General features: G+C 35.1%; 5 protein-coding genes across 7 annotated transcripts; 2 read left to right on the forward strand and 3 right to left on the reverse strand.

Annotated features, from left to right (window-relative positions):
• Window positions 1-11,991: 11,991 nt before the first annotated feature.
• LOC110801556 (uncharacterized) lies at window positions 11,992-24,665 on the forward strand. Of its 2 annotated transcripts, XM_022006912.2 has the most exons (14): window positions 11,992-12,373; window positions 14,010-14,171; window positions 14,927-14,992; window positions 15,180-15,323; window positions 15,400-15,513; window positions 16,758-16,859; window positions 16,942-17,127; window positions 18,406-18,495; window positions 18,571-18,705; window positions 20,131-20,253; window positions 20,824-20,909; window positions 20,985-21,597; window positions 21,787-21,864; window positions 23,274-24,665. In XM_022006912.2, the coding sequence occupies exons 1-14, from the start codon at window positions 12,119-12,121 to the stop codon at window positions 24,309-24,311; spliced, it is 3,192 nt and encodes a 1,063-aa protein (XP_021862604.1). In that variant the 5' UTR covers window positions 11,992-12,118; the 3' UTR covers window positions 24,312-24,665. The 2 variants fall into 2 exon arrangements, with proteins under 2 accessions (XP_021862604.1, XP_056686919.1); XM_056830941.1 differs by lacking the exon at window positions 11,992-12,373 and having other exon boundaries at window positions 14,045-14,171; window positions 14,913-14,992.
• Window positions 24,666-25,350: 685 nt separating this feature from the next.
• On the reverse strand, window positions 25,351-27,185 carry LOC110801592 (uncharacterized). Its single transcript, XM_022006948.2, has 2 exons — window positions 26,963-27,185; window positions 25,351-25,797 (listed from the first exon to the last, which is right to left on the reverse strand). Exons 1-2 carry the CDS (start codon window positions 27,120-27,122, stop codon window positions 25,529-25,531), a joined length of 429 nt encoding a protein of 142 aa, XP_021862640.1. The 5' UTR covers window positions 27,123-27,185; the 3' UTR covers window positions 25,351-25,528.
• An 8,122-nt stretch (window positions 27,186-35,307) lies between these two features.
• On the reverse strand, window positions 35,308-37,398 carry LOC110801563 (proline-rich protein 1). Its single transcript, XM_022006917.2, has 2 exons — window positions 37,134-37,398; window positions 35,308-35,855 (listed from the first exon to the last, which is right to left on the reverse strand). Exons 1-2 carry the CDS (start codon window positions 37,327-37,329, stop codon window positions 35,578-35,580), a joined length of 474 nt encoding a protein of 157 aa, XP_021862609.1. The 5' UTR covers window positions 37,330-37,398; the 3' UTR covers window positions 35,308-35,577.
• A 14,078-nt stretch (window positions 37,399-51,476) lies between these two features.
• LOC110801593 (protein SEED AND ROOT HAIR PROTECTIVE PROTEIN-like) lies at window positions 51,477-54,713 on the reverse strand. The gene is made up of 2 exons (XM_022006949.2): window positions 54,433-54,713; window positions 51,477-52,444 (listed from the first exon to the last, which is right to left on the reverse strand). The coding sequence occupies exons 1-2, from the start codon at window positions 54,692-54,694 to the stop codon at window positions 52,131-52,133; spliced, it is 576 nt and encodes a 191-aa protein (XP_021862641.1). The 5' UTR covers window positions 54,695-54,713; the 3' UTR covers window positions 51,477-52,130.
• Window positions 54,714-58,189: 3,476 nt separating this feature from the next.
• Window positions 58,190-59,577, forward strand: LOC110801571 (ethylene-responsive transcription factor ERF073). Of its 2 annotated transcripts, none has more exons than XM_022006928.2 (2): window positions 58,190-58,571; window positions 58,656-59,577. In XM_022006928.2, exons 1-2 carry the CDS (start codon window positions 58,412-58,414, stop codon window positions 59,414-59,416), a joined length of 921 nt encoding a protein of 306 aa, XP_021862620.1. In that variant the 5' UTR covers window positions 58,190-58,411; the 3' UTR covers window positions 59,417-59,577. The 2 variants fall into 2 exon arrangements, with proteins under 2 accessions (XP_021862620.1, XP_021862621.1); XM_022006929.2 differs by having other exon boundaries at window positions 58,218-58,571; window positions 58,667-59,577.
• The last annotated feature ends 6,063 nt before the right edge of the window (window positions 59,578-65,640 follow it).

The following is a 65,640-nucleotide window of genomic DNA, read 5'->3' on the forward strand; positions in this document are numbered from 1 at the left end:
AGCAACACTTGCATTCTCCACATACAACATTTCATATCTGTGTATACGTTTGTTGTGTTGATTGAAACCTTTCTTGATTGAAAATGCCTTCTCACAAGTATAACAATAATACAAAAACAAATTATACCCATAATGTTTGCCAAGTATGGAAAAACAATGAGTAAAAGACAATGTTATTAAAATCGCAATTTGAATCATAAAATCTAAACTATTTTAAGATTCAAATATAGGTAAAGAGTTAAATCGTAAGTAAAATCGAAATCCCATCAAATCACAAATAGAACCATACAATTTTACCGATTCTATAAAAATGTCTATCCAGACATTTTAGAAGATTCATAAGAACATGGCTAAGCCTATTAAATGTACTATCTTATTTCTTAAACCTTAATACACCAAAGAACCATGAAAATCCATTGGAAGAGCCTATGGATCCTTGATACTTTTGAAATTACATGTTCTCACTCACTCGGGCCTCGGCAATCAATTTCTTAACTACATCAATTATTGTCTTATAATATTTGATGTGCACAAAATTTTTATATTTTATTGTTTTTTAAGTATATTTTTCAATCATCAAAGATGTTTAAGTAAGAAAAAAAAATCAATTATAAAAGATGTTTAAATAAGAAGAAAATACAAACTTCATATAATAACTTGATTTATTATCTTGAAGATCAATGAAATTCATAGTTGTTTTTTATTTTTTTTATTCCAAAGGGAAAATTATAGTTTAATTAAGGGGAAAGAATGGTAAGGCAATTATATTCGATAGTTAAGGTGAATTATATAAGTTTATTAAACATACTGCATCTATATCTCTATCTATATCTCTATCTATTATACTATATACTAAAAGACACACCAAGAATGACACATGTCAAATCACGGTGAGTAGAGGTAAGAACAAGCGCCTGTAAATTTGCAATTTACATCGTAATGGAGTAAAGTTAGGGATACGCCCTTCGGACAATGCCGTCCTAGTCTAAGTATGGCCACACTCTCAAACCTAGCTCACAGGTCATGCCGCCCGTGAGTAAACCCTTTGGACCATGCCGTCCGGGGTAAATTCTAGAATTTGAACGACAACTCCGTATCATGCCATATGAGAGTTACCCATTGGACCATGCCATCCGGGCATGGCGTGCTCATCTCCGGGGACCATGCCGTCCCTAAGGATATCTTAGCCTCTAGAAAACAATTAAATCTATAAGTTCAAGCGATCATATATGAAATCCAACATTGGAAATTTGGAGTAACCGTAGTCTAAAACTAACGACTTAAACTTCGGGATTCCATTTCCCATATAAATGAATTCAAATAAGTGACTCGATGACTCATTAGAAAATCGGGACCATGCCGCCCCTAAAAATAGTTAAAGTTAATGTAATAATTAACAACAAGAATTTATGGTAAAGAGAAAAGTAGAAGAGACGTTACTTGAAGAAATATATATACTCATGCTTACAACACTAATTAACAAACAATCATCAAATTCTCGAATGGATTAATAAAGAAAAACAATTAGTTTCGAACTAGTCCACATGCACTTAATTTCGAAAGAACACCGCTAAACACTGAATGAAGGAAACTAGTACGGTAATTAGAACCTTGTGCATCATAAGAACAAAAAGAATTAAAAGAATAAACTATATACTTTACACCAATTCACATACTTAATACAACATCTTGAACACACACACTACACCCCACACATTGGTACCTTACCGGCAGGCTGCAACTAATCTTCCCGTCACAACAACGAGACCCCTTCCATACTCATAGTTTATGCAGACACCGATGTCGGCAAAATAACTATACTATATCACACCCTCAAGACTAAACACAACCATGATGAGAAAAAATTAACCATGAAAGTTATATAAATATGCACCAATAACCATCTTAAAGAACAATGCAAGTTACACAAGCCTAAACATGATACAAAAAAATCACCTATTTGCATAACACACAATTTATTCTAATCGTCCTATCAAAAATACTTATAAGATCAACCTAAAAACTAGGGGAAACCGCTAGTTACCTTGATCGTGTATGATAGTACTATAAAGATCGTATTATGCCTCACGGATGAATGCCGATAAGCCCCTTGATATGTTTCCGCCTCTTTGACCGTACTTGTGGCTAGGGCTTCCGCTGCTGCTGCCTTGTAATTGGCGCATCAACAAGAGCGAAACTATAATAGAATTAGGGAAAGGGAAATAATATACTCACTAGAATTAGGAACAAGGGAGAGGAACGATATTCGATCTCCGATTAGATGGATCAACGAGGTTGTATAAAAAGACATGAAAGGAGGGAGGGAGATATTAAACCAAAGTAAATAATAAACCCTAAGGTGTTTGCTTGGCTTTAAAATGAAACGGCCAATAGTGTATGAAAACCAAAGGAGGGGTTTCATTAATGAATTTGAATTTAACAAATAAAAAATAAATTAATGATGAATGGTTTGGCTATAAAACGCTTCGGTAACAAGTAACGTAATAGATGGGTCATATTTCATAAGAATGACCACTTAATTACAAATAAAGAGGTGAAATCATAACATTCAAGCACAAAGGTGGGAATTAAATACATATTATTCACACTTGGTCATGAAATATGAAAGGGAAAGACTAAATCACAACAAGCCTAAAATGAAAGTTTAGAATTGATATTTTTATTAAAAGTGTTTGAATTAAATAATATCATAATGTATAAATTTGTCCGTCCGAGAATACACAACTAATGAACGTAAAACAACAATAATAAAATTGGTTATAAAAAATTTGTTTTTATTAAGAGATACTTTTATTTATATTAAAATTATTTTTATAAAGGACCAAAAATATGGGGTGTTACTTGAAGTCTGCCTTGACCAAAGCTTAGGTGGCTCCCTTCTAGCCAAAGTCAGAGTAAGACTTTCCAACTTATACTCAAAGAAACCGACATGAAACAAGACGCATGCATATTTTAAAGTCAACAATGTCTTTTTTGCAGATTTAGCGGATTTAAGTTTGTAGAAATATATCAGTTAAAGATTGCAGATTTAGTTCCAAATTACTCGCAATGGAAAAGTCTTGTGTGTTCAGTCATTTGTTAAGAAGAAGAATGGGTGTGTTGGCTTTGGAATAATTTTGAGAAAGCTCAAAATTATTCCTCAGTATAAAGTTGAGCAAAGGTTTTGCCCCTTTTGAATTAGACATGAGAATGTGCATCCAAACTTGATTGTTTAACGAGGAAATTAATGAACTGACTAAGATAGGGGACATATCCAACTAGTTTTTGAAACTGAATATTATGAAAACAGAAAGAAGAAGTAGGGTCTTTATTTAAAAGCATATTCGAGAATGTTCAAGGAAGTCATTTGACAATGCGGTCACATGGTTCAGTATATCCCAAGATCAAACCGTCTCCCTTTTTTTATTGTGGGAGGTTCACTTGGGTTGTTGGTTGTAGTACTTGTAAGAACTATCGTTTGCTCGATTCGGGATGAAGTTTAGATGTTCAAAGTTCAAGAAGATGAAGGACATTCTTGCATGAAGAGATGTCAAGGGATGGTAAGGATAGTAAGTGCTACCCTTTTCTGCTCATAGAGAATAATTGATTGTCTTAATTCTCTTTTTTAGATATGCTTAAGAAGACGTTTCATTTTTCAATAGATGCGTCTTTTATTTAAGGAAATTATTTATGTATTCGAACGGCACGAAACAGTTTATTTAAGGAAGTTAATGCTTCCCTTTGGAAGTTATGCCTAAAGATGCAAGTTGCTTTTATTTTCTTGGCAGAGTAATTAGGTTGATAATATAACTGCATGCTTAATTGACAAAACTTTTATCACTTTTGCATTTAATGACTTAAGTTGAATGTAATGAATCCATGTTTTAGTCACTTTTAGCCGGAGTGGGCTGAGTTCGTTCAGCTTAGAATAAATGTCCAAAATGAATTTGGACTAAAGTAGTCGCACCTTTAGGGGTTGCATACGTATCCAAGTTGGAATCAGGCCTTACGCAGTTCTGGTTTTTTATTATGAATTATTCTTTTATTATAAATTCACCTTGCGCGAAATTGCATAAAAATAATCGGATTGTGCATGGATGTACCCCCCAAGTGTTCGATTTTTTTTGTAAAAGTGCAGGAAATATTTTGAACACTTAAGAACAAGTGTTGGAAAAATCCAGAGCACAACTTGCCTACGCTATAATTTTCTAACGCTCACATGGCAAGCGCCAGTAATTTCTAGCGCCAGGCGGTTGGTATGCGCAGTTTTCACATGATTCGATTTATTTTCACGTTTCGTTTTCTAGTTAATTTTGCAAAGCTGATTAACCTCTTACTGCCGAGTGATTGGTGCTCGGTTTTCAGGTGTTATCAAGTGGGGATTTCTTTTATTTTTTCATACGATTTAAGAAATATATATTTTTATTACTTCACCTCTACGAGGGAATTTCCGGGGTTGTAACGTGGTTAAGCTGAAGGTGGAAAAACGGATAAGGCTCAAAATTTCCCAGTATACCCTTAGTGGTTTGACAATTGGACTTGGTGTTTGATATTGTTTGGTCTTTGCAATACTTCATCGTTTTTCATTTTTCACATTTTAGTTTAAGGACTTTTGACTTGACTGGTTACTTCACAATATTTTTGGATTTTTTTGGGGGGGGGGGGGGGGAATGGTACTTGGTGTATAGTCTTTTTTACTTGATTAGTTCATTTTTCAGGTATGCATCTTCTGCTCCGTACTATTGTCATATTGCATTCCCATCCTCGGGTTTGAATTACTGCGGGTTGAATAAAAAGGCTCATTTAGACGAGGTTCAACATGGCTAACAATAAAGTGGATTGATTGTTTCATGGTCAGGGAAAATGATATTTTTAAAGGTTGAAAGTTTCCTCTTGTGTTGGTGGATTATATCTTTCAGAAATCGTTAAGGTGGGCCGAGTGAGCCCCCAAGTGTTGGTCCTATATGTGGATCTTTTCTTCGCAAAGTTAGTGGGCTATGTTAGGCCCAAGTGAGTGATTGATTGTGAACTCTTTTATGTAAAGTGCAGAATAAGTTTTGCCATTTGTTTCCTGTATTGAATAATTTTCCTTTTTGTTCGCTCATTGCTTTTAAAACTGTTATGGTAAGACAATCAAGGATGTAATTTAAAGATGAATTTTTATTGATCTTGGTTAAACATACATGATAAGAAGGATTGATAGCAATTTTAGCCTCTTATTCTATTTTAGGAACGAAATGGAAGGGAGAATGACATATAATTAGTTTGTAGTGCTAGATTCTAGGTTTGAGCTTCTTTAAACTTTGAGTTTGCATCTTCGAACTTTGGATAATCTTGAGTCTTAAGTGTCAGCCAACCTTCTAGTTTGTAGCTTTGCGTTTCCAGTCTGGGAGAGATTTGTTTATGAGTCTGTTATTCTGAACATCCTAGTAGTGGAATGTTTAATTACGAGTGGGGGTCGGGATGTTACCGATTTTGAATATTCTGGTGTGGAACGTTCAATCCGACAAAGGGTAGGTGTTCCATAGTTGTCCCAAATGTTTCTTTATACCAAAGGAATATTTTGAGAAGTCAATTAAGTTTTAAACACTACAAGTAGATGTTTAACCTTAATTGGAGTGCGGTGCTCTTAACTTCATATCTTACATGGGGAGGGTCAAGACCATGTCCTCAATTAGATCTTGTATTGTGTTCCTTAGGTTTCAACAATTTTCGGGTGGAATGACCTTTTTCCTATTTAGACTAGAAGTTGAAGAGAGTAGATTTGATAAAGACTTTTTGAATGATTAGATTTTATGTTGTCAAACGATAACTCTTTGAATTATTCTCGAATTAGTTAGGAACCTTAGAGAAAAATTAATTCGTTTAGAATACATTTGATTTACGAATTATTTTTGAAACTGGAAAGAAGAGAAATGATTTTTTTAAAAGGTTGGATACGATCACCTAGTATTTTATTTATTAAAGTTGACAGATTAAGAGATGTTAATGAGTCAAGACTGATGTATTAGTCAAATTGGGTGGCTAGACTTGATTAACACTACCAGAATGTTCAGATGATAAGGAATGCTTGATCAATCTGAGTGGAAAACTGAATACTTGGAAGTTTGGGTTGCCAGTTTAAAGGGTTTTTTTTTGTTCTTGACAAAGTATTAGACTCGGGAAATAGGTTGCTCTAAAATCTGGACAATAAGAAATTAGGTTATCATGATCGTCTCAAGATTCGATTAAATGTCAAATTTGCATTTTGGGAAATAATTATGTGTCTATTAGTCAAGGTAGAGTTATAGTGCTCTCATAGTCTAGTGTTGACTTTTGTATACTTTCAAGATCTAGGTGATGAAAACTGAATGTGATAATCGCTTATAAATTAAGAATGTTAATTTATTAATTTCGAGGTATGGACTGACTCAATAATCCTTTTAGATAGTGAATGTTATCAATAACAACGTACCAATTATGTCAGCACGCTATTTTGGACGACTCGGGCTCAAAGGTTGGACATGGGTTTGACTCATAACACAAAAATGGATTTTAATAAAACTTTTGGACTGTAACAGCTATAACTTTCAATCTGCTAACTGTTTTGGGCTGAAACTGACTCTGGATGATAGACTAAGGCTAGACCTACAGTTTGATAGGTTATAGGCCTCACAGTTCTTAGTAAAACTCCTTTTATGACCGTTTTAGTGTTTTTACTTTTTGGCTATACAGGTTGGACTTAAGTTACGGGATAAAGATGAAGGGAACTATCCTAGGTGTGGGTGAACTCTAGGAGAAAGACTCTAAGTAAGTGGAGACTCTCTAAGATATAATTCTAGGTGAATGATTACTTGATTGGTAGACTTTAACTTGGTTTAGATTCTTAGGAAACAACTCTGATTAAGACTCTAGGTGGACTTAGGCTAGGTGAACTTAGGCTTTAATTGACATGATGGACTTAAGGGATGACTCACATAAAGGGTGACATCCTCGACTAGGATTTTTGACTCAACTTGACTTGTCCTTTGCCTTGAATATTATTGTAAACACAAATTTCAGGTCTGCAAAATAACGAGAATCAAAACAATGTGAACAAAATATATTTCTATTGATTTTTGATGAATTTGGGTACAGTCTCTAATGTTTGCTCCTCTGATTCGATATCCACTTTGAATTTGACTTGGCTCACGGACTGATTTGATTTGTACTTGAATGAGGGCCTTCGGGCTTGATCTCGTTCAAGGATGTTGATGTAGAATAGAACGGCACGTCAGGTTTGTATGCTTGTTGTTCTTCTTCTACCGGGTTGATTTGATGTCGATTTGGTGTTGCTCACGAACGGGTTTTGATCTTCTTGAATAAGGGCCTTCGGGCTTGATCTCGTCCAAGGTTGATCTTCTAGAATGGAACTGCACGTTGATTTGGATGCTTGATGTTCTTCTTCTAGGGAGGGAGTCGTGACTTGACTGGCAGGAGAATATGTGAGAGATTTAGGTGTGCCGTCTGTTTTCCCCTCCCCCCACATGATGCAGGGAAACTCCTATTTATAGGAGTGAGTTGAACTTTTAGGGTTTTATGTGTTTTGGGCTTCTTGAATTGGAATTGATAGTCACGACTCATTTATAAACGTCTAACCTATTTTGTTAGGTTTAACAAAAAAAAAATTCGGGTTTGATTAAAATAACTAAAATGGGCCAAAATAATTTATGGACCAAAATTAATTAATTTTATCAACCGTCAAATATTTATTAAGTCAATACTTTGACTTTTGACCCTAATAATATCCGACGTGGCACATTTACAAATTTTTCGTGTCTACAATTATTAAGCGATTATAATGAGTAATTTGGTGTAAATCTATTTTTTAACTGATTTTCGAAAATGACTCTTTTTTAAAAAAAAAAATTTGCTTTTAGTGAACGTTAAAGTTATTTCATTAGCATGAACGTTGTTAGGCCGAACATCGGTTTCATTAGGAAGCTAATAACAACTTACGAATCGATTTTAATTATTGCGTACGTTTTAGGAAGTCAAATGCACGAAAAGAGCTTGGGGTGTGACAAAATTCTTGCGCATAGGGGTGTGAGCTAGAATTTTGTTGCGCTGGCCTGTGGGCGTGAGAAAACTCTTGCACCTGCAAGCTCATTTTTGCTTATTCGTGGGTTTATTTTCTGGTCATTCCAACTTGTCATAGTTTATTTTCAATGAATTAGGCCATTTGTTTGAGCGTGCATGTACTCAAACATTCAACATCTCGACACAAAAGTATAATTTATGCGCGTACTGGCCTTTGGGGTAGTTTGTAAATGCTACCTGGCCTTTGTTGTTGTTGTTGTTGTTGTTGTTGTTGTTGTTGTTGTTGTCGTCGTCCTCGTCGTCTGGACATGGAAAACATGCCGTTTGGATCGGATTCCTCCGAATCGTGTCATTTTTATGTCTGGTCTTGTTTAGGTAATGTCCGGGTTCATCCGGGTTCGAGTTTAGTTTTTTTTTTTTTGTTTCGGTCGGGTCGGGTAATTTAGGTCAAAACTTCGGGACAATGTAGTTCGGGTCAACATTGGATTGGTTCTTATCAGATTTGGGTTTTTCGAAATAGATTAGGTTTTTTTGGGTTATATCAGATTGTTCAATTTTCGAGTTTTGATTTTTAGATTTGCTTGTCATTCATAAAAACATTTAATTATTATTATCTTGTAACAATATTTCTTAAAAAAAAGAATCGGTTAAGCGTATACGGTTCATAGTTTTTGGTTTATGGTACATGAGTTACAGTAAGCGACAAGGGTTACATTTTCACATTTTTACAAGTAATAATAATTTTAATTTTTTAAAAAATTGTGTTATTTAATTTAAACTATTGGTAAATTTGAGTTGTTCTTCAGCTCGGATCGGTTTCATGTTTTCAGTTCAGATCTATTTGAGTTAATTCAAATTATTTTTGGTTCGTTCTACTTAGGTTTCGAGTGAAGATCGATATGTTTTGGTCGATTCAGGTATCAGGTCTTTTCGAGTCAAATCAATTTTGATTCGATTTTATTTTCGAGTCGATTCAATTTGGGTTTCGGGTTGATAGGTCAAAATCGAGTTATGAATCAGGTTAATCGGATAGTTTTTTGGGGTTTCGTCAGCTTTGCTAGATCTAGATACTTCTAAATTAACAAAACTAATCCAACTGAAACAAAAGTGACACGGCCCAAACCAAAAGTGACGACTTAAAAGGGACTCGAATCGAATTCAACACGAACTGAATGTACCAACCTCGTACCCGATAAAATACACGAGTAGCCCGTTTCCACTCTACCATAACATAAACTAGAATAGGTCTCGTGCACGCACGATTATTTAAATATTATTAATTGACCATCTTTTTTAACTGAATATTTATCTCTTAAATATATTATTGCGTAATTAATAAATCTCGAACGTACTCGTTTTACACAAATTCTTATTTACAATGGGTGTACAATAAATATTGTACACCAAAGTAAAAGTTAACTCAAAATGCTTAAAAGTTAAGCTTATATATGTAAAAGTTATGTATTTTTTAGTGATAATTTTTTTAATTTTAGTAAAACTTATTTCTTTAAAATGACAAATAATGTATAAAATTAATCATTTAACCTTTTAAAATGTTTATCTATCAACTTTTTTATTACTAATATAAAAGTTAATCAAAACTAGGTTAAAGTTACAAAAATTGGGTAAAAGTTATCTTGGTGTACAATAAATTTATTGTACAACTAGTGCGCACAAGACCTTTTGCTCATTTTATTAAATAACAATATACAATTTTCGTTCTATTACGTATTATATATTTTATATGTTTAATATGATGATTTGACCAAATTAAATATTTGATATGCTTCATATGAACAAAATATTGAGTAAGAATGTTTTCTATTATTGATATGGCAATCTGACTAAGTATTACCAAAATTGTCTAATAATGTCATATTTAATAATCCTATATTTTTTCTATTTATAACATTTATACAAAAGGAGAGAAAATAAAAATAGAATAAAGTAGATATTTTTTTTAGGAAAAGGTTTTTGGCGGGAAAAAAATCGCACCAGGAATTAACACGTGTCATTCCTGGTGTCTATTTTAGTATATACTCCCTCCGTATTTTTTTAAGAGATACACTTGGTCGGGCACGGGTATTAAGAAGAATAATTGAATAAAATAAAATAATAAAGCAAGTGGGGTTGGATAGATATTTTAATAACAAAAGGTCTTGCGCGCATAAGGTGTACAATAAATCTATTGTACACCAAGATAACTTTTATGCATTCTTTTGTAACTTTAACCTATTTTTCTGTAACTTTTATATTATAAAATTAAAAAGCTGATAGATAAACATTTTAAAGGGTTAAATGATTAAGGATTTTTTGGATAAAACCACCTTTTAAAGTTCAACTTTTTGAAATAACCACCTTATATGTTTTTTTTAAAAAAAAACCACCTTAAACTTCCAAAGTTTAAGAAATCACCACCTTCTGTTAACTTCCGTCAAATGTTCTGTCTGTGGGGCCCACATCCAACGGCCAAATATTCGGAAGTTAACGGAAAATTTGACGGAACATTTTTGACGGAAGTTAACCGGAGGTGGTGATTTCTTAAACTTTGGAAGTTTAAGGTGGTTTTTTTAAAAAAAAAACATATAAGGTGGTTATTTCAAAAAGTTGAACTTTAAAAGGTGGTTTTATCCAAATAATCCAATGATTAATTTATACATTATTAGTGATTTTGAAGAAATAATTTTTATTCAAATGAAAAAATTCATCATTAAAAAATAGGTAACTTTTACATATATAAATGTAACTTTTAAGCATTTTGAGTTAACTTTTATTCCTGTGTACAATATTTATTTTACACCCATTATAAATAAGAATTTGTGTTTTAATAATTAAACATGTGGGGACCAAGTCATTTTGGTGGGTTTATGAAATTATTTGTTTAATAGGATGGTGGGTGATAGAGTATATTAGATGTATTATTTAATTAGATGATGAGGTTGATAAGTTACTAAAAATAGCAAGTGTATCTCTTAAATAAATACGGCCGGAAAAGTAAGTGTATCCCTTAAAAAAATATAGTAATAATAGATGTTGAGGTCTCGAGTCTTGACTCTTACAAGAGCGATTTCCTTCAATATTGTTTAAAGAACGTCAAATTCCCAAAATGCGCCACTTTTTAACTTAATTCCCACCATACCGTCCACGTCAGCATTAAAACCGGTCTCTTTTTTTTTTAACGAAGCGACACTAAACCGCTATCTCAGGTAGCGGTTGACTTAAGTAAACCGCTATCTGAGATAGCGGTTTATAATCACGTAGGTAGTACTATTTATAAATGGTTAAAAATTAAAAAAAACTGCATCAGCTAGGGGGATCGAACCCACGACCTTTTGGTTAGGAAATAAACACTCTATCCGCTGAGCTACAGACACTAATGTTGATAAGTTAAATTTAGAAATGTTTATAATTAATATTAATAAATGGTTAAAAAGAAATAAACACATCAGGTAGGATTCGAACCCACAACCTCCTGCGTAGAAACAACACACTCTATCCACTGAGCTATAGACACAATTGATGTCATAAGAGGTTACTTCTAAATTATATTTCTATTTAAACTGTAATTCATGTTAAAAATAATTTACAATTAAGTAAACCGCCATCTGAGATAGCGGTTTTGTTTTAATACAAACCGCTATCTGAGATAGCGGTTTATAACATTGAACCGCCATCTCAGATGGCGGTTTGCTTTAAAACGAAACCGCTATCTCATATAGCGGTTCAATGCTGAACCGGAAAAAAAAATTACTTCTCTTTCTCCTTTGCTTACGTGGACGGTATGGTGGGAAATAACTTAAAAAGTAACGTATTTAGGGAATTGTTGGATCTTTATGCAATATTGAAGGAAATCGCTCCTCTTACAAAGCTACAAAAGCGTCCACGGAGGTCTATATCAGTAGTGTCCTTTTGCCCTCCTCAAATTTTTTAATTTTTGCCTTTTTCTCCATTCCCAAAAAGCAACTTATAAAAGCAGCAGAATAATCATCAATCATCCTTTAACTGCAACTATTGGAATCTTCAAACTCCAAAGTACGCTCCGATTCTACATTCCCAAATTATGAGATTATTCCGAGGAAAGGACACCGCCGATTCCTTCTCATCACCGTCAACGCCGTCACAATCACCAACACCGGTGACGGCGACGTCTTTTACCGGACCTGCGCGGCCGATTAGATTCGTATACAGCGACGAGCATGGTAAGTTTCGAATTGATCCCGAAGCTTTGGCTGTTCTTCAGCTTGTCAAGGAGCCAATTGGAGTCGTCTCCGTCTGCGGCCGCGCTCGCCAGGGAAAGAGCTTTATACTTAATCAGGTTGATCTTTCTCTCCTCTTGAATTCCGGTTTTATTAAAAAACAATTGAACTTTTTGAAGTAGAATTTACAAGGGTTTATGGATTACGGTTGGTTGAATTTATTTGACTTTTTTCCCCGTGTAATCCGATTATTGATGCTTAATAATTTTGTGAAGTATGATTCAGTAACTTTGACAATTGATATTGTGTTGATCACATGCAATTGTGTTTGTAATTCGATTCTGACAATGTAATGCATACTAGATGACAGTTTATGTGCTTCAAGAACCTAAATTGATAGTTATTGACCAGTATTCCTCGTAGGAGCAATGTTTTCGGTAATTTGCAAGATGCCTAGAATTTCAAGTTTGATTTTGCTGGTAAGGGATATATTTTTATACTTAGTGCATGTTTGGTATAAATTTAGGAAGAGGAAATAGAATGGTAAAAATAAGTAGGGAAAATGATAATGCTAAGTGCTACCATTGTTCTCGTTTGGTATGACCAGGGAAAGGAATCATTTATATCAAATTGGGGATTGAGGAAGGAAAAAATTATGGGAATCATTTATATCAAATTGAGGCTCGAGAAGGATAAAAATGAGGGGTAATGGTTAACCATAGGAAATGGATTTAGGATTGGTGATAGAATCAAATTTATTTTATCAGAGCTCAAAGACCAAGCAATGCACATCTTCTCACGTCTTACCTAACTACACGAAGTTGATCATTTCATTTGACCATCTACGAAATATGAAACACTGTAACAAATACTAGTTCTATATCTCTGCACAAGAGCCATTTGATGGTATTTTTAACCACCTATTGCATTGGTTTTTCTGTTTATAGACGAAGGCTGCAAATGTAGAGCATATAACTATGAAGTGATTCTTTCCTAGGATATCTCCCCTTTTGTCCTTCCCTACCATTTACTTTTCAGTCATCCACTACAATGCTCATAACATATTCCCATAGACCCACTTGGACTCCCGTCTACCTTGATAGTGGAATTGCTATTAAAAATGCCACAATCTACCTAAATTAGTGAACCACTAAAGACCTAAAACCATTTCAAATGCTCTGAAATGCCCATTGCATTAACCTATAATTTTTTTTTTCTTTGAGACTCCATTTTATGTGTTTATGTGTCTCGGGATTTTTGGTGTTGGGAGCTCTCTGGACTTGCGGGGCAGTAGAGAGACTGAGGTAATAGACATTACAAGGAATGGAAGATTACAAAACAAGTTTCATTAGGTGTTACAACTATTTGGTAAGCCTGCTTAGAGGCACCACCACACTACAATATAGAGCCAATTCTGAGGATGTGGAAGAATCACTATGATATGGAGCCAATTTTGAGGATGTGGATAAATGTTCTTGATATCATTTTTACGAAGGACTGATGAAGAAATTTGCAGCACTAGTTTTGATAGCACCATAGTGGTCTGACAGTGAGCCATTTGTTAGAGCATTTTTCTTGCTGACACTTATTGAAATTTGAAAATATTAGAGAAAAGAAAGTTAATATTTTATTTCAGGGAGCTTTTGTGTTTCTCACCTTTTTTCTTCTATCCACATCTTTCGTTCTGCATATGTTTGATGCTGTATTGTCAATTTGTCACAACATTGAAGCTTAATTATTTGTAACTGGTTCTAGCTTCTTGGGAGGAGCAGTGGATTTCAAGTTGCATCCACTCATCGACCATGTACAAAAGGACTTTGGTTGTGGAGCACACCTTTGAAGAAGACTGCTCTTGATGGAACAAACTACAATCTTATACTATTAGATACTGAAGGAATCGATGCTTACGATCAGACAGTCAGTGTTTCTTCTGTTTATGATTCTCTCCCTATTTTATTGTACTAAATTACTTATTTTGGTCTTTTTATTCATGACAATAAGAGTCTGTTTAATTTAAATCTGCTATCCTATGTATTTTAACCCCAATTTAATACTTCGTATAAATTTAGAAAGTACTCCGTATAAATATCATTACTATACGGAGCATAGTATTACTTCCCTTTGTACATAAATACATTAAATGAAACTTTTATATTCACACATGCATAAGTTGGATCGAAGCATAAGTTTATTTTACTTGTAAACATATAATAAATGGATATTGTAAATTGTAATAAAGTTTTTTTGAAGATTATTCTAAGGTTCATTGATTATAGTTTTTTGAATCGTGTATAAAAAGTTATTTACACTTAACTTAAATATTAGCAAAGTTTATATGAAAATCAAACTCTCCTTCAGAAAAAAATAAAAGAAATCTAACTCTCTTCCTTCTTATCTTAAATTTTTTAGCTGAACGGCAAGCTCTAAATTTCTCTTATTAAATATCTTTCTGTAAACAAATATTTTTGACATGAAACACCTATGTGGCAGTGGTGCACTCTGTGCTCTTGAAAAGTTTTATCTTCTAATATATATTCCTGGAGGACTATCCTCGCTCTTTGCGTGTTCCATGCCTTACAGTGATGATATTATAATGGCTGTTTTATTTTGTTTTTTATGAGTAATTGTGTCTAGTTAACTTCGTTGTATTTGATTCAGATGATATTTTACAGGGAACATACAGCACACAAATATTTTCTTTGGCTGTTCTCTTATCCAGTTTGTTCATCTTCAACCAGGTAGGAAACCTTTTTATAGATTGGTCATTGTTAATTGATCGCATATTTGCAGTTGTATTTGTTTGTTGAGTGATGTGCTGGCTGATTTATCTGTTTGTACTTCTCAAGTCCTCATATAACATTTGTATAGATAACTTATTTGCTACATAGTGTAGCAGTAATTGATGAAAAGTTTCTCTAATTATAGATGGGTGGAATTGATGAGGCTGCATTGGATCAACTTTCCCTTGTGACCGAAATGACTAAACATATTCGTGTTAGGGCATCTGGAAAAAGGACCACAGCTTCTGAACTTGGACAATTTTCCCCGATCTTTGTTTGGCTTTTGAGGGTAACTTCCATAGTGTCCTGTAATGTAGGCTTGGAAGCTTCTGGCTTCTTTAATTTACATGTACGCTATTATGCAGGACTTCTATTTGGATTTGGTTGAAGATGACCGAAAGATAACTCCCCGTGATTATTTGGAGCTTGCCCTTAGGTCAGTTCAAGGGAGTGGAAAGGACATCGCTGCCAAAAATGAGGTATGCATAGCAAGATTCTTGGTAGCAGTGAAATATAAAAGGACGGTTTGAGAATTACATTGGGTAGTTAAGATCAATTTATAATTTGGAAACCCTTTTTTTTTTCTTCCCGTTTTTGCTCTTTGATCATTACAGATAACGAAGTCTTAGTTGTACTTAGTTTCTAACTATCTACTCCTGCATGTCACAATTTCTCTTTATGGTTGTCTCTTATTTGCCATGTTTCTACATTAAATATACAAGTACAATTATATCAACTGGAAAATGCAGCGAAAATATCTTTTGACTTAGGGTTTTAATGCATTAAATTACAGTAATTTTGTTTCTAATAGGAAGTAATAGAGGGTAATTGTGTTTCACATCTAAAGTTAAGGGGAAACACCTTCTCCGTCATGCATCCGCTCCCCTTTCTGATCACATTGTCCTGACTCACGGCAGGAGCCTCTTTAAAGGAATTGAGTTAAAATTGATGCTTATGTATACAAGTTGGCAAATGGGTTTTTCTTCTTTGCCTCCCCGTCCAAACATGGCCATCATTCTTAGGTTTGATTCCTCTATGAGGAGATGCCTTTTGGTCCCTAGGGTCATGACTCTCGGGATGACTCCTTTAATTCCATCATGTGCACCTTCAATGACTTCTTTAAAGTTTAGGATACCCTTTTTATTCCTACATCAACAACTTTTCCTATATGAGTGGATATTGTCTAACATGGGTAGTGGGATGTGTACGGCCTAATGGACTAATGGGTAATCAGCAGATCTGGGAATCATATATACACATCTGACATGGTAAGTGGGGTGGCTGTAAAATTGTGGTTTTGATATATTGACCATCATGTTTCCACCCTATTTGCTACTCACCTAGAAACCATTGTCCCACTTGATATAGTTTAATGTAAGAGGGGTTTGTCTATGTACTGTGAATGTCTTTTTTTTCTTTGGTATTTTTCTAGTGTGAGGTGGGTACAGTGGGGAATGACAGACCTCTTGAGTAATGTTACCTGCTGGTGTGGGCTTGGAGTTGGGAGTTTATACCCATTGCCTTTAACGGGTGGTGGATGGAAAATTGAGGGTACATGGGGCCTTCGCCCTGGTGCACCATTGTCATTGTTTTGTTTTTGCTTATGATGTTATAGATACATTAAATAATTAATAACAGTGACCATGAATGCGTTTTTTATATTGATCATGCTAGTAATACAAGTCATTTGGCTGGACTGATGTAATAACATTTTGTTCATTAGATTCGGGAATCCATTCGAGCTCTCTTCCCTGATCGTGAATGTTTCACCCTTGTTCGGCCATTGAACAGTGAGACTGAACTTCAGCAGCTTGATCAAACATCAGTAAGTATCTCTGTTCTCTAATACACTTGTGTGTGGACTATATTTTTAAGTTATTCACATTGTATTCATGATGTATGTGCAGTTGCACAACCTTAGACCAGAATTTAGATCTGGTCTGGATGCATTAACGAGGTTTGCGTTTGAAAGAACAAGGCCCAAGCAAATTGGGGCAACCGTAATGAATGGACCTATGCTCGCTGGTTTAACACAATCATTTCTAGATGCATTGAATAATGGCGCTGTTCCTACAATAAGTTCCTCTTGGCAGGTTAGTCTTCCACAAGATACCCTTGACCTCTCTGCATATGATTTTAGTAACTACTAACTAGAACTAGTGCTTGTTAAATCAATGATGTGGGGTCTTGAGAAAGAAACTTTAAAGTTCTTGTGTCCTTTTAGGTAATAGACACTTACAAAGGATCATTTTTGCCAAAAAAAGTTTAGTTTTCACTTCAGTAGCAGATGCACACGGTTCAGGACTAAAATGCTAAGCCGGTCAGGTCATAAATGCTAATCTTTATAACTGCATCAGTATATGAAGCTCCTTTCTTCCAGGAAGAGTTAAAACAAGACACCCTTCAAGTGCACAGGTTCTGCTCACAAAAAGGGGATTCCTCATTTCATTATTACTTCGACATTCTACCTTGAGTACAATATCCCTGAACAGACTCTCTAGGTTCAAATTTCTTTTTAAATACACAATCACTCTTTTGAAACCATACATTATATATTGCTTCTGAAAAACATATAGGCTTGGTTTTGAGACTTTTGACAGAAGATTGCAGTATCCCAGCAATTGCAGTATTCTCCCTCAATTGTCAACCGAGAAAGAACATTCAAAAAAATATTTAATTGGCATTTTAAAGTGACAGTTAACTAGGTTCAAATTTCCTATTAAATACACTATCACTGTTTTGATATGGGTTTAGTTGAGCATTTTGAGGAATGGTGAATGTAACAACAAGATCTTTGTTTTTTTTTTGACGGGACAAGAATTTGAATAAAAGTTCAAATGTTTTTAGGACTTTAGGTTAATAACATGATCATATCCGGGGATCTTGGGGAATAAATATGGAAAGGAGCTAAATACATGTTATGCATTCCTTTATCAGATATCAAAACAGAAAGGACTCATGAGTGAAAGAACTTAATACATATTTCATTAATTTCGGAAATATATCCTGTACCATGTCTCTTTGTTGGTGAGAAATAGAAAAAAACTTATAAAAGAATACAACAACAACAACAACAAAGCCTTAGTCCCAAAATGATTTGGGGTCGGCTAACATGAATCGTCGTAGAATAAAACTTATAAAAGAATGAATAAGAAAAATCCTGGACCGATGCTCATATATCTCATGAGGTATAAGATGAGCTATGACAAAGCATGTACAACGGATGAATGAATGAAGCTCATCTATACAATGATAATAAATTAAATATTTGGTTCAGTTAGACTTCTTTCGTTGTAGCAGCTCCAATTATTCTTAGCATTGCAAATTTTATGTTTAGACTCTGTTTAATGCAAAGGTAATTTTTCTTGTAGAGTGTTGAAGAAACCGAGTGCAGAGGGGCATACAACAGAGCTTCTGAAGTATATTTTTCTTCTTTTGACAAGTCAAAGCCACCTGAAGAGGTAAGGGTCTTTCGTGTATGGTACTTTTATGATATAGGTATACTTCCATTTATGTTCTCATGCCTTGTTTTATAGGCAGCACTTAGAGAGGCTCATGAAGAAGCAGTGCAGAATGCTTTAAGCATATTTAATTTAAATGCGGTAGGAGCAGGTCCAGCAAGGCAGAAATATGAGATGCTTCTGCAAAAGTTCTTTAGGAAGGAATTTGAGGTGATTAAAGTTTGTTTTTTTTGGTACACTAGATGTTTGCCTGCACACCATTCCAGCTAACTTGTTGTCGTCTCCCTTTCACGAAAAAAACGTTCCTTCCCGTATACTTCTGTTACTTTCATTTTAGATCTATTAATATTATGTGAAGATTGTATCTCGCAACCACATTAATGTTTTAAGATTTGAGTCCCACTTCATAAGTTGCTTTACATTCTTTTATCATAGTGTGGAAGCGTATTTTACTTCTAGTTGCTGCACATGCATTTATTTGAAGTGTCTATGATTATTAAATCAGTTCCTTCTAGATATGACATTCTGTTCATCTGCTGAATCCTGCCTTCTTTTTGTTATCAGACATTGTGGCAGTCTTCTACTTGTCAAATTTGTTAGATATCCTAGTTATTAAATCTTGAAGGACCGAGATAAACAGCAAGGACACTCTCTAAAAGCACAAACTTTTTGAGATTAGGATACTCCTAAGTTTTAAATAATTTAAATTCCTAAATTGGGCCTCCAGCCCCTTAGTTTCTTTTGATTAGGGGTAAAACTGCATTTTTTTTATACGTCTAGATTTTAGACTTCCCATGAACTTGCCCCCAATGCCATCCATACTGAGTTGTTATTTTTGACCTCCAATGTTGTTCTCTGCCTCCATTAATCTTCTTTTAGTCTGGTGACCATATAGAATTTCCAGCAACTTATACATTTATCATTAACTGTCCTGTACCCAACACAGTCGTTTGAATAGTTACATTCCAGATTTGTCCTTTTATTATGCCGGGAGTGCTATGCCAGGTTCTCTTAGGCTGTATATTTGTGAACAACAGCAAGAATGTGGCGAGACTTTTTTATGTATGCTTTCTAGGATTATATATACAAATTTCGTTGGAGGGTTCTCCTCTACATACTGGAATTTGTAAATGATTCCCAAATTGTTATTACTTACTTTCTCCGTTTCTTAATAGATGCATCATATGTAAATGGCACATGAACTAAGGAGAAGAAGATAGAGTGTGGTATTTACATATTTGCCCATATTATCAGTTGGTAAGAGAGTATGGAAAGTAGTAACATGTGGGTTAGTCCCCTCTTTAAGAAACAAACTTGGGGACAAGAAAGTAATTTTGCACACATTAACTTACTAGAAGGAGAAATGATGCATTTATTGAGAAACATCCGAAAATGGGATATGATGCATCTATTAAGAAACGGAGGAAGATTGAGTTTAGAACATACTTTGCTATGTAATAGCAGTTCCTTAATTATTTTTTCTTTGGCCTTGTTTTAAATTTTGAAGTTGTATCATTGTATGTTGAGTGTAGGGTTTCTTCATTTTCTCAATCTTTTAAGATTTCTCGCTTTTCAGGTTATCAACTTACTTTTGCTTTCATTCACATATTTCTCTGTTATATATTTCTAATGCAGGACTATAAGAAAAATACATACATGGAGGCAGATCTACAATGTTCAATGGCAATTCAGAATATGGAAAAGAAATTAAGAACAGCTTGTCATGCCCCTAATGCTGAACTAGTTCAAGTGCTTAAGGTTCGAAATCTTTTGCCTCAACTTCCTGTATAACTTTTGAGTACTATTTGTAAAATTCTATAGAGGCTGTAGCTTCTGTTGTTCTATGGTGATATTGCTTAAATCTGGTCAAAGGAATATCTTTCTGTAATTCTGTCGTCGTGGAACTTAGTTTGAAGGTTTTGGAATGCCACCTTTGAGAATTATCTCTACAGGACATTTAAGCATCATGTGCAATGTTTGAGGCTCCATCTATTCCATCCATACGCCCTTCCCCCACCCCCAAAAAATAGGTATATCCGCTCTCGTTTACATAGGTACTTCCTCCATTTTTTAGTTGACACACTTTATTTTGGCACACATATTAAGAAAAGGTGACAAAGGAAGGTAACAGACAATAATATCTCTACCCACTAACACACTACCCACATACCTACATACACATCTAAGGGCGAAATAGGAAATTTGAACATCATGGTTTATGAAATGCATCCTAGCTTCGCTCTAGTTACCGACTTGCATGCATAGGTTCAGATTAATAATTAGGGTAGTTTATTGTAATAAACAACTTAAATGCATTTATTCTGGCAGATGCTTGATGATCTTTCATCCGAGTATGAAGCATCATGTTACGGCCCTAGGAAGGAAGAAAAGAAGGCTATATTCCTGCAGCGAAGGTAAATGCTGGTTTTTGGCTATGCTAATAGCTTCCTCTGTCATAATGTTTTATCTAATTATGCGAAATTTCCCAGTTTTGAAGGTCTAATAGCTGATGTTGCCAAAAAGCAGCTTGATCAGATTGGACTGGAACGAAGTGCCCTTATATTAAAGTGCCAGTCCCTTGAAGATAATATGGCTTTGCTCACCAAGAAGTTGGAAGCCAGCGAGAAGCAAAAGTCTGAGTATTTGAATCGCTATGATGATGCTATAAGTGACAAGAGGAAAATTGCTGATGATTATACAAACCGAGTTACTAACTTACAAAGTAAATATAGTTCTGTGGATGAGAGATGTTCAACCTTATTAAAAACGTTGGATTCAGAAAAGAAGGAATCTTCTCAATGGAAAAAGAAATACGAAGAGGTCTTATTGAAGCAGAAATCTATAGAAGATGAAGTTTCTGCAGAGATAGGCGTTCTCAAGTCTAGGGGCAGTGCGGCTGAAGCAAGTTTGGCTGCTCTTCATGAACAAGCTCAATCTGCAAAAGAAGAAGCTGAGGAGTGGAAACGGAAGTATGATATTGCTGCTACGGAGGCCAAATTATCCCTTGGAAAGACAGCTGTTGTGCAAGAGAGTACAAATAAGAATATGCAATTAAGGGTAGATAAGCTAAGAGCTGAATTTGATAAGACTTTGGCTGAAAAGGTCTGACATACTCTGCTATTCTTTATTTATATTTATTAACTTCCTTTCTATCGTAGTACCGGTTTGATAATCTGCCAAAGAGGTGCATTCATAGATGCCTTTGCAGTCACGAAATGCTTAAAGATATACTTCGTATAAAAAAGCATCATTAATCTAATTATCTGTTTCTTCTTTTGAAATAAAATTCAGGATAATGAGCTCAAGGAGAAGGTGGCAAAAGTCGATCAGGTTGAGCAACAGTTGACAACTTTACAACTAGGGTTGAAGGTGAGTATCTGTGTTTTTACGGATTCTAGCTTTAATAACTAGCTAGTGTTTAGACATGCCTGGATTTTTGATAAGTTTGTGCAATGATTGAACTCAGCATTCAGCTAGTGTTTACGCTTTATTCTCTGCACCTGAATCAAGGTGCTCTGGTCTTGATCTGGTCTGTATATTTCTGGAATTCTGGTCTAGTCTGGTACCTCATGGTCTGATTGAAATTTGAGTGTATTGACTTTGACGCTAATTTCTAAGAAACCCCATTATCATGTGGGATCTTTTAGATTTCATCTCTATGTGTATTTTCCAGAATTTAATTTTACTAATACGTAATTTTATATATACTTCCTCCTTTCTTGAATGTTAGTCTTATTTCCGTATTGAGTTGGTTTTTTTGTAAGTCCCTTTTGGTACCTTTCCTTACTTATCCAACATTTATTCCCATTATACCCTTACAAATATCCAAATGGCCCACTTGTTTAGTCCTAAGCAAACCTTTATCCCCACTAAACCCCCTAATTATTTCTCTCTCCTACCACATGGGTACTTAGATTCTATTGAAATTTATGTGACAAGTGTACTTATGTTGGGTTGTCTTAGATTCCAAAATGGACTAACATTCAAGAACGGAGGGAGTATTTTTAACAAGTAAACGGAAATAAGTAGATGTAGTCTGTCTTGGTCTGAAAATTTCAGGTCTCCCCTGATCTGGTCTGATTTTGATAAAATAAGTAGTAAGCTCCTGTAATAAGGTGAAGAGATCATAACGCAAGGAGGGATAGAATCAATAAATACTCATGCACCTTTGATTTCCTCTACTGTTAGTAATTTGAAGCTTGATGTTCTTGTTCTTTTGTCTTCCATGGTTCGTATCATATAGGTGAATGATGATGGGACAAGAATCTAAACCTAATGATTGAAGTACTATCATTTCCTGTACCAAAAATCAGGGTGGTTAAATTCAAATAACTACTGTGAAAATTGGACTGATGGCTGTTTCAGTTTACATCATAGACATCTCTTGACTCTGTTTGTTGGTATTGACTTATATTTTCCTTCAAGGGGAACTGATAATGGACTAGATTTTCCTGTAGTTAAGCTAATTTCCATTGACTAAGGAGCTGTGTAATTCCTAAGTTACTAGACGAGTGGAAATTACATGAATGACCGATTTTCTATGTCTGAGACAATCTAGCGTGACTTGGATAGTACAAGAAACATTGTGATAAATTTTAAAATGTAATGGAGCTCATAATGAAATACACTGAACTAGTCTGGATTGGGCATGTCTCTCAATGCCTCATTCTTTCTACCACTCCATTATATTACTGGTAATTGGCATACATCTTATGTTTACTATCTTTCATATGTCAATGCATCAATAGTTTGATTTATTGTGTTCCCAATCTTTGTAGGCTGCTGAGTCACAGATCATTAACTATGATATGGAAGTAGCGGATTTAAAATTCAAGATTAAGGTGCTCGAAGAGAAATTGGAAGCTGCAAACGTGACAGCACAATCATATGAGAGACAGTCGAAGATACTCGAGCAGGAAAAAATCCATCTGGAAGAGAAGTATCAACCTGAATTCATGATGATAGATGAGTTACAAGAGAGATGTAGAGCTGCTGAAATTGAATCCAGGAGAGCTGTTGAAATAGCTGATAAAACACGAGCAGAAGCAACAAATGCTTTAAAGGAAAAAAGTGAGATTCAGAAAATATACATGGAAAGATTGGCCCATATTGAGAAGGCAGAGAGGCAGATTGAAAACTTAGAGAGGCAGAAAAAGGATCTAGCTGATGAACTTACAAGAATACGAGCATCAGAAATGGATGCAAAATCTAAAGTGATGTTGCTGGAGGGTAGAGTTGAAGAAAGAGAGAAGGAGATAGAATCTCGAATGAAATTAAATAATGCTGAAAGATCCAGCACAGTTCAAGTTCTTAATGAATTACTTGAGACAGAACGAACAGCTCGAGCAGAAGCTAATCGCAGGGCTGAAGCCCTCTCTGTTCAGCTGCAGACCACCCAGGGTAAGCTTGATCTAGTCCAACAAGAGTTGGCTTCTGTTCGTTTTAATGAATCAGCCCTGGAAGCGAAGCTAGAGGCTAGTAATTCTAATGGGAAACGTTCAATTGTGGAGGCCCTTCATACAAGGGTTGATTCTGCTGAGGATGATAGACTTATTACTCGAGTGACGAAGAAGCTTAAGAACATTGGAAGCCCTTTTCGGCAAATAGCATCACCAGAACATGGTAGTTTGATTTTTGGGAGTGGTGAACATGGTGCTGACCAAAAGAATTCTGAAGATTATACCAAGTTTACCATTCAGGAACTTAAGCAAGAACTTGTGAAACATAATTTTGGTGCTGAGTTGCTAAAGCTGGCTAATCCAAACAAAAACCAAGTCCTTGCTTTGTACGAAAGATGTATCCTTGAGAAGTATTGATCAGCTAATGCTCTTGGAGTAGTTCTGGTAGCAGATTATTTTTACGCGTAGGCCTTCAAGTGAACCCTTAGCTATACTCGTCGGATAGGCAACTAACTTGCATATCAGCCTGCAATGTGATTGGTAAGTCCTTTGGCTCGTTGACATGAAGTTGGGTGCCTTTATACTGAAACTGGGTTTGTTTGTCCTGTGCTGCTGCACATACTTGATTCTTTCTTGAATCTTCAAAGACCTTGCTGTCATGCTGTGAATATCAATTGATAGGCATACCTTAAAAGATTTTTCTTCAACTGGTTTGGCAGTTTTTTCAGCCAATATTTGCATTGATCAAATGCTATTAAAACTTCTTTTTCATGATTCTGAGAAAGTGAGTTTGAAATTACCTTATTTTTGTCAAGTGTATACATATTCTTGCAAGGGTGCAACTCCAGAGGATCCAAACGCTTACAGAAGTTGTGTACTATAGAGTGTTGCATATTTTTAACTGATTTTAAGATAGATATCAGAGCTACTGTAAAAAAAGTTGCGCTGATTTGATCATCATAGCTCCATAGTTTGTGGGTGTGTAAGTTCTTCCTGCACTTTACATTTACTTTCTGGCTTCTGGTTATGCAGAGTTTTGTAGAGTATTTTGCTTCTGAAACACGCGTGTATAAGCTTTTTTTGAGTTTTCTCTCTTGTAAAGTGTCAAACGGCTCAAACCATGTCTTGGCATACCATCAAATTAGGTAAGTAATAATGCTTCAGCTTGTCAAAAATGAGCTCTGTTGTGCATTTATTAATAATGCAGCATCAAATTCAGATTGCATCGTCCTTTTAGCCATTTCACAAACTCATATTTTAAGCTACAAAAAAAAAAAGATGAATCGAAATATAGTAAATTTCCATTAATTGACGTTTAGAAAGTACTTCTTTGAACTCTCAACACTCTGAAGGACACTTTGGAACTGAAAAAGAAAGCATTTGACAGTACATCCACAAAATAAACGAAAAAGAAATGTGCTTCCTCTCAAGTCTCAACCCCATTTGACAAAATAAATTCTCACACCAAAGACGCAAACAAAAATTTATTGAATATCTCATCTCCTTAAAAAGGGATAATCGAAAGAACAAGTTCAAAATCACGATGAATTTCTAACTGAAATCCTGTTACAGGCCCGCATGCAGCTACACGAGCCCTTGTCAGTTGTCACAATACATAAAGTTGAATTAAGAATTCAGGTAAGGGAAGGACGGGGTTTGTAGACGATAGGTGCGACAGAGTAGAGGTTGGCGTGCTCGGATTCAACTAGAGAGGCACCAGTTGTGCCATTGTTAATATTGGTTGGGAAAGCACAACGGGGTCTGCGGAATTTGCCATGGAGTTGAAACACTTTGCAGTCATCGCTCACACGATCAGATGGCAATACGACGAGGTAGTAACCATTTTCATCCGTCACTGTTGACTTAAATGCTATCTGTTCGCATATCACCACTGCTCTTGCTCCTGTCAATATTGATTTCCCCATTTTATGCATCATTCTTCATATAACAAAATCTCACATCATAATAATTATATATATATATTACTCCCTCAGTCTCATTTCAGTTGCTTCATTTCATCAGGGAAACTCTTAAAAATAGTCAAATGGAGCAAGTAAAACGAGACTTAGGGAATGTACTGAGAACAAGCTTTGACAATTAGATTTCAATTTTTCGATTATACTGAAACGGCCGGGTTTAGTGTTACCTCCATTCTCATTTTATAATCAGGTTTACGTACTCTGATTACATTTTAATTTTAGCCATTGATATGTTGAATACTTGGTTTGCACCCAAAAAAAATATTATACACATGTTGAATACGGAGTACTTGGTAATACAAAATTTAATTCTGTTTGCACGTATTAATTTTAAATTTTGGTTTCCAAAGTATTTCGTAAAAGTAACAAAACATGGTTAGCTTGGGTTTTGAAAAGATGAAAATAATGCCAATTCTAAGAAGAATTTAAGCTAGCTAGAGAACATACATCAAATAACAATAAACTTAAAGATAATTATTATCTCTACATGCATGTAAGAATAAGAATTTTTAAGAAACATAAAGATTCTAAGAACATGTATTGGTATTAGACCTGTAAAACGGGTCGGTCGGGTCGGGATGTAAAAATTTACTTTCGGGTTCGGGTTGAATCGGGTCGGTCACTTTCGGGTTCGGGTCGACCCAACGGGTTGAGAGATTTTAAAACGTGCATTATATTTTCATTAATTTAGGTGAAAAATATACAAAATATTGGCACAAGTTAACAAATTTTCCTACGAAATTTTATATTTTGTCAAATTCAATCATAAAATGGCGTATAATTCAAATTAAAATCATATTACACAGAACAATAGTAAAAACAACGTGTCTTTTATGCTTAAATTTTCTCATAATCTCATTTATTACTATAAATACAATGATTTTCAATCGGTCGTGTCTAAAACGGGTTCGGTCAGATTTTGACCCATTCCTTTTCGGGTTGTTCGGGTTCGGATAAAATCGGGTTACGGGTTACAAAATCTTGTTCAGGACCCAGTATTTTCGGGTCGGGTTCGGGTCGGTTTTCGGGTCGGGTCGATTTTTGACAGCTCTAATTGGTATGCAAGATATCGAATTATATACTACATACCTTTCAAGGGAATCCATTTTTCGTTCTTGACGCAAAAGATGGTGCCTTGTACCTTGGTATCAGGATTTACGCTAACGCCGTCAACCTGGTCATCGGCAAAAGCAATGCCCAGAAATGCAACAACAAGAACAGAAGCTAAGAAGATTTGAGAATAAGCCATTGCTTTGTAAACTTAAAAACTGGGTAGTATTTTTGATGTTAGGATCAATATGCTTTCTTTGTTATTTATAGTATCTTATATGTGCATGTTTTATATGAGTATTACAATAATACGTGTTACAAATTATATAATTATGTATTCTTTCTGGGAATATTTTGCAGATCCTAACTAAGGCCTGTAGTTGAGCTCACGTTTGTTGCCGATGTAAGTAAATGATTTGCACAGCACTCATTTTTCATGACAACTAATTTCCTAACCAAAAAAACTTCAATTCATTTGAATTGGTCAACTTGTACATATTTGTTTGTTTAATTACAGTTTGATCAAATCCTTGGACCTCTTCAGTGATAGATGGTAGTGTGGTTATTTGGTGTATTGTAACAGTAACGCGCTATATTTGATATATATAAGTTGCAACGTGTTAGTAACTAATATGTCTCATAAATGAGAGACTATCCCCGTTACAACGTGGCCCAACGAACCGGCCAGACGGCGGCATCGACGCGCGAGCGAATGCCTCATTCTCACCCACTTCAAACATTATAAAGTTTACTACTCTATTTAAACGGATTTTTCATGAAATACCCCTGAGGTTTGCTTTAATGCACCAAATACCCCTAAACTTTCCAGAATGCACCAAATACCCCTGAGGTTTAAAACAATAACACAAAATGCCCCTAATGAGTATTTTCCGTCTATTCCGTTAAGTCTCCGTTAGCATGAAATTACTTTTTTGCCCTTACTCAACCAATTTCTCTACTAATTATAATATTAACCTTTAATTATATTAATTAAATCCAAAAATTTAATTAACTACTGTTATTTAATATGAAAAAAACCCAATTTTTTTCCCTGGGATCTTCTTCCTTCACGCAATTTCTGGGCTCTTCTTCTTCCTTCACGCCATCAATTATCATCTTGTTCTTTTTCTTCTTCTTCCACCATCATCATCCCTAACTAAAACCCTATTTCATTAACTTGCCCTTGGTCGGTCCTTTCTCTCTCCTCACCGTCACTTTCCTTCAATTCTTTCATCCCTCCTAAAAAAATCACCATTTTCTCTCTCCTCAAGCTACAACAATGGTGGATTTGCAATCCGTTTTATTACCGAATAACAGCAACATCAACAACGACACTTCATTAATCTGGGTTTTCAAATTGATTTTTTTACAAATATTTTGTTTGGAAGAATTGATTTTTTTTTTTTTTTTTTTTGCAATTACCCCCATTTGATATTTTTGGGGTTTTCATTAATCTGGGTTTTCGAAGATGGAAGAAAGGTGGATTGTTTATAGGAAGGGGCAAGATTGTTGAAATGGCGGTGGAGCGCCGCCATCGCTTGCATGTTAGTCGGAGGTTTTTTAGATCACCATGGAGCAATTTAGCAATTGATCTCACTATTTCAACATGGAATGTTGGAACAGCTTGTCTTTGGCCGTTTACTCCTCATCTCAATCTTTTTTCAGTTAAGCAAGTTATGCGGTTCGTGCTCTTTGCGTCATCAATTGTTCAATACAGTTTCAGTAATGGCGGCTGGGGCGCCATTCTCACCGATCTTTATGCTCGCAAGGTTTATATTTGGAACATTTAGTTCATTTGTTTTCATTTGTTTGGGTGTTACTTTTAATTGTGAAATTTGTTGTCTTTGGTGCTGAAATTAGGGTATTCATGAATCAATTATTTGATTGAGAATGCTGGCAATTATTTATTTTGATTGAGGTGAAAATTAACAATGAAGTTTGAGAAAGAAAAGAGAAAGAGAAAGTGACAGAGAAAGAGAAAGATAAAGATAAAGGAAAAAAAAGGGAAAAAAATAATAATTTAATGTTAACGGAAAAGTTAACGGAATAGACGGAAAATACTCATTAAGGGCATTCTGTGTTATTGTTTAAAACCTCGGGGGTATTTGGTGCATTCTGGAAAGTTTAGGGGTATTTGGTGCATTAAAGCAAACCTCAGGGGCATTTCATGAAAAATCCGCTATTTAAACTAAAGAAAACTTCTTTTTTCCCAAATATGGGACATCCACATTAACTTTAAATAGTAAGCTTTAAATAGTAAGCTTTAAAATCATCTTTTTGCATTTCTACCAATATGAGACAAACCCATTTTTACAAAATGGTAGAGTTTAAAATTAAACTAACTTTTTGCATTATATCCAACACATTTGTCTTACAGTGTTGGGTACATGACTTGATACTCAAAATATATATGTTTGGCCCTGTTTACTCAAAATCGTATTTGTACAAAGTGTTCAGTCCAAAAATTAGCCTTTAATCTTTGAGAATGAAATAGAAAAACTTTCTTCCAAGGACTCCCAACACACAAACACATTAATTCTATGAAACTTTCTCTTAGTGAAATTTGATCATCCCTCCTCAAATTTACATAACAGAACTACAGAAGCCACGTATTGATGTACATCAAATGTTATACCCAATTTGTTTAACTTTTCTCTAGCTACAATTCTTTCAAGTATAGCCATTTAGCCAACCACCCGATCCACGGATACATGTACATAGTTTAACTAGTTGTTTAAACCTTGCTAAAGATTCCGAACAATTACGTTTAATGTTAGAGCACGATTTATATAATCGAATTGGGTAAAGAAGAATCAGGTGGAATCACTTGTATTTTTGGTTGAATGGAGAATTAAATACTCGTACATAGTCATGCTCAATAATTAATGTAATCACTTCTTCAAGAACTAAATAAGAAATCTCTCCTCTCGTTCTCTCTAACGAAGTTCTGATTCTGAACTTTCACATGGTATCAGAGCAGGCAAGATCCTGCCACATCAATTCTAAAATCCGCAAAATCAGAACAAAGAAAGTACAGCAATCTGTTTGATCAATCCAGTTGATCATTGATCAAATCAAATTCTTCAACTCAATTCAAAGCAAATCAAACTCAATTCCACTCTTCTCAAAGTTCTTTGGTTCCTAATCAATTCTCAGTTTCAATGGAAACACCTATCAATTCAATGCAAGACCCCAACAGTGTATATTTCATACACACATCTGAAAATCCATATGCAGCTGTGGTTTCTGACAAATTTGATGGAGAAGGGTATTCTGAATGGAAAAGGGGTATCTTACTGGCTTTTGCAGTCAAGAACAAAGTTCGATTCATTGATGGTTCACTACCCAAACCAGCCCTTAATCATGCTGATTACCAAGCTTGGGACAGGTGCAACAGTATGGTGATGTCTTATCTGTTGAGATCTTTAAGTCCTACAATTGCTAAGAGTGTAGTTTTTCTGTCAACTGCAAGGGAGATCTGGAAAGATTTAGAGGAAAGATTCTCAGTAACCTCAGGTCCACAGTTCTATGGCTTACAGTAGAACCTAAGTGAAATCTCTCAAGGTGATAGTAGTATCACTGACTTCTTTACCAAACTCAAGATGATATGGGATGAGTTGAGTAGTGCTAAGGCTGTACCAGTGTGTGTTTGTACTGGTTGCACATGTAATGTTAGTCAGAAGTTCTTGCAAGAAAAAGAAGAGGAAAGATTGGTTCAACTTCTGATGAAATTACACAAGAAGCATGCACATGTTCGAACTAATATTTTGATGATGAACCCTTTACCTAGCATCACAACTGCATATAGGCTGCTAATTCAAGATGAGAAACAACAACAAATGTCACAAGATCAGGAACCTAAGCCAATGGTTTTTGCTGCTGCTGGTGATAGAAGGAATAACTACAGTAACAATAAGAATTTTCAGCCAAAGATGATACAAGGACCTGGAAATCATAAGTTTGCAGTTTCTCACAAAAGGAACTCTTATTTTTGCAACCATTGCAATATGGCAGGACACTCTATGGAGAGGTGTTGGAAGCTTCATGGGTATCCACCTACTCACAGAAACAATAAATTTGCAGGAGTGATAAAAGGTGATGATGATGCACAGAATGAAGAAAACATCACACACATTTCAGAAGAACAATACCATCAGTTCTTAAGCTTGATCAACAATACTGAACAATCCACTGACAGCAAAGTAAACATGGCAGGTACTTGTCTAATCACATCTTTTAATTCTAAGTGGATTATTGATAGTGGGGCAATTGATCACATATGTTCAAACCTAGATTTGTTTCATACATTTTCTGTGATTGATAAAGATGCTAAGACAATTACAGTAGCAGATGGTAAGAAAGTTCAAGTTGCACATGTTGGTGATGTTAAGATTAGCCAAGACATTACACTACACAATGTTCTTCATGTTCCTAGTTGTCAGTTTAACTTGATCTCCACTCACAAACTTTTCCAAGATTTATCATGCAACATCATCTTTACTCATGACAAGTGTATAATTCAGGGGCTTTCACAGAAAAGATCAGTTGTTCTTGGTAAAGTTGATTCAGGATTATATGTTGTCATTGAAGGAAATCAGGGAAAGGAGAATAAAAGTAACTCAGAAGTTTTGGCCACAGTCAGTGAAGACATTAAGTTGTGGCATCTAAGAATGGGCCATCTACCTTTTGACAAGCTGCATTTGGTGAATAAAGACATGCCTTCCATTGGTAGAAATAGTGATAGTTTCTGTCAAATTTGTCCAAAAGCCAAACAGTCTAGGCAATCTTTTTCAGAGAGTCATACTAAGACAACTCAGTGTTTTGATATACTCCACATTGGGGACCTTATAGAGTCAAAAATCATGACAATTGTACTTTCTTTCTCACAATTGTAGATGATTTTTCAAGAAATACATGAACTTTTATGATGAAACACAAGACTGACTCTGTTGATATTTTGTCAAATTTTTTGATATATATTCATACTCAGTTTGGTTTAAAGGCTAAGTGTTTTAGAACAGACAATGCAAAGGAACTCTGTGAAGGGAGAATGTTATCCCCGATTCAAAGTCATGGAATCAAACACCAAAAGAGCTGTACTGATACTCCACAGCAGAATGGAGTTGTTGAAAGGAAGCATAGGCATTTGCTTGAGACTGCAAGGGCATTATTCTTTCAGTCTAGGCTTCCAATGAGGTTTTGGGGTGAATGTTTATTGGCAGCAACACACCTGATCAACAGAATGCCTTTAAGTAGTATTAATTTTGAAATTCCTTATGAAAGACTCAACAACACCACACTAAGTTTGAGTCACCTAAGAGTCTATGGGTGCCTTGGTTATGTCTCAACTATTAAGGCTAACAGATCCAAGTTTCATCCTAGGTCCACTCCATGTGTTTTGGTTGGCTATCCCCCTGATCAAAAGGGTTACAGAATGCTTAACCTAGAAACAAAACAGATTGTTATTTCTAGGGATGTTGTATTCCATGAAAAACATTTGCCATTCCATATTTCAGCAAACCAAAACACAGATTCCAATCCCATCTTTCTTCCTGTACACACTCCCTTTGATCTCCAAAGTGGTTTTGATGTACCAGAGGCCCTTCAAGTTACACCAAATCCTATTAACCTATCCACTTCACCCTCAAACACATTCTCTCCATCAAACACATCTCCTCCACAATCCACAAACACTCATGATTCCATCTCTCAATCTACTCAGTCTACAGTTGATCAACCACCAGTTGACCACACTATTTCTAATACACAACCCACTCAGCCTAGACAATCAACCAGAATACACAAAAGTCCAGCATGGTTAGATGATTATTTGTTTGACTTCCACTAATAGCTGGTGTAATATTGTTCAGTACCAAGATCTCCCTTTGCAACACAAAACATTAGTCAATCATGTGGTTCAGACACAGGAACCAGCTCAATCATCTGAATGGCTTGAAGCTATGAACAAAGAAATTCAAGCACTCACTGACAATGGTACTTGGGAAATTTGTCTTCTTCCAAAGGGTAAAAAGGCTATTGGATGCAAATGGGTTTATAAGATCAAGCTGAAGAAAGATGGTTCAGTGGAAAGATATAAAGCAAGGCTTGTAGAAAAGGGTTTTACACAAAAATTTGGGGTAGATTATGAAGAAACCTTCTCACCTGTAGTCAAGATGGCTACTGTACGGTGTTTGATTGCTTTGGCTGTCAACAATGCTTGGGAAATTCACCAATTGGACATCAACAATGCCTTCTTACATGGTGATTTATCAGAAGAAGTTTACATGAGAGTCCCTGATGGTATTTCCAATCCTGATAACAAAGTGTGCAGACTTAAGAACTCACTTTATGGTTTAAAACAGGCTAGCAGGCAATGGTTTGTTTAACTCACAGTTGAGCTCCTCTTACTTGGTTTTGTTCAGTCCAAAAATGACTATTCTCTCTTTACCAAAAGAACCAACCATGCATACACATTAGTAGCAGTTTATGTGGATGATATTCTGGTTACTGGCCCAGATACAGCAGCTATTCTTTCTCTAAAAGCTCATTTACATAGAACATTCAGCATCAAAGATTTGGGAGAGCTAAGCTATTTTCTTGGAATTGAAATTTCCAGAATGAAGAATGGGGTTCTCCTAACTCAGTCTAAGTTCACCAGAGAACTTCTAGCAGATTGTGGCATGGATGTTTCTAAGGTGGCTAAAACCCCTCTACCAACTAAGCTCAAACTCACTTCTTCTGTAGATGAGCCTTATACTGATCCAACACAATATAGGTGTTTAGTTGGTAAACTAAACTTCCTCACTCATACTCGACCAGACTTGTCTTTTGCAGTTCAGACTTTAAGTCAGTTCATGCAATCTCCAAAGACATCTCACACTGCAGCTTTACACCACTTGCTGAGATATGTTGCTCACACTGTTGGTCAAGGCATCTCCATTCAACCCTCTTCTAAGTTAACTTTGCAAGCCTACTGTGATTCAGATTGGGCTGCATGTCCTGAAACTAGGAGGTCTGTTACAGGATACATCACTCTTCTTGGTTCTAGTCCTATATCATGGAGGTCCAAGAAACAAAGCACCATTTCTAGATCTTCTTCTGAAGCTGAGTATAGAGCCATGGCTGCAGCTGCCTCTGAAGTGACTTGGCTAGTCAGAATTCTACAAGAAATGGGACATTCTAATCTTACTCCTATTCAACTCAAGTGTGACAATCAATCTGCAATACACATTGCCAAAAATCCTGTCCATCATGAACGAACTAAACACATAGAGCTCGATTGTCATTTCACAAGAGACAAGGTTTTAGAGGGCTTGATTGAACTAACTTATGTACCTACTGCTGCACAACTTGCTGATGTTCTTACTAAGGTTCTCCCTTCAACTCAACACTCAAATCTTGTGTCCAAGCTAGGCATGTTTCATCCTGAACCAGTACCTAGCTTGAGGGGGGCTATTGGAGTTCATGATCATAGCATGAATGCTGACAGCAACAAACACAATGAAACAGATCATAGCACTACTGCTGACAACAAACACAAGAGCCAGCTTCTCACTGCCTTGCTATCACAACTGTTTACTCTAGCTGATCTTGATGCAAGGATTGGTGACATGTCACTTGTGTACACAGATTGATGACATGTACACAGGCTGTTAGAGAAGTTGTTAGAGTCTATTCCTAGTTAGTTGTAGTTGTAACTAACTAACTGATCTAGCTGATCAGTTTCTTGTAATAGACTAAGCTTGCTAGCATGACTATAAATACTTGTACATAGTCATGCTCAATAATTAATGTAATCACTTCTTCAAGAACTAAATAAGAAATCTCTCCTCTCTTTCTCTCTAATAAAGTTCTGATTCTGAACTTTCACAGAATTCAATCAGCAAACTTCAAACAATAGTACTAGGCATCTTCTTCACCTCATTTTGAAGCAACAATTATTGTGATCTCAACTCAATAATCAATCAAAGATCAATCAACATTTAAGTTAAATAATAACACAAGTAACTTTCTACAACTTGCATTATTGACAACTACAAGGTACAAATGAAAAGTGGTCGTCCCTTTTGTGTTAGGATTCTCTCCATTTTTTATCATCTGAATTTTTTTTCGATTTTAAGGTTATGACGCCGAATCTTGTAAAAAGAACCAATTCCCAATAACTTCCCCTATTTTCCCCGCTACTCCGAATTGTCAACACTCAAATGATACTTTGATGAACTACTATGAATCTAAAGCCTCAAATCAAAATTTCCGCTTTATTAAGGGAGAAGTAAAATAAATAAATGGATTAGTATTTTTGTCTTTTTACTAAATTAAATAATAGTGTGTGAAAATCACATACTATAAATTGTATGGGGCAAACTCAAAGGGATAGACTGAAATAAAAAATTTAAAAATAATAATCATCAACCAAAAAAAAACATGTACGGCCAATTAGCATTAATGTGCTTACCCCATTTGACATTAATTTACACACACGAATTATCAAAGTAAGATCCTAAATACACACACAACTAATTTAATTTTCTAGATTTCTTGTCTGAATAAAGAGGGATCAACGAAAGAACAATTTCAATTTCAATCGCGATCAATTACTTTTCAAATCTTACCAATCTACCACCAAATTACAAAAATGAATAGGTAAAAATCGATCACATAGGATCTAGTAAAGAAGGATTGAAGACAAAGGGTCCAACAGAGTAGACAATAGAGTTGTCCGGCTGGTGGGTTGGATTCGTAAAAGGGACGCCGGCGAGGCCTTTATTGGTGTTAGTCGGGACATTACAGTCGTCTCCGTCGGCAGGTCTATCAAGGAACACCTTGCAGTCGATGTAACGTTTTGGTGGCAACGTTATTGAGAAATAGCCATTTTCATTTGTCTTCGTTGACTCCACCAAAAATCTTAAACATGACACCCTTGCAAATGCCCCTGTCAATTTCCCACATTTATAAGCAACATTATTTTCGCATTTCGATATCTTAACAAGAAATTCTATGCATCAGAAAAAATGCACAAGTTCTTGTAAAATGGTGTCTAACTGGTCTGAAAGTTAATAAATTTAAGACAATCTGATAGGACTAGCTACAGAAAATGCGGCATGGGTAAATTTAACAAAATTCCTCATAACTTTACGGGTAGAATTATTACAAAGTACTCCGTGTAATCTTTCATACTCCCTCCGTATTTATTTAACAGATACACTTGCCTTTTCCGGCCGTATTTATTTAAGAGATACACTTGTCATTTTTAGTAATTTATCCACCCATCATCTAATTAAATAATACATCTAATTTAAACACCTCACCTCCCACCCCCTAAAATGACATGGCCCCACTTGTTTACTTATTAAAATATCTACCCAACCCCACTTGCTTTATTATTTTAGTTCATTCAATTCTTCTTCTTAATACATGTACCCGACCAAGTGTATCTCTTAAATAAATACGGAGGGAGTATGTCATCACCAAATAAAACTTTCATATATATGTACGTAGTAAAACAGAGAGAGTACCATCTTCCTGTAATTTTGTTTGACTTTTTCAAATTTTTGATTATTGCCTGTTTGGGACCCAATTGGATACCAATTGGGCCACTAAGTCCAAAGCCTAAAGGCTCAATACAACAACATCAAACCCACTACACTCCAATATGGCTGGTCAGCCATCAACCAAGGTCCAATAGCAATAAATGACCTATGGGCATTTATTACACAAACACTATAAATAGGCCACCAAGGCTCACACCTCAAGGTACGTCCAATTTACCGCCTTAGTACTACTCTCTAGAGAACTTCTCTCTAGAATCCGAGCATCGTTCTTACTTAGGCATCGGAGGGGCTTTCCTCGGAAACACCTCCGAGGCTAGTAACCTTCTTATTGTGCAGGTGAATTCGGACACAACTCATTCAAACTAGCAAGATCTTCAACACAATCAAAAGGGCCTTCATTCGAAGCTCATTGTTTCAACGCCGGAACATTGACCATTAAAATATTGAATATTTTTTGACAATATTACTCCATGATTTATAATTGTTGAATTTGTTTTTCAATCTAAAAGTACGTTCATATAAACTACCAAGTATAAAGTATTGAGAAAACTCGATCAACTTATGCGGAACAAGATTAAAATAGAACAAGGGAATATCATACTAAAACTCTACAAGTATATGACTAGAGATATATATAGTTGATGAAATCGAATTATTACCTTTCATCGGAATCCATTCGTCTCCGTCGTAGCTTACACAGAAAATGGTGCCTTGAATCGTGATAGCAACGATGGGTTCTTGTGTGGTTCTGGTCGTGTTTACGCGGCTAAAATTAATCTTGGTTTTAGCAGAATTAGCAAAACCCAGAAATGCAAGAACAAGAATAGTTGCTAAGAACATATGAGAACGAGCCATTGTTGTTCACATTACAACAATGTATTATTGCTTTTGAATCTTCAAACTTTACCAAAACTTGTTTGCTTTCAATAATATGGCTTTATTGTATACTTTATTGACTTTGTTAGAATATTTTATGGTACTACGTATTTTTTTTATTTAATTAATTGTATTAAGACTTGGCAGCAGGCGTGAACGCACGTTGTAGAACTTGTAGTACAGAACATCACTAATTAAGTATTATTAATGACAAACAATGAGAAAAAATAATTGGCGGTGATTCAGATCATATGACACCAAGTACCAACCGGTAACTAGGGTGTTTATCGGTCCAAACCCGGACCGGATCGATCCTAACCAGAACGAAGACCGAAATTTTAATAATTCGAGATGTGAAAATCGGACCGATTATGCTTGGACCGAATTCGGACCGGATAGAAAAAATCGGTGCAAAATCCGAATCGGACCGGTTTAGACCGGTTGTAGACCAATTTCTATATATTTTTTATTTTTTCTAAAAATTATGGTAATAAAGAAAATATATATATAAAAAAAAATTGTTTAAGGTCTTTTTTGGAAGCTAAAATAAAATATATCACAATATAGTAATATTTACAACATATTGAAGGAGATAATTAAATTCTTAAAGAGTTTATATTATATTTTATTAAGGAAAAATCGGTCCGGTTCAAAATCGGGTTTTGGACCGGACCGGATCGGACCGCAGACTGAAAATTAATATTTCTCGACTCGGAGACCGGACCGGTTGTTTTCGATCTGGTCCGGTCTAGAACGGTTCGGTCCGATCTATTTTTTCAGTCCGGACCAATTTTTGCGGCAACCATACAAATAATCTAATATATATATATATATATAAATATATATATATATATATATATATATATATATATATATAAAGGGGAGTTTTTTCAAGAGATTTTGGAGCGCCACGTAGGATTGTACAGTCACAATTTTATTTTATTCTATATTAAATACTACGTAAAAGATAAAAACGAATGGGGATAAAATAATATGGTTGGATAACTAATCACAAATATCGTTTACAAACTACTTTACAAAATTTATCTAATTAAATGATAAGTTATAGGTTGACAGAACCACCACAAATATATCATTCTTATATATTATTGTATAAATAACGTAGTATGAAATTAAACCATCCACGACAAACGTCGTTCACAATCAAATCATTAATATTGTAACCTAGGACGTAGGTAGTAATTTTGGTTTACAATGCTGCAGGTGGGATTTGTTCGAGTACAAAGGTGAGTTAATGGAGGAGATGCAAACGGAGCTAGCCTATGAACGGGCCATGAGAACATATTAGTTCCCCATGATTTGTATGCATTGTATTATTTAAGTTTTGTTGGTTGGTGTATGAATTAGTTTTCTTTCATTTGTACGCATTAAGTTTTGTTGGTCGGTGTATGAATTAGTTTCCCTTGATTTGTATGCAATGAGTTAGTTTCCCTTGATTTGTATGCAATGAATTAGTTTCCTTGATTTGTATGTATTGTATTATTTAAGTTTTTGTTATGCTTGATTTCATCTTGTTTAATTAACTCACGCACATTAATTATTTATTGTGTTTCAGCGTAAAAGTCGATGGTGGAGTATTACGCATATAGGTTGCACACAAGAACAAGTGAAACACAAAATTTAATGCAAGGAGGGCGATTGATGCAACAAGTTATACTGGACTGCTACTGTTCAATTGATGACACAAGGTTTTCTTTTATACAGCACAACGAACTACAATGTAGGTGTGTAACCGCGGTTGCAAGCCTACATGTGTCCATAATATATTCACCGCAAACCCGAGATAGGTAGAATTAGAAGGACAACAGCCGGAAGGTCGCCCCAATATCATGTTGCATCAAGAAGTGTAAAAAATATTTTACTTGGAAGCATTCCACTAACTTAACTATCTATGAAAGACATATCTAAATAAAGCTCAAATGTAGTTTTATAAAATATAAAACACAAGTAACGAGTAGGTAATATTGGTTAATCATATTGTTGCAGTGTTAAATACGTATATAGATTGGTCATATTCAAATATATAGGTTCAAATATTATATAGATACCTACTACGTATTAATTAATTGATTTGAATACATCAGAAACAGTTTGTTACGTTGTGTATTGGACTGAAGAATCAAGTCTGATTTCTTTAGATCTTAAACTTGATTAGGAGTTGGGGTAGTGATGATCTAACTATAATTAACCTCCTATTGTTAGATGTAATTTTGATTGGTTTTTTTTGTCAAACCCCTTGTATTTTGTCAATCTTTGATATACTTATCCTCAAATCTGAAAATGATAATTACTACTACGAAGAGATAAATTTCGGTAATAGTATAAAAGATACAATTATCCCCTTTTAAAAAATAAGATAGAATTATAAATAGTGAGTTTTCTCAAATGTAAAATACCATAGAGAGTGGATAGAATAGTCAAAGAAGAAAAATAGATAGAATTTGTATTCACATTAAGCTTTAAAATAAAAATCGAAATTAAACTTCTCGAAAAAAGATAAATATTTAAACTGGTAGTTGTGAAATCTACCTCATTACGATAAAGATAAAAAAGATAAATATACGGTAGATGTGATTCCATTCTTTGAGATAGGCGTAGGGGGTGCAAGATGAGTATTTTGTTCTTGGGTTGAATTTGTACAAGGATGACCAGATTAGACTTTATTATGAACCACATAGAATTTTAGATAAAAATTCTTATAGAATTTTATTCACATTAAACATTTAATATTTGAACTAATTCATATTATAATAGAATTCTACTTACATTAAACCTATATTTTTCTCTAATATATACTAATATATTAAAAGGCGTTGTGGAAAACGTATATGTGTCATGTAGTACTCTTCCCTCTACGCCACATCATTCACTCACCAAGTGGTATGTTATGTCATGAATAACCAAAAATCAATACAATGAGGTTTGAACTCTAGACCTCATATATGAATGATAATTCTCATTACCATCTTAACCAACCACAACTTGTGGTTTATTTCTTCACATTAATTTATAAATAAATGTTAACACGAAGTCTAAACCAACTAAATTTATATTTGATGTTTTATTTTGTATGGTATATTTAAAAAATAAAAATAAAGAATTATGACAACTATGAAGAAACATGATGTCATGAATCTCATAAGTATCAACTACAGAAATACCTTGTATGACTGCTTAGATCTAATTTGGTGTTATTAATTTGAAGCACTTAGTTCCATTAGAAAACAAATTATACAAATTGTAAGATGATCTAATAGAAAAATTATTTGGCATGATAAATGACGCGGTGTGTCTGTTTAGTTGAAAAACTTAATTGGTGTTTTTCACTTTATGGTATACATGCATTTCGTCAAATATTGAGCTCGAAAAAGATCTAAAATTTTAACCATTCAATGTAGCGATCGGGGCATCGCCCGGGCTACACACTAGTTATTATTACAAACCCGTGCATTTATAAAACACTTATCTGTATACAATGATATAATAAGACAAATATGTATTTTTCATTACAAATCCGTGCATCACACGGGCTTCAATACTAGTTTCTTAATAAAACAAATTCATTTGGATGGGTAAAACTTTCTTGTGTACCGCATGTCAGCAAGTGTAAATAAAATAAAATAAAGTAAAATTTGGTGCAAAAGACGGGAAGCTCTAACAGAAAATAAAATCACATTACGGGCGTGTTCGGCATTAGCGTTTGAGGTAGCGGGTAGCGTTTTGACTTAATCAAGACGCTACTTGTAAAATTTGTGAATGTTTGGCAAGGTAGCGGTTTAGGTAGCGGTTAGCGGTAGAGGTAGCGTTTGGGTAGCTTTTGTCAAACGTTAAAATTAGTAGTTTTTAAGGTAGCGGGTAGCTTTTGACAAATTTATAATAAAGTTTTAAAAAATATTCTACCTTTTATTTTATATTAGAATATAAACCGCTACTTTTACCGAACACACATATCAGTTAGCCGCTACTTTGACAGCTAACCGTTTCCCGCTACCATTCACCGCTACCCGCTACTCAACCGCTGACCGTTACCCGCTACCGCTAATTTTACCGAACAGGGCCTACAAAGTGTGACATATTCACACCCATAATTATCTTAAAAAAGAGAAGACTATGGCCATGTTTGGTAATTAGAGTTTAGCGTTTAGCTGTTTACTGTTTGTATTAGCAGTTAGCTGATTACCTTTTTACTTAGCAGATTTGACTGCGGATTTGACTAGCTGTTTTTATAAATGTGTTTGGTAATACTTAGCTGATATCTAAAAGCTAGTAAACTATTTAATTGTGTAAAATGACATCTATGGACATCAATTTTTATAGCAATACCACTTTTCTTAATTAAAAAAAATGTAGAGGGTGTGCTACTAATTTACAATTCTAGAGTATGTGCTTTGGGCAAAACTAAATATTTAGCTGGTCCACCATGAGTAGTGCTTGGAAGTTAAAGTGCTTTTACTATTAAAATGGAAGATAAATAAATAAATAATAAGAACTCCAAATAAATCTACAAAGTGGTATTCTTCTTCTCCTTCGCTGCTTGAGTTCGACTGTAAAAAAAATCGATCACTTTCAACATTTTTCACTTTTTTTTAGAGATATAAAATAATATTGAGCAGTAATTATATCATCTAACTATCTCTCCATTACAATGTCTGCTTACCATTTTTTTTGAGAGGTAATGTTCTTCCCTCTTCGTTTTAATGGAAATAAAGTATATTCTAATTAAACTTATATTGAAGCAAATTCACAAACAAAGAACGCAGTAAAGTACTCTGTATTATAAATTCATATTCATTTGTCTACAAATAACGGAGTAATACGAAGTACTATAAAATGTAAAGAAAAAAAATGCAAATCTGTTAATGGAGGAGAGAGAAGGAGGTTGAAGATGGGAGCAAATAGACTTTTCAAATCTTCAGTTTCAATCCTCTTTCACAAACGCTGCTATTTCCAACGTTTTTTAAATTGGAGGATTTGGCACAATCCTCCCTTAAAATCCTCTGTTTACCAAACACCACTATTAGAGGTTTTGACTAGTCAAACCTCTAATAGTGGTCCAAACCTCTAATTTTCTCACAAACCTCTATCTACCAAACATGGCCTATATATTTCATGTGGAGCACAATGAAAATATTTAACCATCTCTTCTTGGATGACTCTTAAATTAGTCAAACGATCGGCTACCTTATTACCTTCCCCATAACTATGATTAATGACTATTGTTATTCAAGTAGAAACACGTATAAGAAGGGAGGGTGAATTGTATTTCGATTTTTAGTGAAATTTCTTGCGTAACTTAGAAACAATAAGCTAGGAAACTGAGAAACACGTAGACGAAAAATTGATAATTGAGGAAACTTTTTGATACTCTTGAAGAAGGCAAAACCTCAAACACTCTTTTATATTAAAGTAATACCTCAATTACAATAATACTACAACTCGAGTTTCATTCAAACCGAGTTTCTTACAGTTTTCTACCTCGAATTATGCACTCTTCTTTCTCTCTTTCTCTCAGACTTAACTCTAAGTCTTTACAAGGATCACTCAATCTTTACACACTCAAGAATACAATATTTTTAAGATAACACTTAGTATTAATAAAGCTTAGGTATATATATAAGGAACTTAAGAACTTGATTTTTTTTTGTTCTACTACGAGGAGTTCCCACCGCCTTTGGCGAGTGGACTAATCTCCCGTGGGAGTTTGCATGGGTATCTCGATGGGCAACATCTCTCTCAATTGAGATTTTTTCCTCCCATGGGAGTTTGAATTATTTTGGAATTACCAAATTGGTAAAATGCTTTTAGGTCGAATGTTGGTGTACGCTGATTTTTTTTTTAATAAAAATTAATGAGAAGAGACTCGTTGGGTATAAAAAGGGGTCTCTCGAGTATAATATTAAAATATTCAAAAAGACCCCTTATTTAACATATTAAAAAACTCAAAGAGACCCCTTATCTTACCTAAGGGGTCTGAGTTTGTTGGAATAAATAATATTAAAAAATTCAAAGAGACCTCCTATGTTAAATACGGGGTCTGATTTTTTTTTACAAACAGACCCCATATCTCTAATATAGGGTCTCTTCCCCTTCTATATTATTTTTAGTATGGTTAACGTAAGAGACCCCTTTTCTTAAATAATAGACCCCCTCTAGATGAGAGAGTCTCTTTTATCTAGAGACCCCCCTATCTAGAGACCCCCTTATATGGGGTCTCTTAGGCTATTTTGGACAGGTCTCTTTGCCCTTTTTTGTAGTAGTGCCGTGAGAGGAGAAAATCCATAAGAGATTACAATAGGGCAGTGATCAGATTGAATAACAGGGAAATGCCTTACTCTTGCGTCTTCAAAAGCTAGTATATTAGAATAAATTTTAGTTGATTTTGATAACTTTTAACATGTTGATGTTGATTACCTTTGTACAATATATTAGTAATTACACAATAATTAATGGTTAAATTTTTTTAAGGGATAATAGGGTTATCTTTATACATTCTGGATGATTTTTAAGAGAAAAAAAAAAGTTATCATTAAAAAAGTTATCATTTTTATATTATAGTATTATACCATGGTTCCATAATGTTCATCGTTTTTTTTTTGACAAGCAAGTAATATATTTTATTGATCACCCAAAACAATTTACAAGCTACCAGGGAACCCAAAGAGGGACCAAGGAGCAGAAACCAAAAGGCTAGCAGAAACTAGCCAAAACATACCAAAAAGCCTTACAGGCTAAAAAACCAACTTCTATCTCTATTACAAGCTTTCTTGCTAAGCAAGTTTGCAACTCTATTCTTGACTACAAACTGAATAGTTTGAACAATGTGCTTAATGGCCGGAACTTTCATAGACCAAACTGTTGAGTTCCTAGCTTTCCAAATGTTGTACACTAAGCTAGCCACTGCAGTGTAGATAATGGTACACTGGACTTTTGCTCTTACTGTACCTCTGAATCCACTTCAGAAGAGGGTGAATGGAAGACCTGCTATGGTGGAACCCTAACCAGGCCATGATTTGATGTTTGCAGCTGGCACTAAATGGGCAATCAAAGAAGAGATTTCATCGTTTTTCCATTATTCACGTTCTTCAATGCACAATTTGACCATTAATAGTTCAAATTTCGCATTAGAAAATTGTTCCGTACAAAATTTGATATTCAGAAAATTTGCATTGAAATGAATCCAAGTAAAACCCACAAGTTAATATCTTTTTTTCTATATTATACTATTAATTACGGTCAAAAATTTTAAACTTTTGCCATATGTATAATAAACATGAGAATCATTATATAACGGATGAAATTACCGGAATGAATTTTAATCCTTTTGACAGAATTTTACAGTTTCTTTACTACTACCTCCGTTTGATAAAGATCTTTACGGTTACTATTTGCACAAATATTAAGACAAAATGGAAAAGTTGGTTGAGTATAATAAAATATGGAGAAAGTAAGAAAAGTGTGTAAAAAGATGTGTGGGTGTAAGAAAAAAATGATTAAAGAAGAGAAAACGAGTTGAAAATTGTAAATATTGCGGGGTAGGAAGAATAAGATAGTATATTTCATGTCCAAAAATAAAATTAAGCAAATTGTAAAGAACATTATCAAACGGAATAAAACGAAAAATGTAAAGATCATTTTGAAGCGGATGTACTCAATAGTATATTTTTTGTGCCCCAGCCTTAGGGGAATTTTATTCGACGCCCGCGTTCACAAAAAACACCCGCGTTCACTAAAAAAGCCCGTGTATTTATGATGAAATGACAATAATACCCTTTAAAATATATCACCCCCTTTCTCCTCCATTCATCTCTCCCACTTCCCTGTGACCTTTACCATTATATTGTTTTTCTGGCCACCACCCCCTTCCCTATGACCTCTGCCTTTGTTGTATATATCAACAAGAAACTAATATTCTGGGCGAAGACAATTCACATACATAATAGTACCAGGTATTAGATTGTAAAAATATTCTGGGCGAAGACTCGCAATTTAATATAATATTTGTACACCAATTAAGTATTCTCACTCATTGATAAGGAGTATTAGTTTCCTAATAACCGGGATATTAGTGCAATCTAACCAGGTTGTTTTTTTAAAAAAAACTCATCCTTGCAGCACGAAAATGGCGGCATTGAACCATGGTGTGTCGCAAGGAAAATGTGGCGGCGACCATGATTTAGCCACAAATCTTGTGCGGTTGAACCATGGTCGCCACCGCATTTACTTACAAAAAAAATGAATTTACTAAGTTAACAAAACTTCAATGCCTTAATCTTGAATTTGATTTAGGAAGAAAATTAAGAACGATTTTAAGGTAATTATTCATAATAAAGGATAAGCTCTCTTGGAGTAATTAGAGTAATTAATCTAAGTAATTAAGCTAATTAAGCTCAGCCTTAGTTTTTAATTCATGTGACTTATTTTTGTCCTTTTCTGCACATGTATGGGTACTAGCCATGAGCTGTCCCAAGGGAGTAGGGTTTGCTCTCGTCTTTTGCATTGGTGTGCCTCACTATATAAGTGTGTGCAAGTTGTTTTGTAGGCAAGCAACCTAATACAATATCATTGAGCCTCCATTTCTTTCTCTTCTCTATTTTCTGCATTTAAGTTCTGAATTCCATGCACAAGCTTTGAGCTTTTTGTTCATCACAATCAGTGACAATCAAGTTATCATGGTATCAGAGCCAAGCCTGTGTATATGGAATAGAACGTTGCTTCATTAAAATCCAAAGCTTTGATCTTTGAATCTGAAATCCTTCTGCCTCACTTTTCTGTTCTTCTTCCTTTCTCTTTTCTCTTCTCTCTCTGAATCCTCTGTGAATCTCTTCTTCTTTCTCCTCTGGCAAAGCTTTCTTCTTTCCTAAGAAAGTTTGTATCTTTCTCTCCAAATCAGTAATGTCGTCAAAGCTGACATTTGCTGACATACAGAACCCTTTGTTCCTCCATCCTTCTGATAATGCAAGTTCCATAAGCATTGATAAACCGCAAGGAGCTGGTGATTATAGAGCATGGAGATGAAGCATGGAAATCAACCTGTCATCTACTCCCTCCGTTTCTTTTTGTCTGTTACGTTTTGACTTTTGCACGTTTATTAACGTATGATAAAGATTCTTTTCTTTTTTATTAAAAAAAAAAACTCAAGTAAAACATTAACCCACTAATTATTACAACAACCAATAAAATTATTTTATTTATCAAAATGAACCAATAATGGAAAAGCACACAAATTGCCAACTTAACATACTTGGGAAATCGTTAGGAAATTTAATGAGTTGAAAAAATTGGACCAATTAAAATTAAAAGTTGGCACAAAAAATGATAGAAAAATAAGTTTATAAAAGGAAATATTCTCCTACATAACAAACATTATGAAACACCCTAAAAGGAATACGTAACAAACAAAAAGAAACGGAGGGAGTAAAAGAAAGATGGGGTTTGTGACTGGTACAACAGTGCAAGACACTGAAGATGAGGTAAAATCTGAACTATGGGATATATGCAACAATATGGTGATTGCTTGGATACATAATAATGTTTCTTCCTCCATAAAAAAATCCATCATTTACATTACCTCTGCTAAAGAAATCTGGAATCAACTTGAAGTTAGGTTTGCTTTGACTCATGGGTCTAGAAAATATAGAATAAACAAAGATCTCTACAATACCAAACAAAATGCTAGTTCAATCAATGATTACTACACTGCTTTGAGTGTCTTGTGGGAAGAACTAGACTCCATGAATATGCTACCTGCTGTTACCAACATAACTGATGATATCAGAAAATTGTTGGAAGTTGTTGACCAACAGAAAGAGGAATCCATGTTATTTCAGTTCTTGAATGACCTAAATGACAAATATGGACCTCAAAGGAGTCAAATCTTGATGATGACTCCCCCTCCCACCGTTGAAAGTGCCTGTGCAGTGTTGCAACAGGAAGAATCCCAAAGAGAGGTTTTGAAATTCATCAAACCTGAGACAGAAATGTCTGCTATGTTTACCAAAACCCAATCAGATAGAGTAGATACTGTTTGCAAGGCATGTGGTGTGAAGGGTCACTTGACTGAAAAATGTTGGACTATCATTGGATATCCAAAGTGGCATTCTAGACATGGAAAGGTTGCTGTAAAACCTGGAAATCGAGAAAGTGGAGCATCATCATCCTATTCAAAGTGGAATGTGGGAAAAAACAACTCTACCAGAGTTGCAACAACTGCTCAGAGTACTGAAACAAAGTCTGAAACAGGTGTATTGTTCACACCACAACAGTTGGACCAACTGGCCAAGTTATTGCCTAACCTGGTGTCCAAATCAACTTCCAGGCACACTGATACTGATGATGAGTTGGATATTCATTTCTCTGGTATGATCTCTTGCTATCATGCTGCAGAACTGAGTGATGCATGGATAGTTGACTCTGGTGCTTCAGACCATATGACTCCTCATCTCCATTATCTGACTGAGCCAATTGCTGCAAAGAGTGGTCCCAAAATCAATCTGCCAACAGGAGAAACAGCCATGATATCCCACATGGGAAAAGCAACCATTGGAACAAACATTGTTCTGAAAAATGTGTTGTGTGTCCCAAAATTTCAACATAACTTGCTTTCTGTGCAAAAGCTGATCAAAGAAAGCAACTGTGAAGTGTTATTCTATCCAACACACTGTGTAATAGCTGACAGCAAAACAAAGAAGACTCTAGGTGTGGGAAAGACAAGAAATGGACTTTACTACCTGGAGAAAAATGATGTTGAGAAACAAAATGAGAACACTCATTTTGGCTTTGCTGCAAACAAAGTTGCTGAAGAATACACACTGTGGCATAATAGACTTGGTCATGCCTCTCTCTCAAAACTTGAACACTTGGAGTGTGTGAAGCCCTATCTGACAGCAAAGAATGATGCAGTGTGTATCACCTGTCCCATGGCCAAGTTTGCAAAAGTGCCTTTCAGTCTGAGTTCTTCTCATGCTGATGAGATATTTGAATTGGTGCACATGGACATTTGGGGTCCTTACAGAGTGGAAACAAGGAACAAATTCAGGTATTTCATGACAATTGTTGATGATCATTCAAGAATGACATGGATATACTTGCTGCAATACAAATCTCAGTCCCTGGATACCCTTGTGATGTTTCAGAACTATGTAAAAAACCATTTCAGTAAATCCATCAAACACTTGAGAACTGACAATGCCCTGGAATTTGATGATGAAGAGTGTCAGAATTTTTTCTCTAAAAATGGAATTCTTCATCAAACATCATGTGTGAGAACACCTCAACAGAATGCAAGAGTGGAAAGAAATCATAGACATGTGCTGGAAATGGGAAGAGCATTGAGATTTCAAGCCTCATTGCCTTTACATTTTTGGGGTGATTGTGTGATGAAAGCAGCTCATATAATTAACAGACTTCCTGTTAAGATACTTGAAAACAAGACTCCATTTGAAGTTCTTCACAACAAAAAACCAGAGTATGAACACTTGAGAGTGTTTGGATGCTTGGCCTTTGCTCCAAACCCAGAGATCACTACTGATAAGTTCAAGGCAAGGGGAGTGCCTTGTGTCATGTTGGGTTACCCATCATCTCAAAAAGGTTACAGATTGTTGAACCTAGTTACAAGGCAAGTTATGGTGACAAGGCATGTGAAATTTAAAGAACATATCTTCCCCTTCCACTCAAATGCTGAAAACTCCTACATGAAACCTCTACCTCAAACCCAGCCAAACACAAACCTTTTTCCATCATCTGATTTGTTTGACATGTTTTGCAATGACAGTGATGATGAACCTGTTGAAAACAGCAACATTCCTGAAACTGATTCACCTACCCAAATCCATGAAATCACTGAACCTGAATCTGAAGAAGAACAGTCAAAAGAACCCAATGCTTCACATGTTGAAGATGTGGCTCCAAGAAGATCATCCAGATTTCACTCAGCACCAGTGTGGTCAAAAGACTATGTGATGAAGAATAACTCAAATACTCAACACATAGCTAATTTGGCTGAGTGTGAGATCCATAATACATTCTATTGCTTCTTGGTGACTCTGAGCAACATCAGTGACCCAATATTCTTCAAACAAGCTGTCACTCAATCAAAGTGGGTCAATGCCATGAATAGAGAGTTGGATGCACTGGAACTCAATGATACCTGGGATATATGTATCTTGCCTCCAGGGAAGCAGGCCATTGGGTGTAAATGGCTGTTCAAAACCAAGTTCCACCCTGATGGAAAACTGGACAAGAACAAATCAAGATTAGTGGCTTTGGGGTGCAAACAAAAGTATGGTCAGGACTATGCTGAAACATTTGCACCTGTGGCAAAAATGACAACTGTAAGAACCATCTTGGCAGTAGCAGCAATGCAAGATTGGTATGTGTTTCAAATGGATGTCACTAATGCTTTCCTACATGGAGACTTGTATGAGGATGTGTATATGAAATTGCCTCAAGGTTATACTGGAATTGGGAGTAGAATCAAACTGAATGTCACTGATGAATGTGATGTATCTCAGAAAGTTGTGTGCAAGCTGAAAAAATCTTTGTATGGCCTGAAACAAGCCCCAAGACAATGGTTTGCCAAACTTTCAAAAACACTGATGAGGTTTGATAAACAGTCCAAGTCAGACTACAGTCTGTTCACAAAGTCAAACATCCAAGATATTACCTTGATACTGATCTATGTTGATGATCTGTTGATATGTGGCACAAACCTGACAGAAATTACAACTCTCAAAGAAATGTTGTCAAAGTCATTTCATATGAAAGATCTTGGAGAATTGACCTATTTTTTGGGTCTTGAAGTGTTCAAATCCTCCTCTGGTTTCTTTGTGTCTCAAAGAAAATATGCCTTGGATTTGCTTAAAGAACATCACATGGTGGATGTCAAACCTATTTTGTTGCCCATGGAATCAAACCTGAAACTTACCACAGACAAGGGAGAGTTGCTTCCTTCCCCTAATCCTTATCAGAGGTTGTTGGGTAGGCTGATTTACTTGACTATCACTAGGCCTGACATCTCCTTCACTGTACAACTCTTGAGCCAATTCATGCATCAACCTACTTCAGTTCATATGCAAGCTGCCAAAAGACTCCTAAGATACATTGCTGGCACTGTCAATCAAGGCATACTACTTGCTTCCACCTCTGCAGCCACTCTAACAGCTTATTGTGACAGTGATTGGGCTGGATGTCCAATGTCAAGAAGATCAACCTCAGGTTATTGCATCTTCCTGGGGAAATCTCCTGTTTCTTGGAAAGCAAAGAATCAGTCAGTTGTGGCTAGATCATCAGCAGAAGCTGAATACAGGGCTATGGCCTTGACCTCTTGTGAAGTAACTTGGCTGACACACTTATTGAAGGACCTAGGTCTGACCAATCTACCACCTGCAGTGCTAAAATGTGACAACCAAGCAGCTCTTGCTATAGCTGCTAATCCTGTTCTACATGAGAGAACAAAGCATCTGGAAGTTGACTGTCACTTCATCAGAGACAAAGTACAGAATGGCAGCATTGTCATAGAGCAAGTCCCATCTACTGAACAGATTGCAGATGTTCTGACTAAGGTTCTCACTGTAAAGCAACATCAGTATCTCTTGGACAAGTTGGGAGCTACCACTCACAACTTGAGGGGGAGTAATAAAGGATAAGCTCTCTTGGAGTAATTAGAGTAATTAAGCTAAGTAATTAAGCTAATTAAGCTCAGCCTTAGTTTTTAATTCATGTGACTTATTTTTGTCATTTTCTACACATGTATGGGTACTAGCCATGAGCTGTCCCAAGGTGTGCTCTCTTCTTTTGCATTGGTGTGCCGCACTATATAAGTGTGTGCAAGTTGTTTTGTAGGCAAGCAACCTAATACAATATCATTGAGCCTCCATTTCTTTCTCTTCTCTATTTTCTGCATTTAAGTTCTGAATTCCATGCACAAGCTTTGAGCTTTTTGTTCATCACAATCAGTGACAATCAAGTTATCAATTCACAATACGAGATTATGAACTGCTTAATTTTTCAAGCTATTATATAACTCTGCTTTAAACGTACGTTACGAAAATATATCATTTAAAAACTTAACGTATACGAAAATATATCATTTAAAAACTTAACGTCTCTTATATACGAAAATATATTTATAGAAAATGTACGTAGTATATATGTATTGATGAGAACTTCTACGATTATACAATACATAAGTCGTCAAGAATATTATAGTGCAATCATACACTCATTTCATCATGTGGATTATGCTCTTAACACTCTGCCTCATATGTGAGTCACCGTCAAACTTGCAGTCTGGACAAATCATATAACGTACGTCCTTATTGGACCCTCTTAACTTGAGGTTAAGCCTTATTTGGGGTATTCACTTCTATTAGGCTACTTGCTCCACAAATATCTAAATACGTTGGGACATACACAAGCCCATACAAGAGATCAAAGAGATTGACCATATATAAACATGGTGGGATTACATCCTAAAATCAATTAATGATATGTGAAGTAGCTCAACAGTCTTATGGAGTATATGTTAGTCAATCTCTCTCTATCTCTTTTTTGTAGGACAACTCATCAATACTCACATGTGGATTATACTCTTAACTGGTAAAAAAAAAAAAAAAAAAAATTTACTCGATCCCCCTTTTCCCAAGTCTTAACATTCAAATTGAATGACATTTTGATGAACCAAAAATCATGAATCATCCCAACTATGGCGATTGATGAACCAAATATATTTGATTAAAGAAAAAAAAGAGTTATTTTAATAATTAGTATGAAGAAGTTTTGAAGGCAAAAGGTCCAACAGAGTAGAGCATAGACTTGTCCGAAAGGCGCCTCGGTTTAGAAGGATGAGCACCAGAGAGGCCATCGTTGGTATCAGTTGGGACGTTGCAGTCGCCGCCAACGGTAGGTTCATCAAGGAACACCCTGCAGTTACTGAAACTGTAACCTGGAGATGTATACTCTGCCAAGTTGATTAGAAAGTAACCCTTTTTATCTGTAAGTTGTGTTTCAACTGAGAATGGTGCCTTTTCATTCCCATACTTGTCCTTCACCATGCATGTAACCCTTCCTGTTGCCCCTGTCAAATTTTCCCCGTTTTGTACATCATTAGTATTTAGTATTACTAATGGTTTATTGATTTAAATAGGGGTATGTGAACAGTAAATATTACTAAGGCATGTGTAAAAAGTTAACCTCAAACTGTAAGTTTGTACTCCGACAAAAGTATTGTGACAATATCTATCATCAAATATTCAAATACCAAGGTATATGATTTAAATTTTTCGAGAGTTTCTCGATGGTCCCCTCGTACTTTTAGCTTCTCTCTTTGGTCATAATTTTTATTTTTGTTACTATTGACTTTTGTAAATGATGATACCCATGAAATTTTTGTTTTTTCTCCAAATTAAACTACTTACTCCGTTTTAAAAATATCGCACCATGGTTGACTTTTACTCTTTTAATCATTACTTTAACTATTAATATCTGAAATCGTGTGCAAGTAAAAATTATAAAAAAATTAATATTCAGAAAATATATATCGATACGAATCTAACATGAGCCCATATGATATGACTAAAATTTTCTTACTTACGAATCACAAAAAATGGCCAAAGTCGTAGTGTGAATAGCGTAAAAAACAAATGGTGCGATATTTTCGAAACGGAGGAAGTATTTAATTTTCTCCATCCCGTTACTAATACTCCAAATATAATAATCAAACCTAAGCTAATTATTAGTCTTAAGCCTCTCGTGTTTCTACCATGAAGGTTGGAGTTCAATGATTAAATACACATCGGCCTAATTATTAATAATAGTAATTAACAATATTAGAAATGGGGATGAAGCTAAGTAAAATGGTTTATAATAATATTGGATCACAAAATCTCAATTGTGCTATTGTCAAAAGTACAATACTATTGTCAGTAAGTTAGTAACATAATTAAAAAATTGTTTAACAAAGAAAAAAAAAAAAAAAAAAAGTAAGAGATTACAATTGGGCAGTTTCCAAAATTAAAGTGGCATTGTGTTCCGTTTGGGCTTAACCCAAGTCCTAACCCAATATTAAAAAGTTATCAAAAAGCTTATTTTCAGGGAGCCCGTTACTGTGAAGTCGGTATGTAATGGACTCAATTAAGAAGAATGGTTTTGTCACCATAAATCCATAATACTGCTACAAATCCTAAACTTATCATTTTCCTTATTTTTTTTGGTGGATCATCTATTTATTTCAACGTTCAAATTAATTAACTACTACTTGTATTTTATTCTTGGTGTTTCACCTTCAAAGGATTATTTTATGCCCCTCGAAAAAAGTATTGTATTATCTTATATAGATTATATTTTATTCTTTTTTCCTCGCAATTTACTCTTTAACTCATTTCTCTTATTTTATTCACATTTTTTTCTCGGACAAATTGTTTTTTTACCACCTATAAAATCGAAAAATTGTTTTTTATCACCTAAAAAATCAAAACTTGTATTTTACCACCTAAAAAAAATTATAACTTGTTTTTTAACACCTAAAAGCGAAAAATTAGATAAATCCTTTATGTATGGCTATCTATTTCAACTTTCCTCCAATTTTTTACACTCCCTATATGATTTTCCTTAACTCTTTCACCCTTCTTGCTTTACTTTCATTAAATTTTGTCGATTTTGTGAATTAATGGTGGTCAAAATTTATGCAAATTCATTAAACGTAAGTAAGTTGGGGAAGTGAAGAGAGTTAAATACATGAAATCGTGTAAGAGTAGAACATATAAGAAGTATTACCGTTATTGTCGCCCCCTACATAACATTTTAATACATTTTTTCATTTAAAAAACAAGTTTTAAATTTTATTTAGGTGGTAAAATACAAGTTTTAGTTTTTTAAGTGGTAAAAACAATTTTTCGATTTTGTTAGGTGGTAGAAAATAATTTATCCTTTTCTCTCACACCAACTAAAATTTGGTATTATATTTTTCTTATTTTGTCCACTTTTTTCAAAAACTTTCCAAGAAATAAGAGCGTAAAATAAAAAGATTTAAGAATGGAAAGGTTATATACACATGAGAAAAATCACCTTGCATGGGAATCAAATCTGTGTATCTTTTGCAATAGATGCTGCCTTGAATTTTGATAGCAACATTATTACTATTTTCTTCAGGGTTGTAACTTGGAGTGTTATCTTCCGGTTGGTAAGGCTCTAAGCTGCGCCCAGCTTTGTAACCACCATTACCGGGTCCGTACGGCTTCAAGCTACGACCGGTTTTATACTCTGCTGAAGCAATGCCTAGAAATGCAACAACGCTAATGGAAACTAAGAAGAAATTAGAAAATGCCATTTAATTTAAAAAAAAAATATGTGTTTGGTTCTAGATGAAATATACTTCAATTCCTTGACATTTATACTATTTTTAGACTTTATTATTTAAATTTATATCTCATATTTAGTTTAGTAGGGTGGAAATAGTTTGCAGTCCTTAGTCCTTACTACGTGTGGTTAGTTACGCCCACGTTTGCTTTCTGATGCAACTACAAGATTTGCATACCACTAAATTATTGAATTAATTGGTAAATATATATATATTTTGAAATAACTAGAAAAAATTGCTTTAATTTGTTGATTTTAGTAATTAAGTATTTAAGTACATGGACTTCTCCTTGAGGCCGGATATTTATCTTTTTTGTAATTCTTTTTACTAATTTCTTGCAAACTTAATTTATTATCCTTGTTTGGCTAGTTCAACAAGTTTTGGAAAATTATTATCCTTGTAAGATTTATAATAATGGCCAAATCTATACTAATATATTGTAAGATTTATAATAATGGCCAAATCTATACTAATATATTAAAAGGCGTTTATGAAAACGTATGTGTCATGTATACCCCCTCCTTATTATTACGTCATGTCACCGCTAATAATCATCATGACATGTTGACAACCAAAAAAATCATGTAGCAAGGATTGAACATCAAACCTCATGTATTAAAGTTTCACTTCTTACCATCTTAACTAGCTACAATGTATGTTATACTTTCCCATATAAATATAAAATACAATCTTTTAAAAATGGGCACATTTTTACAAAAAGTAAACCCTACTAAAAGTAAAACCCGGAGTAACACCTGGACCACACACTAGTTATCCCTTAATTTATGCACTAATCACTCTTTTTCCACCCAAAAAAATACACGGACTTTTTCAATGTTGGAACTTGGTAGTTGGAAGTGATGTAAACTTTAATGTTTATCTTTTCAATGTTTATATAAAAGAAATATGGAGGGTTTTGACTTTTTAAGTCAATTTGTAATATGTAATCTAGTAGATCTTGTTAGAATATTTTGTAGAAATCTTGATAACATGATTTAGATTACGTAAACCTAACCAAGGGGAAAAATATTGATGCAAAACTACAAGGAAAATTTTTGGAATTTTTTAAATGGTCCAAGTAGAGTCGGCTTGATGATTACTCTGTAGCTTTTTAGGACACTTCTAGATAATCGTCATCTTAATTTGATGAGTTTAAAGATGGCATTTATTTTCGTCTAGCTTCTTTGTTACCACAAAGGCAATTTTATAAACTTGTTACCCCAACACTTTCAAACTTTCGTGGAATTGGATTTATCTTAATTTAAGATGTTTCTTTCCCTTTGGAAAAAAAAATAATGTGAAAAGAAATTGTTCATTTTCATAAGCAAAGCAATTTTAATCAACTTATATTATACGTATACGAAGTACATAGTATCTAATTAAGCAATGCAGTTTAACCAGCTATCATATATATTTGCACAATGTTCCACCATTTGAACTAAGAGACAAATGTTATGACTTAGTTTACTGCAAAGTGAGGAAAAAATAAAAGGAGTCTCCTGTCTCTAAAATGCCCATTGTGACAAATGAATTTAAAATGTTAAGCTTAGAAGGTGAAATTTTAACTATTACAGTAAGTCAAACCTTGTTAAGATCTGACCCATGAAACATCACGTGTGAGAATCCCACTTTGATAAAAGAGAAGAGAATTAAACACTTAATAAGGCTAAGGGGCTACTCCCCTTATTGCCATACAGTTTTAAGGTGGAACCTCCTTTGAACTTGTTAAGTGGGCTCTCTCTCTTGATAACGGGTGCGGCCCAGATCTGTTTTTGACATGGTATCAGAGCCAGACCCACAGCTGGGACCTTGGACCGTTTACTCTGGGCCAAATTAAAAATGGCACGTGTGAGGGGGAGTGTCGAGAAACGCGCTCTGACCTATGAAATATCACACGTGACCGAACTAAAAAGGGACCTCACACGTGAGGGGATCCCACGTTGATAAAAGATGAGAGATTAAATCACTTAATAAGGCCAAGGGGCTACTCCCCTTATTGCCATATGGTTTTAAGGTGGAACCTCCTACGGTCTTGTTAAGTGGACTCTCTCTCTTGATGACGGGTGCTGCCCAGACCCGTATTTAACAAACCTAACTTTGTATAGAAATTAAAACTACTTGTACATTAAAAGGCTTATTTGTATAATTGTATTATACCGGTTCAACCAATGTTATACTTCCTCCGTCTTTTAATACTCGCAACGTTTGGACTTTTGCCACTATTCATATAATCTACTTTGACTATTCGTAGTGTTTTTTATATAAGATAAAACATAGTCATGTGGGATCTTGTTAGATTCGTCTCAATGTGTATTTTCAAAATATCAACTTTTTATAATTTTTGCATAAAGAGAATTTAAGATATAAATGATTAAAGTTGTGCATCGACATGCGTGAAACTAACAAACGTTGCGAGTATTAAAAGACGGAGGAAGTACTTTGTTTCAAAATGATATTTATACTTTCTGTTTTACTATGTTTTATAATATTGTTAATACTCCCTCTGTCCCGGAATACTCGACCCGGTTTGACCGGCACAGAGTTTAAGGGACTTGAATTGACTTATTTAATTTAATAGGTAGTAGTTGATAGTGGGGTATTATTTTAATGTAGTTAGTGGGAAATGTGTAAAGGGGTGGGGTTGGGGAGAGTAGGGGTTGAATTTTTAATTATTTTTTGTATGGAGTAGGGGGTAGGTGGGTTAATAGGGGTGGAGTGAGAAATAATATAATATTGTTAGAATATTTCCATTTTTAGAAACAGGTCAAGTATTAAGGGACGGTCCGATAAGGAAAACAGGTCAAGTATTCTGGGACGGAGGGAGTATTATGTTTTACACTACTTTTAACATAAAAATTTATTATTTGTACCTTTTCTATCCATAACATTTACAACATCCACTCTCAGTTTCTCTAGCTGGATTTATTTTTTTCTTACACTCACTCATTTTTTGCACATTTTTCTTAATTTATTCATAATTAATATACAACGTTTTTTATATTCACTTTCTCTCTTATTTTAACATTTATGCAAATAATAACTGTAAATATTACTCCCTCCGTATTTATTTAAGAGATACACTTGCCTTTTACGGCCGTATTTATTTAAGAGATACACTTGCAATTTTTAGTAACTTATCAACACCACCATCTAATTAAATAATGTATCTACACCCCCACCACCACCCTCCACTCCCTAAAATGACATGGTTCCCACTTGTTTTTCTTATTAAAATATCTACTTAATCCACTTATTTTATTACTCTATTTTATTCAATTTTTTTTCTTAATATCCATGTCCGACCAAGTATATCTTTTAAATGAATACGGAGGGAGTATAACACAGAGGTAGTAAATTAGTACCCCTTTGAGATGATGTACAGAGAGAAGCGATAAACTTGCCCGTCACGAAAGACCAATGAAAAGATGGTACTTAAAAAAATGGAAAAGGGAGAAGTATCATACTTGGAAACCTCCTTTCTTCAGCTGTCTCCCACTCTCTAATTCTTTTCTTTACCGCCATTATAAATACACTTCTTATCCTCTTTCTACCTTCCTATCAACAATCCCATTCACAACTTGTCTTTTTCCAACAACAACAACAAGAACAAAACCCCCCCTTACTCTCAATAATCTAAATCTTATTTCGCATAAAAAAAATTACAATAATCTTTCAACTTTCTTGAGAATGTGTGGAGGTGCAATTTTAGCGGATTTAATCCCGCGTAATCAAGGCAGATATACTTCTGGTTCAGATTTCTGGCCTGATGCTTTCTTTTCAACATCAGATAACTTCACTAAACAAGTTTCAAATCGTCCTACTAAAAGGCCACTTTCCTATTCTTCAGGTAATTCACCTTTTCTCTCATTCAATTTCCTACAATGCAGTACTTGTTTCGTTATTGGATTGTGAAATTAATTTGGTTTGACAGGCGGTGTGCAGCTAGAAAAGCGGCCGAAGAAACAGAGGAAGACACAGTACAGAGGAATACGACAGCGGCCGTGGGGGAAATGGGCGGCGGAGATTCGTGACCCGAGGAAAGGTGTTCGTGTTTGGCTTGGTACTTTCAACACTCCTGAAGAAGCTGCTCGAGCTTATGATAAAGAAGCTCGTAAAATCCGTGGTAAAAAAGCCAAAGTTAATTTCCCTAATGAAGAGGAGGACAGTTTTACCAATCATCCTCAATTTTTTCCAGCTCCCTTGTATCAGCAGCAAAATCAACAACAATTCAACAACATTTTGCAGCCTGAAAATCAGATTCTTGACTACCCAACAACCGATTATATGAACCAAAATCTGCATGTTTCGTCAAATGGGTTGGCTTTAAATCAAGAGAGCTCAAATGGGTATAGCTTAGAATCTGCTTATGTTGCTCCAAATTTGATGGGTATCGCCACCACCAATCAAATGAAGGATGAGGTGAACCAGAGTTCATCGGGAAAAGTCGCGCCCGTGTCGATGACGGGGGAGAGGGCGGCGATTGTGTTGGCGGAAGAAAGAGAAGAAGAGGCGGAGAGTGAAGTGCAAAAGTTGTCAGAGGAGCTTATGGCTTATGAAAACTACATGAAGTTTTATGAAATTCCTTACATGGAAGGCCAATCTGCCACCGTAGCGCCGCCGTTGTGTTCTTGTCAAGAGGGAAATGCTACTTTGGAGCTTTGGAGTTTTGATGAAGATGTTCCCTCTACTTGAAGATTTGGATAATCATCGTCTTTTAATTTTAATTGAATGAGCGGTTAATAATAGGGAGAAGTTTTATTTTAATTGAGAAAAAAAGTGTAATTTTTTCTGCCCTTTTTCGTTGGCACTGGTTGTGGAAACTAATTTTCTAGAATTTGATATTGTGCTGAAAATTTTGAGTTGTTACCGTTATCCCATAATTTCCATCATTTACAAATTACAATTGATACATCTGGAAGTACAAAATTTGGGTTGTTGAAGCATGTTAAACTATTGTTAATAGGTTTATATTTTAGGAGTTTATATTGTGTTAGGGTTGTATACCTGTATATTATATATACGTCAATAATAATATACAAAGACATACAACCCTAACACAATATAAACTCCTAAAATATAAACCTATTAATAATAGGTAACTTTACTTAAATTTAGGAATTCTATATACAATATAATTCCTAATAAAGCATGATAGAAGGGCCAAGGGGAAGGAAGGGAAACTAAAGAGGAGGAAGATAAGCTCCGTTTTTCCTCTAAATATCTTCAATTTCGGAGGGACTTCAACAACAATCTACATCTCCGTCTCCTCTTTCCCCCAAGGCCCCAACCTTTCCTCTATGTTTCTCTTCCTTTCCTTTCTCTAAGTTTTCTCTTTTCCAAATACTTTGTAATTTTGTATACTGTAAATAATAAGTTATGCTCTGGCAATTTTAACCAAAATATATCGGCTACTTAAATCGTTAATTTAATACGGAGTAAATGGATTACTGTTAAGTATGTAACATAAACCAAGTATTTTAATCATTTGGTTGGCTAGAAAGGACAATTCCAAACTTGAGAGGAATATTACCCTATTTGACTTTATGCGCTTTTAAAAACGACTTTACACAATCAAGACGCACTTAAATGTTATAAAAAAATCAATATTCCAACAATATACCGCTAATGAGTACATTGTAATAAATCTAACAAAATTTAGCGTGATAATATTATTTCTAATAGGCTAATGAGTATTCATGGTTAAAGTTTTTAAAGTTTAACAAATTACGGAGTATAATTTATTGTAAGACAATCTTTTAAAGATGTACTCCTTCCGTCCCTTAGTACTCGCACCGGTCAAATCCGTGCAAAGTTTAAGACATTTGAATTTACTTATTAATTTAATGGGTGTTAGTTGTCAGTGGAATATTTTCTTTATTATAGTTAGTGAGAAATGTTTAAGGGGTGGGGACTGGGGAGTGGTGAGTGGGGATGTTAATTTTTAAATGATTTTTTTGTAGGTAGTGGGATGTAGATGGGTTAATAGATAAGTGTGAACAATAATATAATATGGATAAATATTTCTATTTATAAAAACGGTATAAGTATTAAAGAACGATCCGGAAAAAAAACGGTTAGAGTAAGGGACGGAGGGAGTACTCCGTAATACTCCGTACTAAACGTAAAATGCAACAACGCATTACTAACTGCATGAGTGCAAGTTGCAAGTGTAGTTCCCAGGTGCGCTCCTAGTTTTGGGATTCCATCTTTCATCTTTGTGGGCGCTCATAGTTATACGCTGTTCGTACTGCTGTACTACTCGTACGTCGTACTTACTAGTCAAACATTTTGACAGCCAAAATAAATACGAAGCAAATAAATGGTCACTCGTTTACCTTTTGTCCTTCAATCCATTGTTCTAAAAGTTTAGGACAAAGATGATTTATTTAAAATTTTATCCTTCAATCCATTATTCTAGAAGTCCGTAAAAATTATCCAATTTATCCGTTTTTGAGCCGAAATGATGATTCAAATCAACATGAAATCTAAAATGACACGATTTAAACCGGAAATCGATTTGAGACTAAATGACCTGACCTTCGAATCTATCCGAATCAAAATTAATCCGAAACAAAAGTTATCAAAATCGAATAATAACTCAAATTTACCAATAATTTAAACTAAATCACACAAGTTTTTAGCTTTTATTATTATTAATCCTTCTGTCCCATGCTAGTTTTTACACTTTCTATTTTCATCCGTTTATATTCATGTTTACACAAATTTTTCAGAAAGACCGATCTACGATAACATATTGTGTGCCGGCCCAAAAGAGGAAGGTTATCTGCACCTGTTTTGTTCATTTTGTTACCCTTATTGATGTTATTAGTTTTCTTTATTGTATTTATAGTTAAGTTACCTTATTTTCAAGGCTATTAGCTCAAATGGTAAAACAATGTACAATATTGTACATGGTGTGAGTTCAAGTGTACAACCTATGTTACACTTGTGTATTGGTGCATTCTCATTGTTGGTTGCATTGATCATATTTATAACTTGTAACAAGCATATCACTCAAGACATTTCTAGAGATATCTAAGCCGCACCCAACTAAGGAAACCTCACAACGAAAGTCTCTCGATATTCTCTCACTAAAAATTCTTGGGCATAGCAATTTATACTACAAGAAATTGACTAATTTTAGACCGTCGAAAATGGTCGGTAAAACACGAAATACGGTCGGTAAACCGTTTGGCGACCGCCAACAATCGCAAAAGGGCGGTCAGTGTTCACATGGACGATATTTTGTGGAACTCCGACCATAAAACGGTCGCTAAAAATACCAGCTCCTTGAGCTCGCCGGAGACGGAGAAGGATCTGAACATCTTATTCCGATCTCCGGCGAGCGAATCATTTGAAGTTTTGTTGTTACTAGTCTTCTTATAGAATTTTCCAACTGGATTTGCAGCTCCTTTGGTGGTGTTCCTATCGATCAGAATAATCATAAGTCTCAAATACTTCTGTTTTAAGGTCCAGTACTTTTCTTTCTAGTGTTTTCTTTGGTAAGTACTGTGAGTTTGGAGTTTAATTTTGGTAATCTTTCTTGCGTCAGAGTGCTGTTTTGTTCAGTATTTAATCTTTTTGGGTTTTTAAATGTGTCCCTTGGAGACTTATAATAAATTTAGGAGAGAACTCAATAGAATTCTCACAGAGGGGGATAACCTTAAGGAAGAGGACGAGATTTTCACTGAATTAATCTCTAATTCAAAAAATCATAGGGGGTGTTCTGGATCTTGCAAAGGATATGAAGGAGGAAGGAAATCTTTTTTTCAAGCAAGAGAGTATATAAGATGCTCTAGATAAGTATGGTTGTGTTGGGGTTATTCTTGGTTACTTTCAATTTGAGGAGAATGATGATAGAGCTGGATTTTTATGATTTGGCTAACTGTATTTTGCTAAATTCAGCAGCTTGTTTTAGTTAGAAAAGGGAGTTTGAGCAGGTAGGTCAAATTTGTTCAATTATCTTGGAATTCAACCCGAGTAATGGAAAAACTTTGTTTAGAAGAGCCATGGCTGCTAAGGAATTAGGGAGAAGTGACTTGGCCTATTGGGACATGTTAGTGGCTTCCCATTATGATCTCAAACATTCAGATGTGGGTAAGAAGCTTGAAGAAGTAAAACAATTTCGAGCCAAGGAGAAATCAGGAAACCATTCTCAAGGTAATGTCCCAATTGGGTTAGGACTTGGTTTGTCTCCACTGAAGAAGAAGAAGTCTAAAAAGGATGTGGTGAATAACATGGTACCTGAACCAATTCTATATATCCTGAAAGATAAGTGTTTGTCGGAATGTTCTAGTGTTGTTGAGGAAAATATTATGCCTTTGGAATTGGAAAGAGGGGAGGGTGAGATGATGGAAGAGGTTGAAAGTGTTTCAAACTCAGAGAATATTAAGTTGGTGGAACCCAATTATCGGTTTGTTAACCGAAGAAGGTCGGGTTCATCATTGTCCATCTCAAAGAAAGACTATCAGTTATTTTTGAAAGGAAAATCTGTTAGGTTATGATACATATGAATAAACATAAATCATGCGGAAAAACCATAAAGCCAGGAAACATATTATTTACACATAATCATATAGCATAATTTAGGTGCATACACTTTGTAGCGTGCCCTCCCTAGCTGCGCCCGAACCGAACAAGAACAAGTCTTTAGGACTCCAAGTGTCGTCCCTCCGTAGATAGTCCACAGCACGTCCGGATCCGCCTTAAGATTGACCAACTAGAATCGCCCTTAAGGTACTATAATTTTCGGCAATTATGGGCAAGAATGTGACTGAATTTTTGCTCTCAAAAATCACTTTGAATACTTCAAAACTCGTTATAAATTGTGAACCCAAGCCACATATTTATAGGGGTATGGAAAGAGAATTGGAATCCTACTAGGATACGAATTAATTAAATTAGAATCCTAGTAGAACTCTTATTTAATTAATTTATCTTTTAGGATTAGGAATTTAATCATATATCGAATCCTGATAGCTTTAGGATTCGTATAGCACGTACACGAGCATCGCACGAGCACCGCACACTCGCGCAGGCCTTGCGGCCCACGCTGAGCGCACAACGCTCGGCCCATGCTTGCTGCCTGTGTCCGCGCGCGCGCCCAAGGCCTTGGCTGGGCCTGGCCTTGCGCTGGGCCTGTTCGAGGCTTGGCGTGTGTTGGTGATGCGTGTGGCTTGCTGGGCGATGGCCTGGCTTCGTGCTGGGCCTTCGTCTAGCGAGCCTCGTCCGATGCTAATTCGTACGATACGCTTCCGATTAAATTCCCGATTCCGGATATCATTTCCGATACGAACAACATTTAATATTTCCGATTCCGGAATTAATTTCCGTTTCGAACAAATATTTAATATTTCCGTTTCCGGAATTATTTTCCGATTCCGATAATATTTCCGATTCAGACAATATTTCCGTTTCCGGCAATATTTCCGATTCCGGCAATATTTCCATTTCCATTAATATTTTCCGATACGTACCATGTTTCCGTTTCCGGCAACATGTACGACTTGGATAATATTTATATTTCCGATACGATCCATATTTCCGTTTCCGGCAATATCATCGTTTCCGGAGTATTCATTTCTTGCTTGTGACGATCTCAGCTCCCACTGAAACCAAGATCCGTCGATTCCGAATATCCATAGATGGAGTATTTAATGCCATTAAATACGTGATCCGTTTACGTACTATTTGTGTGACCCTACGGGTTCAGTCAAGAGTAAGCTGTGGATTAATATAATTAATTCCACTTGAACTGAAGCGGCCTCTAGCTAGACATTCAGCTCACTTGATCTCACTGAATTATTAACTTGTTAATTAATACTGAACCGCATTTATTAGACTTAATATTATATTCATACTTGGACCAAGGGCACTATTTCCTTCAGTCTCCCACTTGTCCTTAGGGACAAGTGTGCATTACCTAATTCCTTTGTCGCTCGATGCTTGCTCTTGAACATAAGGTAAGAGTTGTCATCCTTATTATGTCTAGAGGTGTTTCTCGGTTTCAGAGTTCAACTGATCAAATAAACAGATAATCATAGCCTATGATTCATCCGAGCACGGCCATGCATTTTACAGTTTCTAGCTCTCCAAGTGGCCTTGTACAACTTTTAAGCATCTTATCCCGATTTATGGGAGGACAATCCCAATCTTGCGATCTTGAGATTAGACTTCGTTTGATAGGTGATTACCTGAGCGTTGCCTTTATAGCCTCCTTTTACGGTGCGACGGTTGGTCAACGTCAAAGTAACCAGTTCTCAAACAAGTAATCTCAAATCACTCAGGTATTGAGGATTTAGTGTCTAATAATTTTAATGAAATTTACTTATGACAGATTTTCATCTCTTCCAGTAAAGTTTCTTAGGTCTGTCCGATACTAGTCTTCCCAAAGTAAGTATCTATGCAAATGATTATGACATTGCCATGTCCACATAGTTCAAGAAACAGAACTACTAGTCATCTTGCATTCTAGTCGTCTAACGTTTTCTATACGTCCATCTTTATAGAAAACTCCGACCAGGGACCATTTTCAACTTTTGACATTCAAGTTCACTTGATAGACATTTCTTAGTCACAGGACTGGTCCTGACAGTCTATCTTGAATATTTCGTCAAATTGAAAGGACTCATCATTTAATACTAAATCAAGATTAAATGGAATATTAAAATATATTTCATATATGATAAATGTTCAACCCTAATGTTTTACAACCATGGGCCTCAAAACCCATCTTTAAAACAGTTCATGGAATTCAAAACTATGCTTGATTTCCAGTGCTACAATGTGAGTGTTGCTTCTCACTTGTTGCATAAGTTTAGTTATCATGCTTTGCCAATCTTAATATCCCTTTCATCGAATGTTCTTCGAGATAGGATGATAAGATATTTTGAGTTTGTTTATTATGTGATCTAGTC

This window comes from Spinacia oleracea, chromosome 6 (assembly GCF_020520425.1).
Source record: "Spinacia oleracea cultivar Varoflay chromosome 6, BTI_SOV_V1, whole genome shotgun sequence".
NCBI classification, from domain to species: domain Eukaryota; kingdom Viridiplantae; phylum Streptophyta; class Magnoliopsida; order Caryophyllales; family Amaranthaceae; genus Spinacia; species Spinacia oleracea.

Excerpts from the sequence above, each read along its gene's own strand:
- LOC110801571 (XM_022006928.2), top strand. The coding sequence starts at position 58,412 with ATGTGTGGAGGTGCAATTTTAGCGGATTTAATCCCGCGTAATCAAGGC. Across the intron at positions 58,572-58,655 it reads GCCACTTTCCTATTCTTCAG|GCGGTGTGCAGCTAGAAAAG; the intron begins GTAATTCACCTT and ends TTGGTTTGACAG.
- LOC110801563 (XM_022006917.2), bottom strand. The coding sequence starts at position 37,329 with ATGGCTCGTTCTCATATGTTCTTAGCAACTATTCTTGTTCTTGCATTT. Across the intron at positions 35,856-37,133 it reads CGAATGGATTCCGATGAAAG|GGGCATTTGCAAGGGTGTCA; the intron begins GTAATAATTCGA and ends GGAAATTGACAG.
- LOC110801556 (XM_022006912.2), top strand. The coding sequence starts at position 12,119 with ATGAGATTATTCCGAGGAAAGGACACCGCCGATTCCTTCTCATCACCG. Across the intron at positions 14,993-15,179 it reads GTTTGTTCATCTTCAACCAG|ATGGGTGGAATTGATGAGGC; the intron begins GTAGGAAACCTT and ends CTCTAATTATAG. Across the intron at positions 16,860-16,941 it reads AGCAGCTTGATCAAACATCA|TTGCACAACCTTAGACCAGA; the intron begins GTAAGTATCTCT and ends ATGTATGTGCAG.
- LOC110801593 (XM_022006949.2), bottom strand. The coding sequence starts at position 54,694 with ATGGCATTTTCTAATTTCTTCTTAGTTTCCATTAGCGTTGTTGCATTT. Across the intron at positions 52,445-54,432 it reads AGATTTGATTCCCATGCAAG|GGGCAACAGGAAGGGTTACA; the intron begins GTGATTTTTCTC and ends AAAATTTGACAG.
- LOC110801592 (XM_022006948.2), bottom strand. The coding sequence starts at position 27,122 with ATGGCTTATTCTCAAATCTTCTTAGCTTCTGTTCTTGTTGTTGCATTT. Across the intron at positions 25,798-26,962 it reads AAAATGGATTCCCTTGAAAG|GAGCAAGAGCAGTGGTGATA; the intron begins GTATGTAGTATA and ends CAATATTGACAG.